The sequence below is a fragment of the Diachasmimorpha longicaudata genome, chromosome 9, assembly GCF_034640455.1.
Source record: "Diachasmimorpha longicaudata isolate KC_UGA_2023 chromosome 9, iyDiaLong2, whole genome shotgun sequence".
Taxonomy (NCBI): domain Eukaryota; kingdom Metazoa; phylum Arthropoda; class Insecta; order Hymenoptera; family Braconidae; genus Diachasmimorpha; species Diachasmimorpha longicaudata.
Window position 1 is genome coordinate 60,288 of NC_087233.1, and position 69,713 is coordinate 130,000.

Here is a 69,713-nt window from a genome sequence, read left to right on the forward strand (position 1 = left end):
TAACAATTGGAGAGCATGTCTCCTAGATTCTCCCAATGCTGATACTGATGTTTTGAGTGGGAGGCGTATTGCGTACCGTCCCTCACTGTCTCTTGAATGTGTGTTCCTGAAGTGTAATTCACACTCCTGATCGTCTTGATTGAGATGTATTTCCTTAGATGATGAAAGTTCCTCCTGGACCCAGAATTTCTTAAGAAGATCCAACAGCTGCTCAGTCGGAGACTCTCGTACTACAGTTAGAGAAGACTTCGGCTTGCAATCTGTACAGCAGACCGTCACAGAAACTATCCAGCCAAAGATGGTTTGTTGTGCAACAAGTTGATCATCCGGAGATTTAATAACCTCATGTCCAATGATTTGACCATAATGATCAGCTCCGATGATGATGTCGATAGGACCAGGTTTGAGATAGTTGTTATTCGCCAATTGAAGATGTTGAAGATGATTTGCCTCTTCCTTAGCGCAGTGAATTGATGGTAATGTTGGTGTGGGCTTGGCCAGGATGTGAGCAGTGATTTCGATCTGATGTTGATCGTTGAACCGAGATTTAAGTTTGACCTTTACTGCTCCACGAGTCAACCCTAACTCCAGGCCTCCTATTCCAAAGACTCTGAGATGTGATGATGATCGACGAAGACGAAGAAGTTGAACCATTTGATCAGTGATGAATGTGACCTCTGATCCTTGATCAATCAGAAGCCTAATCGTATGATGAGAACCTGATGATGTTGATGCAAGTACTTTGGCTGTTGCCAACAGCACAACCCGTTGACTCGCTGAATTTGATGATGATTGATGTGTGATCTTGATGTCAGAGGACAACCCCGTTGTCTCTGATTTCGCTGATGATGATGCTGGTACTTGAAGATGACTAATTGAACTCTCAATTGATCCCGATGCCTTTGATGTTGATTCACTCCCCTGTGAGATCTCTGAAGAGTTGAGAGAGTCGTTAGTTCTCTCTGTCTCCGTTGACCTCGGTGATGATGATGTTGATGATGAACCTAGGGATGGAGACAACCAGATGAGGGGCGTATCATTTGCCAAAATAAGTAAGAAAAATGATACTTAACCTCTCGACCCGGATGCTCCGTGATCTCCCTGGTTTTCCTCGATTGCTGGAACTGATGGTCGACTCGGGTGTCTTTCCAGTTCCTGGCGATGTTCGATGGACCCATCATGGATCAAGGTGTGATGTGGGCTAATGATGATTGCCCTGATGACTTGTTGGTGGTTGATGAGTTCCCTGATGCCTGATAGGTGTAGATTGATGATTTCCCCTTGGCCTTCAGCGAGATAGTGTTCTTAGCCGAGGTGTTGACCTTGGATGTCTTCACCGGATCTTCCCTCTCTACGTTCTCCAAGGCTCGAGCTCTGGCCTCCAGAAGCTCGAGGAAGTCCTTGAGAGGACGGCGATTCCTTTCCGATCCCAGATGTACTTCCCAAGCCTCTGATTACTCTGATTACTCCGAAGCTTCTGATTACTCTTGATACAATCATATCCCAATGTTCCACCGGAGCACCAAGAGTTTGCAATGCATCCAAAGCTTGATTGACCTGACGAACCAAGTTTGATAAGCCTTTCGCTGATTTCTCATTGATTGGCTTGAGATCCAAGATGTGATCGATATGAGCCGAGATGATTAGCCTAGGATTGTCGTAATGACTCTTGAGCTTTTTCCAGGCGATCTCGAAATTCTCCGCTGAGACCTGTAGATTCGAGACCATATTGTATGTTTCCCCTTTGAGTGCGTTCTGGAGTCTGATCATCTTCTGAACAGCTCCCACCTCTGGTCTGGATTTGACGATTGAGGTGAAGACATCTTCAAACGTCTTCCACTCCTCAAATTTCCCATCGAAGACCTTGATATCCAGCTTAGATAGATAGTCCTTGTCGCTGTCCTCTTACTCGACCTTGATCTTCCTGATCTGAGCTTGTAACGATGCGATTGCCCCTATCGCTATTTCCTAAATCTCCATGACTTCTCCGTAGGTGTCGAGCGTGATGTAGTCCGATTTAGCGATGTCTGATGGGTATGCCTTGATGTTCACATGGTTGGATCGGAACTCCCCATAGTGGGTCTCGATGATTCTCTCCCTCCCCTTCAGCCGTTCCGGTATGACCATATCTACCGTGTACTCTTGGATCGTGGTGAGGGTATCCCTTAGATGATCCTTTAGTTAAAATTGTAGGGCCAAGAGCAGCTCAAATTGTGTCTGCTCCATGTCCGCTCCATGATCTGATTGATGGACTGAAGGGGTTGGCGGTATTTCCCCATTGCTCTCCTGATCATCCTCACTCTGACTCCTCTCCGCGTCATACATGATAATCCCAATTTATTTTTGAATTAACTAAATTCGTTGATGAGGAGCCCCGTTGTTTACTTTCCGATGACCCTAACCGCCTTGTGATGAGGGAAAACCCGGTTGATGAGAACGGCATTCCACAGATGTGAAACCACGCCGATGAGAAACCCGATTTGACCTTTTGGTGATGAGAACCCCTGATAATATTTTTCGACTTACTGTGATATTCGTGTTTACCAGATGAAAACTGTCCAGTTGTTCGAAACTAGAGCGCAAGTCGAAATCAAAACAAGATTCCTCTGTTGCGACCGCTTTCCCTCACTCCCGATCGATGACGTCACCACTTTTCTCCGAGTTTTAATATTAATGTTTAATTGTTCACCACTTCACCATTACACTTCCAGATCCGGCTCGAAGGACCATCTGTTAGGGATTTGATGATTTTAACCGGGTAGGGTGGATTGGAAGCGGGAGTGGAGGGATGATTTTCCAACTCTGGATGGTGACAAAAAACACGTTGATTATGCCGTAAGGCGATCCAATATAATTTAACCCAAATGTACACTATTTACACGTGATAACTTTCCAATAATGATGATGATGATAATTATACAATATTCAATGATAATGAACCAAAAATGATATAAGAAAAGATGAATCAATCCGATAAAAGCCACGATACAAAAACCTGATGATATCCGATATTTGCGTTGTGATACTGATGAAAGATGAACACGAAGTGAAGTGAGGTCAGCGAAGCCCCCCTTGACACGCGAGCCCCTTACCGAATCCTCCCGATATTGTTCGATCGACGCAGTGGTCTGGATCAGCCTCAAATTTATACACATTTTTTTCATTTCCCTCCCCTTCCTCTTACCCGCCGCCGCCAGTCATCTTTTTCTACCGTTGCAGGGGAGTAGAACCGTACGGTGGGGACACCACCACACTCGGAAGTTTTCCTCACCGTCGTGCGACCGGTTATCCCACGCCCCTGATTCGTCCAAATTCAACTCTGAGTAAGTTGAAGAGGGTGCATCTGATCAAAAAGTCGCTCAGGATTTTTCGATCCAGAATTTCACCCTCAACCTAAGTTTAAAGTTTGGACGTTGAGTTTTGGGACACCCTGTATAACATCATACATTACCATTTAAAGTGGAAAATAAGGCTAATCGTGTGAATATAGAATTAGAACCATTTAGGTCTTTCTACTCTACCGTTCAGCCTATACTCTTGAGAAGGGAGCTGTTATTTTTTTTACAGATTCTATATCTAAGTACACACTCGGAGTTCGTGTTTTCTGCATCTAACGCTTAAGCTTAAAACATTAGATGCTTGCTCCAACATACAAGTTCGCACAGATCATTTGGTAGACCAACGCATCCCAAAACGAAAGCTCGCACACTTGTCATTTTTAATTAAATAAGAGTGATTATAGTATTATGTCAATGATAAAGAGTATGAAAATATATTTCTATTGAAAAGTCGTCCTACTAGGCATAAAAAAATGACATTATCATTGCAAAATACTGAAAACTCCTCACATTAACAAGGTAGTTATTCGCGGAGTTCAGGTATGAACAATCGTAAAAGGAGTCGAAAACAGGGGCGTTTTGTTACATACAAAGGTGCTACATGTTATTTATTTGCAGGGTTCTAGGATGAAGGAAATGTACTCGGATTACGTTTCGTATTATATTGTTACATGTTTCAGTGATTTGTAGTACAGGTAGAAGAAGTATCAATTGTAGGTTATGAAAACTGTCACTTGGGACAAAAATGTAGACACGCGGAGAGAGGTTATGTTCTCTCTGTAATGATGAAAATGTTCATATCGCACCACTCCCACTAACACTTTTCTTCGTTTACGCCTTCGTACAGACTGCTATCCTCTCTCGGAGTGCGATAAATTTTTCCCATGGCAATTGTTTGGTGAAGATATCTGCCTCCTGGTTCTCAGTCTTGATGTATTTGACATCCAATAACCCCTCTCAATGTCTTTCGCAGATATACTTCAGCTTGACGCCCACGTGCTTGGCTCTGGAGTCGTAAAGTCCAGTTTTAATCCAAAAGATTGCAGCTTGGTTGTCAACACGTAGTAATGACTGCTTGATTTCGGCCTCCAATAGCTCCATCAGCAGTTTTTGCACCAGACTATCTCAACCGTGGTGTCACAGGCTGCTGTAAACTCAGCTTCCGTCGTGGACAGCACGATCGCCTTTTGTTTCCTGGAGCCCCAGATAACAGGAGTATTTCCCACAGGAGTACTTCACAAGAAAGCCTGTTGTTGATCTCCTAGTTTTGCTTTCTCCAACATAATCAGCATCACTGAAGGCTGTGATCTGGGCTGCATCTCCACTGCCTGCTATTTTCAGTCCATGTCCAGCTGTGCCGTTGAGATACTTCAAAATTCGTTTTTCGGCATTCAAGTGCGTCTTTTGAGGTTTTTAACAATATTGACTCACCATATTCACGGCGTGACTCATGTCGGGCCTCGTCATGAGTTGCAGAAACAGCAGGCTGCCAACTACCTCTCTGTATAGCGCTTTGATTGGATCACCCTGTCTCTTTTCAGGGACGAATTGACTCAAATGCTGGTGGTTGTCTGCTGGTATGGAGACTGGGTTTGCCTTTCCACCCTGGAACCTCTCAAACAGTTTTTTGATGTAGAGTTTCTGATGTACCAGAATCCCTCCATCCTTCATCCTGTCGAATTGGAGGCCCAGGACCATGTCGAGGGAATCCACCTTGATCTCCAGCTCTTTTCTGAGATTTTTCATCAGTTTATTAATTTATCTGGATCACGAGCAATAACCAGCCCATCATCTACATGAATAGCAAGAATTAAGTCTTTCCTGCTACTGGTGAATACACAACGGTCAGTCTTTGTAGCCTTGAGGTCGAATTTGCTCAGACAGTCGCAAAATTTGTCATTCCAGCACCTGGGGGCCTGCTTCAGCCCATTGAGGCGTCGTTGCAGTTTGCAGACTCGGTCTGTTCCATCAGCAAACCCTTCCGGTTGCTGCATGTAGACATCTTCCTTGAGACTCCCATATAGGAACGCTGTTCTCACGTCGAACAGCTTTGCGTCCATATTCGTCGATGCCATAAGTGCCAGGCACATCCTCATCGATCCCATCCTTACTACGGGACTGTATGTTTCACCGAGATTAAATCCTGGTGTCTGCTGACACCCTTTCACTACCAGCCTGGCTTTGTACCTGTCTACTGAGCCATCTGGGGTGTATTTCAGCTTGTAAACCCATCGATTTTTAATGATGTTGGCTCCTTGGGGTTTGTTTACCAGAGTCCAGGTGGCATTCTTGTCTAGGGCGTCTATTTCCTCCCGCATGGCCTCCTTCCAATTGTTACCTTCAGGGCTTTGTTGATCACCTTGGCAGGTCAATGGTCCTTCATGTTGAGTCATCAAGGCCATCAGCAGGTGGTCGGATGTTGACTGTCCCAGATCCTTCTGGATCTGGTCCTCAGCAGGAATTGAGCACTCAATAAGGAGACTTCTCCTAGCCTCATTGCTTGCTCCTGGGCTATGCTCTTCATCTGGAATGACTTCGTATCTCTGTAATTCCTGCAGGATGGAGTTTCGAGTGTTGTCATGCACCTCTACAAATTCATCTGAAGTGTCTGACTTATCCTCACTTGGTGGATGCTCCCCATGCTCTTCAGCTTCCTCAGTGTCCTCAGTGGCATCACTGTCCTCAGAACTATCATCCCCTGGCCATCCCCAACTAATAGGTTTCCCAAGGCCTGCCTCTATGGGTTTGTCCTCATTGAATATGACGTGGTAGTGCACCTCAACTTGTCTCGTTTCCAGCATCCAGATTCTGTACCCCTTCATGTCCTCATCGTAGCCCACCAGAACTCCCTTGGATGCTCTGGACCCATACTTCCCATGCCTCTTTTGCTTGGGATTGTGTACGAAGACTTCACTGCTGAATTTTCGGAATATCTTTATCTCAGGCTTCCTATTATGCGACACTTCGTACGGGGTGCTCCCCGGTTGGCTGCTGGTGCCTGTCCTGTTGATGATCAAGACTGCTGCATTAACTGCCTCTGCCCAGAGGTATTTTGGGAGCTTCGTGACCGCCATCATGGTTCTCGCTGCCTCGACAACGGTCCTGGTTCCTCTCTCAATCTTTCCATTTTTTTCTGGGCCGTAGGCTACTGATTTCTGATGGTTGAAGCCATTTGCGTCTGCGATGCTCTTCATGTTTTCATTCATGAACTCCAGTCCATTGACAGTTCGGAGTATCTTCACTGTCTTTCCTGTTCCCTTCTCCATTCTCACCAGGAAGGGTCTGAAGTGCTGAGGTACCTCACTCTTAGCAGACATGAAGTATACTGCTCTGTAGTGAGAGAAATCATCCTTGAGCAGGAGAAAATACTCGACCTTTCCCAGGGATTTTGTTTCCACCTTCCCACGCATGTATTATTTCGCCTACTCTCGTCGTTCGATTCCCACTGGTTACGTGAGATAAGCAGTGAATTTTCCTTTCTGCACGGGGTTGGCCGAACTCCTTGACTCCCACTGTTTTTATGCCCTTTTCCTTGAGAAGCTTGCTGACATGCTGATAGTTTTGGTGAGCCAGTCTCTCGTGCCACATCTTGAGGGATGTTAGCAGGGCTTGCTCTTTGCTGCGTTCGTTCTGTGCTGTCATGGCTATTTGTGGGAGTCCTATCTTGAACTTCATTTTCCACGACATGTCCCCACGTTCTCCAATGGCCACGTTTTCCGCATCCTTCTCGAACCCATGCACGAGGCCCCTGTCTGTAGCTGCTGCTGTTGAGAATAGGTTGAATTTCAGCTTTGGCATGTACAGGACGCCTTGTATGTGCTTAGGGGCCCACTCTGATTCATTGTGAGCCAAGATGTTGATTGTGCCTCGACCAACTCCCTCGATTACTTCAAAATCGCCAATGAAAATTTTGTCCGGTTGTTTCAGAGTCTCCATCTCAATGAACCAGTCCCTTCTCGGTGACATATGACATAGGCTGCTGAATCAAGATACCAGTCCTTGCCAGAACTCTCCGATGTTGGTATCGTTGACAGCACATGGGTCAGTGCTCCACCATGAGCCTTGGACCTTTAGTTGTCTTCTGCGTACCGTCTGGACAGGTCCTTGAGTTTTTCTCGACACTCGAATTCCCAGTGTCCTTCTCCATGACAGTAGTTGCATTTCCCAGATCGTTTCGATAGACCTGAGTCTCTCTTGCCCTCAGGTTTCGTCTTGCCAGTGCCTTTGTCGTTGTTTGCTGCCAGTACTCCTCCTTTGGCACCCTCAGTGCTACTTATCAGCCCAATGGAATTCACCTGAGAGGCTTGGTGGGTCTGTCTCATTTCCTCTGCCATCAGTCTTGCCGACAGGTTCGCCAAGGTTCGATCTGTTGACGTGGTTGACTCCCAGGCTGTGCAGAAATGGTTGAGGGTGGGTGGCAGTGTCAATAGAGTTTTTGTGATAATCATATTGTCTGAAACTGTCTCACCCAGAGCCTTCAGTCGATGAGCGATGTCCTGCACTTTGGAGATATCTTCAGCGCTGTTGTCCTTGGGGTCGTTGCTCAGCATGCCCCACTTCTGGTGTAGCATGTGGTCGGCTGCTTCAGTCTTACTGGCATAAATTCCATCGGGGGTGTTCCACATGTCCCTCGCTGACGTGCCGTTCATTATGTGCAGTATTGTTTCCTCTGTCAGGCAGCTGACGATCAATTTTTGAGCTTTACCCTCAAGCTTTTGCTACTCCTTCAATGCGGTACTATAGTTAGCCATAGTTGTTGAATTAGCCTCGGTTCTTGGGGCTCTGGGGTGGTGTCATCTCTCGTTATAATTTCGTAGACTTTTATTGCCATGAGGTGAATTCGCAGTTGGAATTTCTAAACTGCCCAATTCTCTGCGCCTCGCAGTTTTATATATTTTGTCTTATCACCTCGTTCGTCTTCCATTCTGGGTCATTTCGCGCAGTCGCACACGGGCCGGTAACCTCAAACGTAGACTCTTATGTTTCTTTACTTTTCACTGGATTTTTATGAAAAAATCTCAAAACTCAATCTATTTGATTATCCTAGAAGCTTTTCCCTGGGCCGATGACCTGTTATTTATTTGCAGGGTTCTAGGAGGAATGAAATGTACTCGGATTACGTTTCGTAATATATTGTTACATGGTTCCGTGATTGGTAGTGCAGGTAAACGAAGTATAAATTGTAGGTTATGAAAACTGTCACATGGGAGCAAAAGGTAGACACCCGAAGAGAGGCTATGTGCTCTCTGTAATGATGAAAGTGTTCATATCGCAACAGTACAGTATCACAGAGGCTGAGCATGGATGTAAATGTTACTAGTAATGAAGATTCGATATTTCCTAGTGATTTACAAGATGAACCTAAACAGGATTTATCTAACGAAGAAATAAAATTTGCTTAAAGTGTGGTTGGTAAAGAAGGAACACCTGCATTTAATCTGTTTTTACATTTTCTAATTACAGAAGAAGGGACAAAATATCTAGAAGTTCGAAAAAGAAAAGGAATAAATCTGACTAATATGGCCCGTGTTTTAGATAGAGCAGGATTTAATGCCCAGAGAGCTTTTAAAGAGTTATATGATCGTTGGTTTGATAAGCAAGGAAACAAAACAAAACTTTTCAACACTCTAGAAGAAGAAGTAATAAATCTAGCTATGATGTCCAATATTTTAAGTAGAGCAGGATCTAATGCTCCTAAAGCTTTTAAAGAGTTTGTTCAGATTTAAATCCGAAGACGGAGGGCAGTCAGCCTCGTCGGTCCAATTCGGTTGATCTCGGATCACCGACGAGACTGGCTGACCCACTCCTTACCTCAGTCTCAATGTTCCCCCTCTCTCTCTCGCTCACACTCACTAGCGGAATGGAACGTCCGCCCGAGGAGAAGGGGAAGCACGCACACTGCTTACCCGCGGCACACGGACGGAGAGCCGCGCAATGCTCGCCCCCCATTGGTCGTTCTTTTCACTCCCATATCTCTGCAAGGGTGCGTCCGAGCGAAAAGTGGAAATGGACTTTTCTGCTCAGAATCACCCCCAAAATATGCCTGTTCACCATCCGCCTCGTTTCTCAGAGCACCCTGTATATAAAAATTCCATAATTTCGGTTCATTTAGATTTCACAGTGTATCGGTTCAAATCCATCATTTAATTAATTTGACGAAATAATTACCACGTTTCATAATAAAAGGACAAAAATCCAAATTTGGAAAGAATACGTCGAAAACCGTGTTCTAAAAATCCAAGAGGCCACACCCTACGGAGAATGGCTTCACATCAGCGGAACGGACAACCCAGCAGACTGTGCCTTGCGAGGGCTATCACCGGAACAACTTCATCACCATCCACTCTGGTGGGATCGGCCACCATGGCTCGTTTTAGCTCTACACCATCGGCCAGTCTCATCAGTCGGATCCACGGCGGCGGCGGTGCTTGAGGGAAAACCATCCTCAGCATATCCAGTGGTCATCGGTCCTCAGGAAGGCAATGTACTCCTAGAGCGGCATAACGATCTCAACAAAATTTTGAGAGTAACGGTACTCATCAATCGGCTCGGACGGCGGCTACGGCGGATAGAAGTTCCAGATCAACGGTTTGCAACTCCAGAAGAAGTCGAAGCAGCTAGACTTTTCTGGATAAAAAGGATACAGCACCATCACTTCAACGAGGAGATCCGGATCCTGATAAGTGGCAGAAAAATAGCAAATACTTCTCCAATGTCTAGGCTAACTCCTTACCTAGACCACCAACAAATCTTACGGATCGGCGGCCGTCTCCACAATGCGCACCTGGACTTTGAGGAGATCCATCCAGGGGTACTCCCACGATATTCCAGATTCACGGATCGGGTCATCGGAGATGCACACCGATGGTCACATCACGGCGGAACCTAGGTCCCCCTGGCCTTTACCAGGCAAAAGTACTGGATCATCGGCGATACAGCTCCTGTGAGAACCGACATCCATCAATGTGTTGTCTGTGTTCACCCAGCAGGCGCACCACATTTTGGCGGAAAATGGAAAGCGGCTGTTAAATCCGTCAAACACCATCTCCAAAGGACAATTGGGATATCAACTCTGTCCCTAGAAGAACTTACAACTCTCCTGGTGCAGATTAAGGCAGTTCTTAATTCTCGACCCATTGCACCCACCTCGCACGATCCAGCGGACACTTCAGTGTTCACTCCAGGACACTTCCTCATCGGCGGACTCATCACCACGGATCCATAGCCATCACTACTCGAGGAAAATATTCCACGCCTCGATAGGTGGCTGTTTATCACCAACAGGGCGCAAGATTTCTGCCTCGTTCGCGGATGTCTGTCTGTTCCGGTGTGTCTTCGTTGGAGTCATCGTCGGGTACGTGTGTGTCCAACAGTACCTCAGCAGTCTGACGCATCGTAAGTGTCGTGCCATTCGCGGTTCTAAGTGTGCTGAGTACCGTGCGTACACGCAATTTATCAGCCGCGTATTTGTAGTGAAAGCCCCAGGGATTCGCGTTGCTTTCCGTCGTGATATATCCGCGGCAGCTATTTTCCTTGCACGTCCTAAGTAGCCTGATGTACGACCGCAGGACTACACGATACCTATTCTGTTTAATTTTTCGCGCGTCAAGGTTAGTCTCCCTTCGGTAGCCGTTACGGAGACGACTGACCAGCTTGCGTTTGCTGGCCAGCTCCTCGGTCCACCACGGATTCGCGCGACGGTAATGCCTGCGGCGCGGCATCGAATCTTGGCAGGCTTTGTTGAGTACGTCACCCAGCACCTCTGCCATTCTCTCAACATCCGCTGGGGAGTCCAGCGGATGGTCTGCGAGTTTCTCACGGGCCTCCTCATCGAGGGTCACCTCGAACTGTTCCCAGTCGGCCCGATGAACGTTGAACCACATGGTAGAGCCCTCGCCGACTCCCGAGTTATTGACGCGCTGCGAGGAACTCCGGATCGCTAAACGAAAGAAAACCGACGTGTGGTCACCGGTGGACCACTCGTCCTCCAACATCCATGCACGTATGAATTTATACATGCCAGGAGTGGCCAGTGTGACGTCGATGAACGACGTACCTGCAGCACTCCTGAAGGTTGGGCCCTGCCTAGCATCATTCGCGACGCGGAGACGGAAAGACTCGATGAGCTCACCCAGGAGGACACCACGGTCAGTGGTCCTGGGGCTCCAAAGGGAGTGTTGGGCGTTGGAATCTGCCGCCACCAGAACGCGGCGACCCCTGAGACAGCTGAGAACCTTTTCAAGCTGCCTCAGGTGGATTTCTATGTCGTCGGAGTACTGAAAATAACTGGAGAGGACGAAGCAGGATCCACAGGAGACGCGGGCTTCAGCACAAACGCAATGTGCATTACTTAATTGGGACACGTAAGCAATCTCCACGATGGAGTTGCACGCAACGACGGCCGCCCACGGTCGTTCCGTTGAGCTCGCGGCAATACGCATTCCGAGTCCTAGGCCGCGGATGGCCCAGGTGTTCGCCTCACGAATGGCATACGGCTCTTGGAGCAACAATATGTCCAGACGCTCTTTGCGAATTAGCTGGAAGACCTCCCCGGTTACTGCAATTGAGCGGCACATGTTCAATTGCAGTATTCTAACGTCGCGTTGCGCGCCTGGTCCCTCGATCGCGGTGGTCCGGGGAGGATGACCTATTGGACCGGGGCGTACCGGTGAGCCTCCAGTCGCGACGCGATGACTATCGATCCTACTTAAACTAACGTGGCACTCGCGAACCCTACCTAATAATTGAGTGGACTCACCGGTTGATGTTCTTGAAGATCCAGGCGTTGGCTGGCTCGGCTGTGCAGTCAACTCCTCTTCCTCTGCGACGTCCTCGTGGACAGGCCGAAGACTGGAACCTTTCCCTCGTCGGGAGGGCAGTACCCCGGCGCACGGCGGGCGACTACGAACCCTTGAGGGCACCACCCTCCTTGGGTCCCTCGATGTAGTCACCTGAGATGTTGTTCTGGCATGCTGGGAGGCGATGCGCAGACTTCGCCGCACGACGGACGCATTATTGTGCCCCCCCCCGCAGATCCGATTGGGGGCAGCTTAGACTCCGGAATGAATTTGCAATAGTGCTCTGCCATGGTTGAAGTTTAGACGAGACGGTCGCCGGCCGTGCAAAAAGGCAAGAGCTGAAAAGCTGAAAAGTAAAAGGAAGAGAATAAATAAGAGGATTAAGGATAAGATGGGGCGGTTGCCCGCGGCACCGAGCTGGGTAGCTCGGGACGCTGGGCACCGTCCCTGGGAGGGGGCCTTCCTGTTCCCGCCCAGCTGGGTAGCTCGGATCGGGGCCCGGTGGAGGCGCTGAGGGAGTGCTCCTCCTCGACTCCCCCCGAAAGAGGAGCAGAGAGGGTGCAGACCCACAGAAAGGGGGAACCCACCCATTAAACCCGACCCACCCCGCGAACCGTCCCTTTCCCGAGGGATATCCACCCGCTCCCCCTCAGACCCAGCACCACGTGTGGCGTCCCGTTTTCGCCGGCCTCCACCGTTGCGGGAGGTTCCGACTACTAACGCGTGGCTGGAACTACTTGCGAGAACCGTAGAGTCCACGTCCTTCACACTGCGAAGCAGCCTGTCCCCCCCAACCCCCCCCCCCGCGTGGAAACACCCCACCGCCAACCGATTTTGCCCTCCACCATGTGGAACCACCTCTCCACCACGTGGAACTTCCCCTCCACCAGCCGATTTCTCCCTCCCTCGCGTCTCGCGAAGTCCGTCCCACCCCACCGTGACCCAATCCGCGACCCTCCTCCGCCGAACCCCCCGGTAGGTAGGTCTCCGCCCGCCGATTTTGCCCTCCACCACGTGGAACCACCTCTCCACCACGTGGAACCACCTCACCACCACGTGGAACCACCTCACCACCACGTGGAACCACCTCACCACCACGTGGAACCACCTCTCCACCACGTGGAACCACCCCTCCACCAGCCGATTTCGCCCTCCCTCGTGTCTCCCGAATGACCGCAACCCCTCCCCAACACCCCCGAACCCCCCTGGAGGACTCCCGAACGATTCCTCCCGCAGCCCCTCCGAAAGTCTCCCAAACGGTGCGACCCCTTTCCCAAAACTTCCCAAATATTTGGGAGTCCGGCCCACCCCACCTCCACCTAATCCGCGACCCTCCCCCTCCGAAACCCCCCCTCGGGGCACAGGGCTCACCCTGCACCCGTAACCCCCCTTTGGTGTAATTATTGAGACCCCCCAAAAGGGGGATCCCAATCCTCACACCAAGTTCGACTCAGGGTCCGCGGGGTCGTCACACCCCGTGTGTTAGGGCGGTTTTACCCGCCATTACACCCCCTGCGGGAATCGACAACGGACACCCAGACCAACTCCCAGCGGAGTAAATTTCGTCATTCTGAAAATGACGGAGGCGGACGGAATGTTCGGATTTAAACCCGAAGATGGAGGGCAGTCAGCCTCGTCGGCCAAATTCGGTTGACCTCGGGTCACCGGCGACTGGCTGACCCACTCATCACCTCAGGCTTAATTTTCGCATGGAAAGAACCACTCGCCAAAAGTGTCCAGTAAATTATTGTTTCCGCGGTCAAACCAATATATATAAAAATTCCATAATTTCTGTTCGCTTAGATTACACAGTATATCTGTTCAAATCCATCATTTAATTGACAAAATAATTACCACGTTTCATAATAAAAGGACAAAAATCCAAATTTGCTATCAATTACTCTCCCTGAAATAATCCCGCTCCCAACCACTTCTAAACGGAAAACCAAATGGCAAACAGAGTTATACGATCTTTTGTTTGATAAGCAAGGAAACAAAACTCAATATTTAAAAATTTTAGAAAACGGAGAAATAAATTTAACTAATATGTCCAGTGTTTTAGGTGGCGCAGGATTTAATGCTCCAAAATCTCTTAAACCGTCATATAATCGTTGGTTTGATAAGGAAGGAAATAGCACACAATATTGGAAAACTAGAAAAAAAAGGGATGAATCTAGCTAATATGTCCAGTATTTTGAATGGAGCAGGAACTAAAGCTCCTAAGCTTTTAAAGAATTATAGAATACTTTGTTCAAAATCTCGCGGTCAAAATGTAAATAACCACAACCAAACACTTTTGACCACCGTAACAAGAGGTGGCGATCTGTTTCGGGATCGCTACGGTAGTCAATACATCATCGTAAATCAACTGGTTCGGACAAGTCATCTAAATCAAACGGAACCACAACCGGAAACCCGTCCGGAAACTCAACACTAACTTATTCGGGAATATCAACCGGCAATTCAACGTACAGTCCACTAAAGAATTGAATATCGAAGAGTTTTGTTATCGGAGTGCATGTGAGTGTATATATTTATAAATAAAACAGGAATTTTAACGAAACCACGTGTGGACAATTATCTACCTTCCCGAAGTTCCCCACTCACTATCCCTACCGGCCCAACCATCATTTCGGAACCTTATTATTTAAACACACTTTTTTTAATGAACAAGGAAATAAAGAACAGCATTTAAAGCATTTTATTAAGGGAAAATAAGCGGAAATAAGTTTTATGATGCCTAGTTTATTCGGCATATTAGGTGGAGCAGGAGCTAAAGCTAAAGATGCTTTTGAAAATTTGCATAATGTTTGTTTTGATGATGAGGGAGAAAGAACAGGACTTTTACATGATTCCTATGATGCAGCTTTCAGGCCAAGTAACTTATCCTCTATATAATGTGGAACAGGAATACGTGCTTCCTCTATTTTAGAAATATTGCATAGTGTTTGTTTTGATGACGAAGGAAACAGAACAGAACTTTTATATGATTTTTATAACGCAGATTTTAGGCCAGGTGATTTATCCAGCATGTGGAGCGCGGCAGCGGATAGTTGAGAAAAATGTCATGATTTTTGTTTCATAGGAGAAGCAAAAGGGTATTTGAGTAATTTCTTAAAAGAAGGTTTTATGCCGGAAAACTTATCCGAGATATTGGATGGAGCAGGAGCTAATATTTGTTCTGCTTGACAAGATTTTCATGATTTTTGTGTTGATGAGGCCGGAAACAGAAGGCAGCCTTTAGATGATTTATATCCGGCAAGTTTCAGACCGAGTGATTTATCCAGTATATTATCCATGGCAGTAAATAATGCCAGTTATATTTTAAGAAATTTTCATAGATTATGTTTTAATGAAGAAAATTATTTAATTCACTTCTTAGCCGAGGAGGAACTTTTTACCCTATGAAATTTATCTAGGGTGTTACATCGAGTAGGACTTAGAATTTGTCCTGCCTTGTCCTGATCGTGAAGTATGCTTCAGAATACAGAACCTCCTAAGCTAAATCCTTGTTAGTATTAAAAACCGCGTCAAGTACGTTTGTATTCAGAATCGTGGCTTCGTGAATAAGGCCTTATTTACGAAGCCAGATGATTATTTACTGCCATGGATAATATAGGGGATAAATGACTCTGTCTAAAACTTGACTGATCGAAATCATCTAAAGGCTGCGTTCTGGTTCGTGCCTCATGAAAACTAATAACATGAAAATCTTTTAAAGCAGAACAAATATTAGCTCTTGCTCCATCCAATATCTCGGACAAGTTTTCCGGCATAAAACCTTCTTTTAAGAAATGACTCAAATACACTTTTGCTGCTCCTATGAAACAAAAATCGTGACATTTCTCTACACTATCCGCTGCTGCACCCGACGTGCTGGGTAAATCACCTGGCCAAAAACCTGCATTATAGATATCATCTAAAAGTTCTGTTCTTTTTCCTTCGTCATCAAAACAAACACTATGCAATATTTCTAAAATAGAGGAAGCACGTATTCCTGTTCCACATAATATAGAGGATAAGTTACTTGGCCTGAAAGCTGCATCATCGGAATCATGTAAAAGTCCTGTTCTTTCTCCCTCGTCATCAAAACAAACATTATGCAAATTTTCAAAAGCATCTTTAGCTTTAGCTACTGCTCCACCTAAAATGCCAGATAAACTAGGCATCATAAAACTTTTTTCCCTATCTTTTTCCTTAATAAAATGATTTCAATGCTGTTCTTTATTTCCCTGTTCATCAAAAAAAAGTATTATATAGTTCCTTAAAAGCTTAGGAGCTTTAGTTCCTGCTCCATTCAAAATACTGGACATATTAGCTAGTTTCGTCCCCTTTTTTTTAGTTTTCAAATATTGTGTGCTATTTCCTTGCATATCAAACCAACGATTATCTAACGCGTTAAGAGATTTCGGAGCATTAAATCCTGCGCCACCTAAAACACTCGACATATTAGTGAAATTTATTTCTTCTTTTCCCAAAATTTTTAAAGATTGTGTTTTGTTTCCTTGCTTATCAAACAAAAGATCGTATAACTCTGTAAAAGATTTAGGAGCATTAGATCCTGCTCCACCTAAAATACTAGACATATCAGCTAGGTTTATTTTTTTATTTTCTTCTACAATTTTTAAAAGTTGTTTTTTGTTTCCGTGCTTATCAAACCAAAGATCATATAACTCTTTAAATGGTCTACGAGCATTAGAACGTACTTGCAAGAATTATTGCCTTTCGGCAGGTTCTCAGTCACACACACACTTACTACCGCTTACTGTTAGGCAACGATCAAAACAAATCGATCGTTGCCATGGGTCTAACTGGCATCCCTATGGTTTCGGGGACACTTCCTGGACACAGCCCACTATTATCCTGGATAGGGTGATAGCCCCACCAAAGGTCACGTGGGACCGGAATTGCGAGCAATTTCATCGATCGCGCTACTCACCCGGTCAGTCGTTTCCGGATGGTTTCAATTGTAACCCGTGTGTTCAAGTGTACCGCTCTACTATACATTCGAACTCTTTCCAACATTCGACCCGCTCGTCAACGGTTTCTCCGGTATTGCTCATCTCGGGCCAATTAACTATTTCGACCGCTCAACTATTATTATTATAATACGCGGAACAGCTCATCAGTATTTTGTATTCAACATTGTGCAGTGACGGAGGTTTTTTATTGAATAAAAAGTGACTAGTGGTGCACCGCGCCGACTGTGCTTTTTTTTCTGGGGCTGCTCGCTCCTCACCCGCACGAGCTTCTCCGATCCAGGTCCCTCATTAAACACTACTCCATTCCAAATATTGGACGTCCGAGCTAGATTTACTCGATTGCCTTTTAGAGTTTGCAAATATGGGGTTTTATTTCCTTGCTTATCAAACCGAACATCATATAACTCTTTATAACCTTCAGAAGCTTGTGACCTTTGTTCTAAATATCTATTAATTAATTAGAGGTCGGGTCAAATATTAAATAAAAAGGGGGCAGAGGCTGTTACATTAAATATATTTTTATTTAATAATGATAATAGTATCTTATAATATTATGTCCAAATTATAATGAAAAGAAATACCGCCTGTTTCTTGAAATTCTCAGGGGAGGGGGGCAGGCAGGTCACTTGTCGGACCACTCTTTATATAATGCAAAAAAGGGGGTGGCTCTACATTTGTTAGAAAAAAAGGGAAGAATTTCGGGAACCAATGAATATCGATAGAATAGTAGAAACACTAGTAATAATAATAATCATAATAATACAAATAAAGAACGAAGTCTACATCCACCGTCGGAGGAATTCTGGGAAGTATCGTTGGGAGAAAAAATGCCGCTGGGTGAAGGGGGGAAAGAAAGGGTACTCACTCGGATGATGCCAATTCCCTGATTTTCTCGGGTTTCTTCCTCTCTTTTCTCAAGTGGGTGACTGCCCACCCTTTTCCTGATGTCAAATGGGGTCGATCCTACTCCTAAGTAGCCTCCCTCATAGCTCGGAAGATCCTGGGTCACTCACTATCTTCCGCGATCAATTTAACTATATATTTTTGAGAACGTACTAACTGCTAGGACAACTGAATGACGAGTGGCGATCAATTAGCCACTTGAGGATCTTTTCGAAGTATTCGGGGGTCCTCGGTCTGGATTCGTTCCTTTCCGGGGACGACACATCCGCATCCCTCTGATCCACCGATCGATGCTTGTGGGTATCTTCGGGGGCCGAGGGGCAGCGGGGAGACGCACTACGCAACGTACGTGTGCGCCCATTGTCTTGAGTCCGTGCGGCGAACAAGGGACTGCGGGGGGGGGGGCGAGCTACGTCATCCACTCCTTCGCTGGTGAGTGAGCGTGGTGAGTAGGGGACTGCGGGAAGGAGAGGGACGTCCTACGTCATCCTATCCTCCAGTTACCCGATGATCGTCGCGCTGTCCGAGCGCGGTGAGTAGGGGATCGGGGGAGAGGGAAGGACTTATATGGGAAGGGGTTCTCCAACGATGAGCAAACGAGCGAATAAGTATATTAGTAGAATAGGGGGCGTGCGGGGGGGTGTCAAAATAACCTTTAAGGTTAGATTGCCTCGTCACAAGCTTTAGCTCCTGCTCCATTCAAAATACTGGACATATTAGTCACATTTATTTCTTTTCTTCTTAGAACTTCTAGATATTTTGTCCCTTCTTCTGTAATTAGAAAATCTAAAAACTGATTAAATGCAGGTGTTCCTTCTCTACCAACCACACTTTTAGTAAATTTTATTTCTTCGTTAGGCACATCCTGTCTAGGTTCATCTTGTACATCACTAGGAAATACTGAATCTTCATGACTAGTAACATTTACATCGATGCGCAACCTCTTTGGTACTGTACCCCTTTTGTCTGTGACAAAACGCCCCTGTTTTCTACTCCTTTTACGATTTTTCATACATGAACTCCTCGAATAACTACCTTGTTCATGTGAGGACGTTTCGGCATTTTGCAATGGTAATGTCATTTTTTTATGCCTAGGAGCACGACTTTTCAATAGAAAGATATTTTCATACTCTTTATCATTGAAATAATACTATAATCACTTTTATTTAATTAAAAATTACGAGCGTGAGAGCTTTCGTTTTGGGATGCGTTGGTCTACCAAAGGATCTGTGCGAACTTGTATGTTGGAGAAAGCATCTAATGTTTTCAGCTAAAGCGTTAAATGCAGAAAACAGGAACTCGGAGTGCGTACTTACATATAGAAACTGTAAAAAAAATAACAGCTCCCTTCTCAAAAGTATAGGCTGAACTGTAGAGTAGAATGACCTAAATGGTTATAATTCTATATTCACAAGCCTGGCCTTACTTTTCACTTTAAATGGTAATGTATGGTGTTATATAAGATCAACACCTTTTTAGGCATAGACGTATCGAAAGATCGCTTTGATGTCTTTCTCTCATTTATAAGTCAAAAAGGGAAACGTGAAACTAGAAAAAGGAGTTCTAAAAATGATTATCATGGATTTCAAGGTCTGCTGGGTTTTTTACGAAAGTATAACGTAGAAGAAGTGAAGGCATGTATGGAATCTCTTGATTGCTGGAATGAAGCTTTAGCTGAATTTACACACAACGCTGGAAATTTTGATAGTATAGTAAATCTTTATTGCATAAAATCTTATGCAAGGAATAAACTTGTGCAACAAAAGAATGATCAACCTGATGTAGAAATTATTGCTGATTATGGCCAAAGGCAGGAACCAACTCGCTGGGCACCACCGCAACTGCTTGGCAAGACCATGCAATAAATATAAAATAAAAAGTAGAAATAACAATGTTAATTAATTGAGGTTGCGTTGGATGATTTGAGCCGGAAGGGATGGTGGGTGAGGAAGTTCGGGGAGTGCAATAAATGTGCACTAAATGTTGGATGATGAGCCAAGACGCATTGTATCTCGGTTGTAAGTCGGATGACACAACCCCACGCGTGCTTCCCGAGGCAGTTTCTCCGATGCCAATGATAGATAGCGATGATGACCTCCGTTTCAGATGCAGTTGGTTGACCAAGTGCTCAGATACCAATAACACTTCTGAGCCTTGGTCGATGAGGATCCTTGCTGGCCTTGAATATCCTTGGTGATTCAGGGTATTAACCCTTGCCGTTGCCAAGACCACCAATTGACTTCCCTGCTGACAGCTCTGTTGAGCTTCTAAAACGTTGCGTGTGTCCATCTGATTCACCTGTTGCGGTTCTAAATGATGTTGATCCCCGTGATGATCAACCTGTTGCTTTCCTAATTGTTGTTCATCTTTATGATGCATGGCTTTTACATGGGATTGGTGTCCGGTTTGCTTTTCCTCCGATTGTAGATGATCACCCGAATGTTGTTGCCTTGCCGGTAGACTATCCGATTGGTGGCACACTTCCGTTCGTCGAGAATCCCCATGGTTACTCGGAGAGGTCGTTGACCTCTTCCCTATTGGTGATGCGCCTCGTGTTTTGCGTTGGCGTGATGCTGGTCCCGATGATTCGTTGACAGGATCTTGTTTGATGCTCGCTCCTGTTCCCTTAATGATGTTGTCTCCTGTCAACGTACACAGCGGTTAAGGTAGCCATATTTGTTATGATCGATAATAAAATGCTACTTAACCGCTCGTGCTGGGTTCCGACGATGTGCTGGCCTTTGTTGAGGTTCCCGTTTGGCCACGCCTCTGTTCACGGATTGATGTGTGGTGTAGAGCATCACACCGACAACAATTCCTAGTGTTTTTGCACTTGCTTTCCCGATGAGGCCCCAAACATTTATCGCAAAATCCATGCTCTATCAGGAAGTGCCTCTTCTGGGCGGCATTCATCCCGAAGAACTTGGGACATTCTGGCCCAATCCAGGATCGCCCTCCGCAAGCCACGCAGCCTGTCTTCTTCGTTGATGATCCCTTTAAGGCCTCTGAAGGTGGTCCTGTTGATGATCCCTGAAAGGCCTTTCCCGTGGGTCTGGGCCTTTCCGAGCTCTGGGACGAGCCCGTCTTCTCCCCCTCCCGTTCCATATTCTCCCAGGCCCTCGCTCTGGCCCTGCGGAACTCCAAGAAGCTCTCCAGCTTTGGGGAATCCGTCTAGTCACCGAACTTCAACTCCCACTCCTGCCTGGACTTGTGATCAAGCGCCTTCGTTATCTGGTGACTTTCCACTATGTCCCATGCGTCCGTTGGAGCCCCGAGATTCTTCAGTACCGTTAATGACTCGGTCACTGAATCCATGACTTAGGAGACTCTTTGATGACAGCTCCTTAACTTCCCTGGGGTTCATCAGCCGGTTGAGATACGCTGCCATAATCAGCCTCGGATTCTCGAAAGGGGCTACGAGTTTCTTCCACGCCGTTTTGTAATGGGCAGCTCCCGTTCCGATGTTAGTTATGAGCGCCGCCGCCGATACATTCAAGGCCTTCCTCAGTCTTATCATTTTGTCCATATCCGAGTAGCCCGGCTGGCTATGGACAAAGAAGACGAAAGCGTCATGGAAATTTCTCCATTCCGAGTAGATGCCGTGGAACTCCGGCACCTGCAGCCTTTTCAAGTGGCTGGTTGTGGCTCCCTACTGCTGGCCCGTCTCTCTTCACGGGAGGCTAGCCGTTCTGCGGCCTAGCTCCTCCATAACTCCATAGCCTTTTCATCGGCCCGATCCGCTTGGGCGAACATGTCCTCAACGAAGTAGGGGCGATCCATCACCTCTTCGCTGGCCTCCTCCATTAATTTCTCGTGGTAGACCGAGAATTTGGACCAGGTGTCCCCTACCACGGTGCGGCGTGATTGAAGTTCGTCGTAGCGAAGTACGCTTGCGTCTTCGCTCTCGGTGTATCGACAATTTCCCGTAACGATCTCATCCGAGTCAGCTGAATTCTCATTTTATTTTCCACGCTGCTTGGCCATGGTGTGATCGACCTCCTTGTCTTGATGGCAGGCTCCGATTCCGGTTCCCTGGAGGAGGCCTCCTCCGATGTATCTCCGGGCTTTTCCACGCATCCAGCTGAAGAGAGCGTTTTGTCGTGTTCCTCCATCATTCTTGCCAACAATGTAGATTCGTCCCGTTGCATTTGGATTTGTTGAATTTCCCTTTAATTGATTTAAATTTATTGAATTGAAATCCAAATGGGTGAGTTTCCCTCCTTTCTTATATTGGTAATGCGTTCACACGGGATGTAAATAGTCTAAGTGACTTACCGATCGGCGGAGGTAACTCTTTACCGACTGTGGGTGATACCGCCGATGTATTGTCACATCCACACTTCTCGACCGCACTACCCAAACGGCCTGGAAGGAAGAGAAATACGACTTTTGAAATTTGAATAAATTATTAGCAATCTAAACTACTACATACTTATTAAAACCATTATCAACCTTGATGTATAAATAATAAGATCATCGTCAATACTGGTAATAATCGAATAAATACTAAATACCAAATAATTAAGGAATTTCCAGTACTGATGAACTCAAAATTAATATTACTCACTACCTTATATTGTAAAAGTATGATTTCTAAACAGAAGAAAACTCAATCGAAAGAGTTATCATGGCAGAGGATAACAAGTAAATCAGTAGCCGGTTACCCACGGTGCGAATTATTGACGGGTTACCGACTGCACGAGTTATCGGCAGGTTACGAACAGTGGAATATTTACAACGCACGGTAAACCGACCTTCTAGTGGTGATCGACTGCTGCCTCGAGTTATCCTCCGTATGGAAAAAACTACAATAGAAATAGATAAATTAAGATTATAAATAAGATTCCAAGTAATAATAATTATAAACAATAAACCAATAATAAATAACTTCAAACAATAATTGTAAGTCAAGGGAAATTCCAGACCGGGGTCAATGCCCGCGTAAGCAAATTCAAATGCTGAATTGGGAAGAAAACACCGGATAAGGAATTTTCGCTGACAATCCAACAGGAGACAAAGTTAATATAAATAGTCCGAAAAATGTTCAATAAAGTCAGTTCTAATTCCAACTCCATACCGTGGATAGGACCTATTTGATTAGAGCAGAATATTGCTCGATCAATCCTACCCTTTAACCGATATAAAGTTTCGAGCAGAAGTTTGCTCAATCTTTATTCCTAAAATTATTCCCCCTACCTGGTTGTTTAGAGCAGAAGATTGCCCTTTCAATTCTATCCTGACTAAATATAGAGATTAGAGCAGAAGAGTGCTCAATCTTTAATATTATCCTAGACTACTCTCCTCCTATCACCCTAATGCCTAAAAAAACGAGACGTGCAGGAAGGAAGTACCAACTCCGGAAGTTAGCTGCGATTTATAGAAATCCCCGAAAAGTCGATTTAGATTCATTATTCTCCGATAAAAATTCAGTCCCGACCATAGTTAATTGTCACACCGTCAACATCGAAGTCACTAAGGATCATCAGGGAAATTTCCGATTGACCCAACCTTGTGGAACACATTCCGCACCTCAGCAGGAGACATTTGAAGCTGCATCACCTCCCCTGACTCAGGGATATTTCACCATCGAATACGTAGTTAAGCAGCAGCACATCCAAGCTCCAGCCAGCAGGGACCACCCATTATCCCGAATTTCTCCCTCTACGCAGAAGTTCCTGGCAGAATTAAAACAAAAACTCCAGCATCTAGAAAAATAAGGTAAGATTCAATTCATTCGTAACGAAAATTAATTGCATAAACGTAAGAGACGGAAATCCCTCAAACCTGTTGCGTTTGAAAAAGTAGCTAAATAATATTTTTACGCCCAAAAGAAAATTCGACGTAACAGTATTACCGACCGCCTGGTCGATCGACAGCGCGATCGATGTTTGACTCGAGTGCCCGGTTTACCTGACCTTATGGCCTTTGTTCCCTCATTGAGATCCCGACGTAAACAAGGCCCGTGTTATCCACGTGGTAATCCCTTGTGGAATTTGGCCGTTGAGTTTCCCAATTTGCAGGCGTTGGAATGTGGTCCTGTTGTCCTCGGTGAGTCCCTGGGTTTCGTGATGTAGGCCGCGTAGTTCAAGCGTGCGGCCGGCATCCTTTTTCCAAGTCGAATTTTCCGCTGCACACTTCACAACACTTCACTCCCGAATCCGGCTCAAAGAACCAATGTTAATTAATTGAGGTTCCGAAGGATGATTTGGGCCGGATGGGATGGTGGGTGAGGAAGTTCGGGGAGTGTAATAAATGTGCACTAGATGTTGGATGATTAGCCGGGTTTATTTTAAAAGTTATACAGGGTGTCCCAGAATTGGACGTCCAGTCTTTAAACTTAAGTTGGGGGTGAAATTCTGGATCGAAAAGTCCTGAGCGACTTTTTGATCAGACGCACCCTCTTCAACTTATTCAGGGTTGAAGTTGGATGAATCAGGGACGTGGAATACCCGGTCGCACGACGGTGAGGAAAACATACGAGTGTGGTGGTGTCCCCACCATACCGTACTATTCCCCTGCGGCGGCAGAAAGAGATGACTGGTGGCGGTGGGAAAGAGGAAGGAGGGGGAAATGAAAAAAATGAACACCCAAACAAAAAAATCATCAGCGATTGATCATTTTTTTTCTCCTTCGCTGAAAGAAAAAATGAAAATCTCATACAGGGCCAATGGGGCTTTAGAAAATTGAATCGCCGGGTTTTTTTTCCAGCGCTGTAATTTTCAACGCTATTTTTTTCTCTTCTTGGATTAGATTAAGAGATGTAAGGGCCCTCAATCGATGGGGAATTTATTCCTCCATCGAATGCCCTTGGTTTCATCCCTTGGCATTAATTAGCGGAGGAGTAAATAATTTTTATGCAGCGGGCGGGTGTTCATTTTTTTCATTCCCACTCCTCCCCTCCTTTTACCCACCACCGCCAGTCATCTCTTTCTGCCGCCGCAGGGGAGTAGTACGGTCTGGGGGGACACTACCCCACTCTCATGTTTTCCTCGCGGTCGTGCGAGCGGTTATCCCACGCCCCTGATTCGTCCAACTTCAACCCTGAATAAGTTGAAGAGGGTGCGTCTGATCAAAAAGTCGCTCAGGACTTTTCGATCCAGAATTTCACCCCCAACTTAAGTTTAAAGTCTGGACGTTCAATTCAGGGACACCCTGTATATGAGCTGTTTCTTTCTTCCGCTAGGGAAACAACTTCCTGTTTTACCAACAGTTACATTAAAAGAATACAAGTTTCGCGCTAGCGTTTAAAAAGGTGATTCATTTAAAGTTTGAAGTTGATAAATTTCTCCAAAATTACAGAAAATCTCGAAATTTAGGGGAACTAAGAAAATTATCAGTATGCTCATTTCAGCTAAGAATTAGAAATCATCGGAAAGCCGGAAAAGTAGGAAAACCTGAAAAATCGAAAATATACTCGTTTTATTAGAGAATTTTACCAGGGACGTGATTCGATGGTCGGAAAATCGTTAAAAATTTTGCGAAAGCCGGAAATGTAGGAAAACCCGAAAAATCAGAAATATACTCAATTTAGTAGAGAATTTCACTAGGGACGTGAATCGACGATCGAAAATTCGGATGGTCGGAAAAAATATATAAGCTACGATTGTAGCTTTAAAAAAATCTACATTTTTATTTTTGATTATAGATTTGTCTTGAAAATGGATGCGGTTTTATATGAAGAATTTGATTTAACGATGTCCAATGATCGCGATCTTAGCACAAAAAAATACAAAACTACTTGTGATGCAGTATTGACAAGAAATGTAAATAGATTTAAATCAAAATTGTTCATTTCACACTTTAGTTGCCATAGACCTATTGTTTCAGGTTTAGAATTTGATGAAAATGTTGATAATGATGATGTAAGAGTTGTTTAAATTCTGGATGAGAATTGATAAATTTTGTATTTACTACTTACTAATATTTACTTATTTAAATAAAATCACTTCCTTCGAATATAGTTTCTATATTATTATACTTCATATCCATACAAAAAGTGCCCACATTGCTTTGATAAACTTGATTTTTTATGTACAATTTCTCATGTCGCGAGCGCACCTAAAAATGCTCACCCAAAAAAGTGCCCAACGCGCCATAAGTTCAAGTTTTCACTTCTGCCTGCACTCCCGGAGTGCAACGAGTTTTTTAAAAATATTTCAGTTCCCAACAATCATCGCAGGGATCACAACATATTCTTATTGATACTGGACGCCACCCTGATCATTCAAACACAAGGCATACTATCAATGTTGTGTAACACTTTATTAATCGAATAGTACGAGACTATTTTAATTTTTATCTTAGATTTTATTAACATATTTATAATTTTTATAAATATAAATGTGAGTTTATATTTTTTAATATGGAACAACAATAGATGCTGTATTTGTGAGATATCTTGATGATGTTTCATCCAATACTTTTGTAACGTACTTTAGTTATCATCGACCAATCATCACAGTAATACCGGTAGAAGAAACGTCGAATATAATTATTACTGAAGGCACGGATGAAAATATTCAAATTGTGGCCGCTCGATATCAATATCGACCTTTTATATCACATGTAAATAAATGTTTATTAAATAAAGTTACCATTTTCTGTAAGAAAGTCGTAATACTTCATTTTTCCATTAGGTTATATTTAATTCCTGTAATAGTATCATCTTCTATGCATATTACTTGTACACACACGATGTTTCACATCTGCCAGGCGTCCCATGACGGCTTACATTTTTTTTATTCACTGATCCATGCTCTAATTATAAATAAAAATTAGGATAAAGTCACAAGGCAAAGGGACTGACCCCCTATGCAAAAGATACAATAAACCCTTTAAATAGATCAAGATTACTCCAACAATAATGATTTTGCCCATAACAATAATATTCTATCATAACAACACCATAACAACACCATAACAACACCACATAGACTACCGACATTTGTACGGCGAGCGGTCAACAGGTTTCAAATTGACGCGCATTTTGGAACAATTACGCAATGAGGATTTTATTTATTTTTTTTCATTTGCCATTACCCTAATAACATCTTCAAATAGTAGCTCCTCTGAATGGGTTTCCTCGGATAACCCTTCCATCATCCTCGATGAAGAAGACTCCTTGCACGATTCTCCATCAGAGAGCTGAGCAGGCTGGAGTCCTGGACCTGTGCTCCGCGATTTCAGTGGACAATTGACGGGTTGCAAAATTCTCGACTTTGAAATGCTTTGCATCCTCAAGCCGCAACCAGCCACTGCTGGTTGGATTATCGGCACTCTGAGGACGTCATCAGTGAAAATAACTGGGGAGTGTGACTACCGCTTCCGTGTTATCAGAATCCGAAGAGTCTGTTGAGTCATCATTTGCTGCCACGAACGGCTGATATTGGTAATGTTGTTCCAAGCTATCGCCATGAACAAGCACCGTTAAGAAATCCATCGGTTGTGGTAGCCGCCCATTATCGAACCACTTAATGACATTCTCCACTGCATCTTCAACCTTTTGCCACATCGGGAGTTCAACACTGTCATCGAAGGCATTCATAACGCCAGTCTGGAAGGTGGCACTATTCCTGATAAATTGCCAAGGTGTGGGATTGCTCTTTATAGCTGTGTTGAGATCGCGATTACGGGATTCCGCAAAATTGTTAGTGTGGTGTGATTACCCATGGACTGACCATATTGAAGGGTCTTTCATCCATTGGTTGTCGAAATACTCCCGGAAACTCTTCAGCCTCACCGATGCCTCACCACTTGCCGACTTCACGATTGAAACAATCAGATCCTGAGTGATCATTTCTGAGGGTAGATGGAGTAACTTCGTGAAGAATGTCATTATCTCCTTCAGCTCCTGTCTCAGTTTCTCTTTCCCAGGAGACAAATTTTTATTTTTTCTCAATCCTCGGAAAACTCTCTTTTTCTTAGATTGTCTCCACACGGCTTGGGCAAAGTGGAAAAGACAAGGGACTATCTCTACTCAGGGCAGCAACTTACGAAACGCATTATGCTCCGCCTTTTCGAAATCACAGTGAATTTTTCCGAGTTTGTCCCGTAAATCTCGAGCTAGTTCCGAAAATACGTATTTCAGTATGGCTTCGTCGGCTTCGGTGGTCTTCTTCTCCATTAACGCGTAAAAAAGAATTACGCGATGGTTGAATCGCCCAACCTGGAAAACCAAAAAATCCATCCAAACTTCCGTTCTGAACACGCCTCAACACCAGCTCGAGGAGCTCCTTATCTGCTAACACTACGTTCCCACTCGTGGTTGAATCCGAATTTGTATTGCGGATGAGCTTCGACTCTAATCGTCCGGAACTGTTACCGCTTTACTCAGACAATTTCTTCCACCGCTCTTCTTTAAGAGTTGTGGAGAGCTCCTCCAAGCTCGTGGGTACCTTTGGATTGACTTTCGCCGCTTGGTATTCCATCAATTTTTTTATAACGATGATAGGGTAATTTCGCCTTGGTTGGGCCAACTATGTTGCGTTGAGTATCGTAAGCGGCGCGATTCGTCCCATGACCGACGCGTATGGAATCGATGAGCTTTGTTACGAATTTCTGATTCGCCACTGCATCCTGAAGCGGTTCGCATTCATGCGTTATCTGCGTTGCTGTTTGATGGCAGGTTTCATCTGGCATCAAATCTCCGCATCCCGAACATTCATGCGGGCCACATCTAACCCTTCTGTGGAATAAAATGAACGCTCATTAATTAATTGTGTAATTTTCGTGATTAATCATCACAAGTGTCGGGAGTAATGGCGATATCTTTCCCACTTTGAAATACAATGTTAATTGATTTTTACAACTCCTTTTTTTTCATCATTAAAATGCTCAACAAAGTTGATGAATGTTCTCCGCGAAAATTCCCCAGGGAATAATTCAAAAATTTTTACCCTGTTGATGTACTTTACTCTTAACGCAAAATAATTTCCTCAACAAAAAGTAAATTACCTCCTGCCAAGGGTAATTAGCCCTTAGCGCCCTTTCTCTGTCCCGATAATTGATTTAACCCTTTACACTTATTCCCGATATTAGCAATAAATCTACATTCCAAACTTAAATTACTCCCCTTGCCTTCGTTCTGGAAAAACGATATCGATGATCGTTTATTATGTATATATCATGGTTCTGCCTTGCACTAAGACTAGCGTCTGGTTCGATAATATAAACCTCACTCGCCTATACAACATATTTTTGAAGCGCGAACTGGACACTTTTTCGAGAACTCATGGTGACACCTTCACTTAACAGTTGACGTTTGAATGTACTTCCTACCTCTTTCCACCTTTAACTCTTCTCTCCTCCTATCCTGAACTCTGTACAGATGGTACAGACAAATAGTGGATAAACATTAACAACAAGATATTGGGATTGGATACGGTGGCGTCGTCGAAAATTACGGTGTTGGTAAGTCGCATTGAACAGTCGGCAGATGTGAAATGTACAATTTTTTATTCATGTCACAGCTCGCTTGCTGTACATCGTGACATATACCTTGTCTTCCGCACGTGCCAACAGAACATGCTGAACGCTATTTAGATGGTATAGACAACACTAAATGCCAAGTTAAGTACACGGGTAGAAGTGTTTGGTTCATATTACACAGGCTAGGTAACTATTATCACGATTCGTCAACTATTACCGAATCGCGGTAACAGTTAAGCAGCCTCGTTTGAGACAACTGAATCGTTGCAGCATTCCTATCAGTGTAGCTTCCTTTAGCAGCGTCGATAAGATTATGGATTTAAATGCTGGAGGGTCAGAGTTCGAATCTCGCCCAAACCATTGTTTTCTATTATTAACAATGAAGATTAACAACAATTATTTGTATGGGATGATCGAATGAACAACTATTTATTTATCATTTTGTTAAATTTTAAATTACATCACCGGTAATTTAGGTTGGTCCAATTATATATAATTAACCGTTACAATAAGAAATATTATAGTGTCGATCGATGGAGAATTCAAACAAAAAAACTTTTGTGAAAAAATTTCGCCAAGTAAACGTTTTATTGGCTGATCCTATTTTCCAAAAAAAATATGGTTAGTTTTGTTTACAAAAAGAAATGAGCCGTCATGGGACGCCTGGCAGATGTGAAACATCGTGTGTGTACAAGTAATATGCATAAAAGATAATATTATTACAGGAATTAAATATAGCCTTATGAACAAATGAAGTATTACAAATTTCTTAGAGAAAATGATAACTTTATTTAATAAAAATTTATTTACATGGGATATAAAAATTCGATATTAATATCAAGTGGCTACAATTTAACTATTTTCATCTGTAACTTCAGTAATAGTTATATTCGATTTTTCCTCTGCCGGTATTACCGTGACGATTGGTCGATGATAACTCAAGTACGTTACAAAAGTATTGGATGAAACACCATCAAGATATCTCACAAATACAGCATCTATTGTTGTTCCATATTTGGTAGTAGATTCTCTTGGATTATTATTGATTTGCAATTGAAATTCTTTTTGAAGAAATGTCATTAATGGCATTGATTCAGCTCTTGCAAAATTTACATTAAAGTCTCCAGCGAAAATTAATGGCAGTTTAGGTTTATTTGTTTTAAAAATTATTGAACCTGTTTGGCTATAAGGAAATAACCTTTCATGTAAAAATGAAATTATATGATCCATTTTGTTATTAGGTGAAATGTATACTACAATCATAATTAATTCACTTCCCCCTTCTTGTTTAACATGTGAAGCACACATATCACCAATAGATGTTTGGGAAACATGAACTTCTGTAGCATTTTGAACTGCTAGATCCATGTTGAGTGTAGTAACATGTGAAGTGTTATCGTTTTTGTAAATGGCCACTCCAGCGGCTCTAACATTTTGTCGTTTAAATTTTGCAATACAATGAAAGTTACATAAATCAACTGCTTCATCTGCAGGACACCATGTTTCAGTTAGCAACAAAAAGTTACTATTTCTACAAATAGGATCTTGTAAATCAGCAGCATGTTTCCTGAGACTTTGACAGTTTAAAGTGTATATGGTTAATTTATTTCTGGAGTTGATAAAATCAGTGATCAATCGATTAGTAAAGTCTTACACAACATTGATAGTATGCCTTGTATTCAACTGATCAGGATGGCGTCCAGTTTCAATAATAATATTTTGTGATGCCTGTAAAGATTGTTGAGAACTGAAATATTGTAAAAAATATGACATTAAAATATACAAAAAAAAAAATGTTGAGTATGGCTTCAATATACTCATGAACTCAAATCTTAGTTACTTATTGCAATATATGACTAAAGATTTGAGAATATAAATTTAATTAATAAATTTGTCCATATTCATTCCTTCATGAATAATAAAAAAATAATGAATTAAAGATAATATTAATATAATTTATATAATTATTAATCCTAATATAATTTATAAATTACTGATATGATTAATATCAATATAATTAATTAAATATGGAGCTATAATAATTACAGTTATGGAGACATGAAAAATACGATCTACTTACTGATGACTTGGTAGTATGCCATAGTCTAGTTTCCCTTTCTTTGCACACGGTTGATCGCTTTGATCTTCTAAGTTATCACTATCACACATATTTTATTTTCAAAAATTGAAATAAAAAATTAAATAAAACACAGGTTATGTGTACCGTATAAAGAACCACGTGGAACTGTGTGAGAAGCCACACCGTACACTCTATTACACATAATATATATAGGTATACTTCAGTATAGCGTGGTGGCCCATCCCCCACCGTCCACTCTACCACACAGAATATAGATAGGCATACCTTAGTATAGCGTGGCGGTTGCTCGCCACGGCAAGTATCGCCACGCCAACGATTCGGTTTAGGAGTGCGCCTATAGATGTTTCACATCAAAAAACTTGAAATAAAAAATTCGCCAAGCACATCGCTCACAATTCATATTGATTAGAGGAACCTGATATCTCAAGTGAATGAATCCAGAAACATTTATCAATAGCAAATCGCCATTCTAAACGCTAAATAACAAAACGCCCTCTGCAAATTGTCGGCTCAAGTCTGATCAATGAGTCTGAAACACATAAATGATACATACGCTCATATGTCCATGTGTGAGCAGACTTTAATATATCTGTGATTGCTAAACTGGCCATCTTGAAAAAACTAGCGCCACCAACGGTAACTAGCGTCGCCAATTGCCAATTCGATTTTCAGAAAAAAGTCCACTTGGCGCGCCGCGTTATTTGTAAGTCAATAACACTGGGCGCTTTCCATCGTAGGGTACTGCCTAACACAGTATTAAAAAGGAGAACTACGATTGATCAAAACAACACAACAAGACTGTAAGGAATTTTCAAGAATTCCTTAAAAATCCCGGGATCCAAGGAAAATATCCAGAAGGGGGTGAGTACGTCGAGAGAGAGAGAGAGCGAGATAGGCCTAGATATGAATTCGGGTTAAGAAATAGAACATTAGGGTAACCGGGAGAATAACTCCCCAGATCATGCGGGTAAAAACCCGAGAATTATAGAGAAAGGGGTAATAGGAGTTAGGAGGATCGGAAACATTAGGGATGCGGGGACCGAAGGGAATTCCCGGTTATGAGCCAAAATTTACCGAGCTACGTGGAATTTCCTGAGGACCACTCCCCCCGTTTAGATTTTTTTGGATCTGTATAGGCGTACGTGAAACTACCGCTCGATTTAGGGATCAAGAGGGAGTGGGAGATACGTTTTGGGTTTAGGGTGGCAGACTTAGGGGCCTAGAGCAGCCCTAGTAACCCCTAGGATAGCCAAAGGCTGAATATTAAATAAAGAATAAAAGTTAGATTTTAGAGTAAAATTTAGGGTTCCCACTTTCCTCTGATCCTCGAGAAAACAACCAGAAGGATCTAATCGCGTTCCGTGGACAGAATGTTTAAGAATAAAGAGAAAAATAATAATAAAGAATCATCTCCCGATCGAGAGATGCTAGGAGGGTAGAGTAACCCCATTTGAATTTCGAATGCGGTTGGCGCGCGTGCCTCCGGTTGACACGGAGACGCCAGCGCCATTAGTGCCGAGTGCGACCGCAACTCGCCTATTATAATTATTCCATTGTCGGAAAACACGTGTGACGGACGCTAAAAATCGAGGTGCAATTATAAATAAAATTCGAGTGCAATAAAGTAGTCAAAAGCTTCTAGTCGACGCAACATCCAGTTAAGAAGACATCCTGGAGGCCAAAAACAAGGAGTTTTGTGCGAGAAATAAGGTCAGAGAGGTTATCCGTTGGATTTTTGCCGGTCGTCGCCGGTCAACAATAGAACACGTGGGTAACGAGCCACAGATGAGATTGCATCATTAATAGTTAGGTTAGAAGTAAAAAGAATATTTGCGATTTTATTTTTAATTAACTCCTCATCTCGATGCCGTTAAAGTTAACTCATATGATTTTTAGAGAATAAGATCTGTGTTGATGGAAATATGCCACTTCCCTGGGCGAGGGGGAAGCGGAGAGAGTTTTTTGCCGTCTCCCTAGGGCGAGGGGAGGCGGAGAGGGAATCGCCCAAGACAATGGTGCCAGACGGCACAGATTTTGGAAATAAGCTTCCGTTTTTGATTTTGGAATAGAAAAATCTTAGTAGAGTTTTCGATAGAGAGGAAGAAACAGTTCGGTTTTAGACTCTGAAGAGGACGGTAGAGATTTTTGATAGAGAAGTGTCGGTTAGACCACCGAAGGGTACGTGTCGTAGTGCGAGTGATCAGTGTTGATCGAGTGCGGGGCGGTTAGCCAGGAAGGGCGATCGCGATGCGTGAGTGATACCCATAAGGAATCATCACGAGAATTTTTAATCCTCTGAGGTAATTTAGAGGGATTTAGAGAATTATGTTGCCTCCCCATTGGTGGAGGAGATTTTCGCGAGATCCGTTACGTTTATAGGGATTTGATAATTATCTAATTGGAAGTAGGGATTTGCTCTGAGCGATTCAGAGAGAAAACAATTCAAAGGGTTAATTACGCTAAAATTTAGAAATTTCGAGCCTCGTCTTTTGCGTTATCTCTCTCGGCGGACTCATATGTATTTAAAAGAGATTATGATGTATCACTTATGGTTATTTAAGATTCTTTAAAAGATAATAGTTTCTTTTGTTTCTGGTTATGGTTATTTATTAAAATAATGTATTAGAACTAATTGAAATACTACCAAAGGTAATAATTAAATTTATTTATTCGAAGTTTTAGGGGTTTTGTTATTTTCTTTTGCGGATGAAAGTCCGACGAATCACCTCCATCCGAACTACGCCCTCTCTCCACAACCGACCCCCTGAGCAGCGCGGGTATTCAAGGTCTTCCCATGGATTCGTAAGCAAAGCTATGTGTTTTTAGTTTTGTGAATTTTGGTTTATGTTAAGAATCAGTTTATTGAGACTCCGGTTTGTCGTCCCCCGGTAAAAAGGACGGCTGGCGCCCAACAAATGTTGCTTGCGAATCCAGGGGAAAGGGCAGTTAACGGGTTTTTCTCAACCCCGAGGAAAAATCTCGTTACAAGACATATGTTAGTTAACACTGTGTCACTCTATGTCCCTTGATGGAAAGTACCGATTGTTACCGGTCAATTCATTACGATAGAACGCCTCAGTACTTCATCAGTGGATTGCAACATTACTCAACCGGAGTATTTAACCTTCTCAATTGATTCAACTGAATATGGTATTCACGATTAAGATCATTTCCACTTGATTCCTCGATCGACCGTTGAATTGGGATAATCTACAATCGAATGTTTTTCGAGTAACTATATCACCAACGATTGACGTAAATTCGGAGATTGTACAATATTTTCTCCGAAATTTGTTTATTGCTTTCTAGAAATGAAGTTCGACACCCATTTATCTATTAACTACTCACTTACATACAATTTTTATTTTCTGAAGTATACATAAAATGCCGGGCGCGCCAAGTGGACTTTTTTCTGAAAATCGAATTGGCAATTGGCGACGCTAGTTACCGTTGGTGGCGCTAGTTTTTTCAAGATGGCCAGTTTAGCAATCACAGATATATTAAAGTCTGCTCACACATGGACATATGAGCGTATGTATCATTTATGTGTTTCAGACTCATTGATCAGACTTGAGCCGACAATTTGCAGAGGGCGTTTTGTTATTTAGCGTATAGTGTTTCTTCGGGTTTCACTATATATAATAATAATGCACTAAGGGATTATGATAAACTAGATATTTATTGTACATCTAACTTAGGCAACACAAAAGGTAAGTAGTCTTAGGAATACAAAGGGTCCAGCATCCACTTTAGCTGTGGCGTAGTTACTTGAGTATCGATAAGGCAGACACCCAGCGCTAGCAGTCAAGTCGGGGAGATAGTTGCTGCTTCCGACGTTGGCGCTTGGGTGTCACGATTGTGGCAGGAGTCGAAGTTACCGACGGTCGAGCTGCCACATCCACTCCCCCCCCAGTGACCTGACTGGGAGAGTTAGGGAATGATACAGTCTTCTTTGGTCGTATGTAGGTCTTTAGGGGTGGGTCCATGGTAGTGGACCGGTGCCCCTCAGGTACATGAGCTGGCTCTGGCACTGGCTGATGGTCTAGGGGTGCCGAGTCGTCTTTGGTGATGAAGGCGGGCTTCAACCGCTCCACTGATACGGCTTTCTCAGTGCCGTTGATGAGAATGATGAACACTCGGTCGTCCACGCGCTTGACAACCTGGTAGGGTCCAGCATATGGGTGCTCCAGTGGTCGTCGAACAGCGTCTACCCTCAGGAAAACGTGCGTGCAGGTGTAGAGGTCCTTCAGTAAGAAAAGGCGAGACTTCGTGTGATGGGCTGTAGGTGTAGGTCGCACTTTCCTCAGATGTTCTCGAAATTTTTGGAGAAAGAATGTTGGCTCAGCTGTGAGTGTGGAGGTTGTGAAGAACTCTCCAGGTATACGGAGCTCGGTGCCGTAAAGGAGTTGTGCGGGTGAGGCATTGAGATCCTCCTTGAAGCTCGTGCGGAGACCCAAGAGCACTGATGGAAGTAGGTCGATCCAGGGTGTAGGAGCATTGCACATCAGTGCAGCTTTCAGCGTCCTGTGCCACCTCTCTATCATCCCATTTGACTGTGGATGATAGGGTGTGGTGTGAATCCTGTGTGCTCCGACCATGCTGGCTAGGGCAGTGAAGAGTTGTGATTCAAATTGACTGCCCTGGTCGGTGGAGATCGTGAGAGGAGTCCCGAATTGCGCGATCCAGTGTCCATAAAAGGCTGTAGCCACTGTGTCGGCTTCCATGTTGATGAGGGGTACCGCTACTGGCCAGCGCGAGAACCTGTCGATCATGGTGAGGCAGTAGCGAAAGCCTTTGACTGGAGGAAGCTCAATCAGATCCAGATGCACGTGGTCGAATCGGTTGTCCGGCACTCCGATGTGGTTAGGAATTACCCGGTTGTGGCGTTGTATTTTTGATTTTTGGCACGCCAGACACTCTCGGCTCCAGCGAAGTGCATCTCGCTTGATTCCGGGCCAGATGAATCTCTCCTTTAGCTGGCGAGACGTCACCCGACCGCTTGGATGGGCTAGACCGTGGACTACGTTGAAGGCACGTTTGCGCAGACTCGCAGGGATGAAAGGGCGTACGAACCCTGTTGAGATGTCGCAGAGGAGTCTGTGGCCATCAATTGTGAGTCGCTCGAGCTTGAGAGAATTCTCCTGGAGTAGCTCGTTCAACTCGTTGTCGTCGTCCTGAGCACGCCGTATGGTCTCTGAGTCAAGGACTGTGGGCATCGAGATTTCGTTGATGCGGGAGAGTGCATCCGCAACGACATTGTCTTCACCAGCGACATGGACGATGTTAGTTGAAAACTGCGAGATGTAGTCCAGCTGGGCGAGTTGACGAGGCGAGGCTTTGTCAGCACGTTGCGAGAATGCGTACACAAGGGGTCGATGGTCTGTCCTGATGACAAAAGCACGTCCCTCGAGAATGTGTCGGAAGAATTTGATGCTGGAGAAGATGGCAAAAAGCTCTCTGTCGTAGGTGCTATAGCGGCTTTCAGTGGGAGACAACTTGCGGGAGAAAAATCCTAGGGGTTTCCAGACGCCATTCTCCTTCTGCTCTAGGGCTGCGCCTATGGCAAAATCAGAGGCATCGGTGACCAGTGCTAGAGGTGCCGTTGGAGACAAGAAGGCGGCTTGTACTGCGGAGATGATTTTTTTCTTGCAGTCGTTCAGGGCTTCCTCAAGAGCTGGGGTCCAGGTGATAATGGTCTTGTCCCGTTTCTTGGCGCCTTTGACAAGGTCATTGAGTGGGACTTGGATCTGTGCCATGTGTGGGGTGCAGCGACGATAATAATTGACCATGCCCAGGAAACGTCTGAGATCCGAGATGGTCTGTGGTCTTGGGTAGTCCCGGATGGCTTGTACTCTGTCAGGTGGTGGTGTGAATCCGTGCATGTTCACCAGGTAGCCCAGGAAGGTGACCTCTTTCTGCCCAAAACAGCATTTGCTGGGGTTGATGGATAGGTGGTTGTCCTGTAGGATCTTGAAGATCTCCTCGACATGCTGCTGGTGCTCTTGTGGGTTGCGGGAGAAGACGAGGATGTCGTCGATGAAGCACACCGCGAATTTCACACCTCTGAGGAGATTATCCATGTGGCGTTGGAAAGTTTGTGTGGCATTGCGCAGGCCAGGTGGCATGCCACGAAACTCAAATAGTCCAAAGGGTGTTGCCACTGCTGTTTTGGGGATGTCCTCCTTGGCCACGGGCATCTGGTGATACGCTCTCACCAGGTCCATCGTTGAAAAGACAGTGCATCCGTGACAGTGCTGCAGGAGGTCTTCGATGTATGGTATTGGGTAACGATCAGGGACTGTCTGGTTGTTCAGTCGGCGATAGTCACCAGTTGACCGCCAGCCTCCTGATTTTTTTCGCACCATGTGCAAGGGGCTGGCCCATTGGCTGGAAGAGGGCTGAATGACGTTGTGTTTCAGCAGAAGGTCGAACTCATCCTTGGCAGCTTGCAGTTTTTCGCCGGAGAGTCGTCTTGGACGTTCGACAACCGGGGGGCCTGTGGTGGTGATGTGGTGCGAGACTGGATTATCAGCATCAGTGGTTGGAATGGGTGCTGGTATGGTGATGCTGATATACTTCCGGAGAAGATTCTCGTAGGCTGGAGGCAACGAGGCATCGGCAGAACCAACTGTTGAGATTCCATAAACTGAGGTCTCGGCTAGTTGTCCAGCAGCAGTGAGCTTGGTCTCCCTGTCGAGGAGACAGCGTCCCTTGAGGTCTACTAGCAGGCCATAATGAGCTAGCAGATCGGCACCAATGATGGCTGTCTTGACATCAGCAACAACAAACACCCACTTGAGTGCACGGCGTATACCGATGTTGAGCGTGAGCATTTGTTGTCCGTAGGTGCTGATGGTGGTGTTATTGGCAGCATAGAGTTTAAGGTCAGCAAGTCGAGTGTTGGACTGGGCGAAGGCACGTGGGATGATTGAGAGGACTGATCCTGAGTCGACGAGAAGTCTCATGTTGTTCTGGCGATCATGGAGAAATAGGCGGCATTCCTTGATAGTGTTATTGTTGCTGTCGCCAACCGCCTGCAGGGACGACAGCAGTTTTAGTTTCCCTGGTGAGCTGCAAATCGGGCACATGGGAACATGCATCTACGAGCCTTGTCCCCAAAGCGCTCATGGTAAAAGCAGAGATCGCCATGGCTCTGAGATGTAGGTGTTGAGGCACGAGAGCGAGAGTGTGATCGTGGCCTCCTTGAATCTTGCTGTTCCACCTTGATGGTTAGCTTTTCCATCTTGATGGTTAGCTGGTGAAGGGACTGGATTACGGTCTCCAGGCCCTTCTCCAAGGCTCTTAGTCTGTATTCTGTTGTGTCGTCCGGCTTGCCTGTGAACCGATCCGCAGCTGCTACCATTGGCTGCTGGTGCAGGTGTGTAGACATGACGTAAGTGCCTGTTGACGTCTCCATGATGTTGTCGGCCGACTCAGCAAGTTTGTCGAGTGGGCCGTCTTCAGGGAAGCCCCTTAGGATCTTGCTTACGATGTCAGGAAGTAGGGCTAGCCACCTGCTGCGTAGGAGCTTGTCAGAAGCTGTCCCACAGGCTAGGTCCCTCATCTCCCTGAGGAGTTGGCTGGGCCTCTTAGTACCCAATTCCAGACCTGTCAGCAATTTATTGAGGCGCTGGTCAACTGACTCTGAAAATCTCCTAATAATATGGTGTTTAATGTAGGGGCACTTATCGATCTCAGGTGCAGATCTCAGGACGTCTGAGATCTGCCTCATGTCCTCTGATTCCAGGGCTGCGAGGACTGTATCATATTTGGTGGAGTCACTGGTGATGCGTCTGTAGCGAAATTGGGCTTCGAGGCAGTAGAACCAGGTCTCAGGGTCCTCCCTGATGAATTTGGGTGGCCTGAAGTATGACAGGGCCGAGACTTGACCATCATCCTGTACGTGCGCGTGATGATGGTTGGCACCATAAGGGTAGTAATTTGAGAATCCTGCCGGGCCACCTGGTGTGTTGGGTGCAAGGAGACCGGGGGGGTTGTGCACCCCGTGACTGCTCATGTCACCAGGTTGTATTATCGTGGGCGAGGTACCTTGCTGCTGCGGAGGAATGAGTGGCATGCCTGGTAATTGGCTGTCTGCCCGTTGCTCTGTGCTATGACTACTCGCTGTGTTGTCGATTGGATTTCCAGATTGATGGCTGGTGCGTGATGGCGAATGCTCGATGGTCATTGTGTACACTTGGGATCACTGAGAGACGCACGGCTCGATTGAGGTTAAATAAGTAATCCTTGAGAGGATCACGTCGGGGTCACCAATTATGGTGTTTCTTGGGGTTTCACTATATATAATAATAATGCACTAAGGGATTATGATAAACTAGATATTTATTGTACATCTAACTTAGGCAACACAAAAGGTAAGTAGTCTTAGGAATACAAAGGGTCCAGCATCCACTTTAGCTGTGGCGTAGTTACTTGAGTATCGATAAGGCAGACACCCAGCGCTAGCAGTCAAGTCGGGGAGATAGTTGCTGCTTCCGACGTTGGCGCTTGGGTGTCACGATTGTGGCAGGAGTCGAAGTTACCGACGGTCGAGCTGCCACAAGCGTTTAGAATGGCGATTTGCTATTGATAAATGTTCCTGGATTCATTCACTTGAGATATCAGGTTCCTCTAATCAATATGAATTGTGAGCGATGTGCTTGGCGAATTTTTTATTTCAAGTTTTTTTTGTAAACAAAAGTAACCATATTTTTTTTGGAAAATAGGATCAGCCAATAAAACGTCTACTTGGCGAAATTTTTTCACAAAAGTTTTTTTGTGATTTTTTTTATAGGATTTCACTCATTTTTGCAAAGCATAACAATCACTTGCAAAATAATATAAGCAACAATATCACTGAAACATGGAAGGGAAAATCATCATTCAGAAATAATTTTATCTAATCATTTAAATAATTAAAAATGATTAGACAAAATCATTAAAATGTGATGTTTTTCCCTACTATTTATTTTCACTGATTTTATCGAATCATTCAAATAATAAAAATGATTAGACAAAGTCGCGAAAATTTAATGTTCTTCCCTTTCATTCCTTTTCACTGATTTGTTTACCAATTAATAATTTTTTTATTTGCTATTTTTGTTTGCATCACTTTTTTCACTTATTTTTATACAGAAAAGCATGTAAATTATTTTAAAAAAAGTTAAAAACATCAGTGACAAAAAATAAAAGGCCAATATTAATTTTTTTAATGATTTTAACTAATCATTTCCACAATAACAACATTATGCAAACGGCTCACAAAGAAACCTCATCTGTATAGCTTAGATTTTCTGTCAGCCGGCTTCATAATTTATCTAATCATTTAAATAATTGAAAATAATTAGATAAAACCATTGAAGTTTGATGTTTTTCCATTTCATTTCGATTCACTGATTTTCTTACTAATTAATAATTTTGTTATTTGTTATTTCTGTTTGTATCATTTTTTTCAATCGATTTTTGTCACTTATTTTTATGCTGAAAAGCATCTAAATTACTAAAACAAATGTAAAAAAAATCAGTGAAAGAAAATAAACGGCCAGTATACGGTTTTAATGATTTTTTCAATTTCCCCGCTGTTACCGCTGTTACCGGTAGCGCGGGAAGCTAGTAATGCTGCCAGCGCTACCGGTAACAGCGGTAAAAGGGAAAGACCGCAGGTACTAGATAACCGAGGTTGGGACAGTAGTCGGTCGCTGGGCGCGCGATGTGAATCGGCCTTTTTCCCGATTTAACGTCGATTGTGATTTGTCCCGTCATTTTTCCCCTAGAATGAGCCCAGCGACAGAATTTATCATCGGAACATGTACAGTGCCAACCTGGTTATCTAGTAACCTTGGGGAGGAAGAGGAAATTGCATACATTATAATTGTTGCCAACTTTGACGTACAAGTCTAACGCTGAGAAAATAAAATCGCGAAAATATTACATTATGATGGTTGCTATGGGCGGATATTTTTATTTATTATTGTTTATCAAGAAATAAAAATATCATTAGAAAGCTCATAGTCAACTTATATAATGTAACTAAGGACGGATTTCGCGAGAAATTTTCATATAACGAGAAAAAAAATGAAAACCATTCGGGGAGTAGTTGTGTCGTGTATATTATACGCGACAGCATCGGCCTATGACGTCACACGGGTCTAAAACGTCAACTTGGCCGATACGCTCTCGCGTATCTTGATAATTCTCCGTCGATCAGTCCCCGTTTCATCCGTTAATCTTAATTACAGTAAGTGCGGCGATTTTTGAAGTGATAACTTCTTATGGCGCGTTGTCCACTTTTTTGGGTGAGCATTTTTAGGTGCGCTCGCGACAGATGAGATTTTACAGTGAGGCCAGATGCGGGAGCCACACGTCTCTCACTGCCTCACTTCGCGTACAACTGCGCTCTAGCCGTAGCAGTTGTTGCGCGAGGGAGTTGCGCATGAAACTCCCCCGCGTGGGATTTTTGCCCCCGTCTGGCATTTTATTTAAATATTTTATTTGACTGGGGTAGCTGCTATGGTATTGTGTTAAAAAAACAAATCTAAAGTGTTAATAGAAATAATAAAAACATTGTTGTAGTACTTTTGTAGACTATAGTGTTACTATATTTTGTATACATTATTACAACTGCTACGTACATAAACAAATGCAACACGTTATTGAATAAAATTATCTAAAAAATGAGAAACACGTATATATGTGGTATCCTACCACATCGACACCAACGACGCGAAATTAAGACGAAGTTATTATTCGGCCCCTTTCGCCTATTGTCGTACACCGATACACTAACACTCGACCCGAATTATTATCGCGCCTGACCTGCAGCAGATTGAGTAGTCTAAATTTAACCTTTGATTTGTATACATCGTTCCACGTAATAAATTTATCTTCGATAAATATTTAATTGATATTTGAGTTAGCTAAATACCCAACTCACTTCAGTGGTGACCCCGACGTGATCTGTTGCAAATCAGTTACGTTAACAATTGCAAGCAATCTCACATTTTGTCGATTTGTTTGACCGCGTGGCCGAGTTAATTTTTCGCCGCACATCACTCTCCAACGTGTTAGCTAGTGCATTAGTGCTTCTCAGTGCCTAGCCTCACTGTTTTGTATAATTGTCGACAAGATAAAAGTATTGTTTAAATCATTGCCGCAGTATCTCGTAAACGATGATTTTCGGCGTATGGAAAATTCTCGTTAGGTGAACCTTCGAGAACATTCCATAGCATTACCTCAGTATCGATAGCCAGCCTGCGGAACCAAAACAAACGCGCCAAGGCCACCTCACGACACTTCAAAGCAGTGCCCGGAGAACAGTGAATTTTTGCCTAATCCGTTTTCGACAACAACACTCGTAAATCGATAATTCCGCGTGTGTATTACCAAGTGCCGTCAGCTGAGTGCCGACACATTGCTGAGCACCCTATAGACGCTGTGCTGTGTTGGTGAATTTAATACGGACTCACAACGCCCGATTATTCCACGATGCCCGTTGATCCAGTCACAGGTCTCCCGACACCTGCGACGGGAATGTCAACGATAGTCACTGCTGACCTCAAAGCACCACCATTCAGCACGGAAAAGCCTGCCCTTTGGTTCGCCCAGCTGGAAGCTCAATTCAGGAACCGTGGTATCGTCACAGAAGCTGATAAATACTACCGAACTATTCCTCTAATTGATACTCGCTCTGCATCGGAAGTGGAGGATTTAATTATCAATCCACCCACAGAGATACCGTACCAAAAATTTAAATCTGCCTTAATATCATCTTTTTCTAGATCCCGGGAGGCAAATCTCCTCCAACTACTCGATCGCGAGAGCATCGGAGATCGCACTCCTTCGCAGTACCTTCGTTATCTACGAAGCCTGGTGCCAGATATCGACGAAGAAGTTTTAAGGACTCGCTGGATTTCACATCTGCCAGAGCAAACCAAGGCCTGCTTGATAATCCAGAAGAACGCCTCAGTCACCGAACTAGGAGAACTTGCGGACAAACTGCACGAGGTCTTTCAGCCCACAGTTACCGCAATCTCAGGCCCGAATCTAGAGCACCAGATTGCCGAACTGACTAAGCAGGTGGCCGCGCTTTCTTCCGGCCGGTCTCGGCCGAGTCGCTCGCCATCCCGCACCTCATCCGACTCTCGCAAAAGGCGAGGTAGTCGATCTCGATCCAGGAAAGTATCCAAAAAATTCGAAACGTGTTGGTATCATTTCGCTTATGGCGACAAAGCACGCTCTTGTTTACCAGGATGTAAGTTTCAGGGAAAAGGCCAGGAGAATCAACAGAGGCGGTAGTTGGTTCCCCTATTTCAAACCGCCTTTTCGTCGACGATACAGCCAGCCATCAGAGATTTCTCATCGACTCGGGCTCAGACGTTTCCGTCCTTCCACATAATCGACGAACTTCTCTCCGAAGGATCCCTTATCAACTCTTTGCAGCAAACGGCTCGGTGATTAACACCTACGGCGACGCAGTCCTCACATTGAATTTAAAACTGCGCCGTGACTTCACTTGGCGATTTCTGGTCGCCGACGTTACCCATCCGATCTTGGGCGCCGACTTCCTCAGCCATTTTGGTCTCGCCGTCGACCTTAAAAACAAACGCCTCATCGATACTGTAACGGACATGTCGACACCGGGTAAGACGACGGAAAACCAAACCGTAGCATCTATTAAAGTGCTTCAGCAACACGATGATTCACCGTACCTGAAGCTACTTCAAGAATATCCGTCTATAACGAAACCTGACGGAGCCTTCTCCAGAGCTAAGCATTCGACAGTCCACCACATCAGAACGACAGATGGACCCCCAGTATCGAGTAAAGCTCGTAGATTAGCACCTGATAAACTCGCTGTAGCTCAGAAATGTTTCCAAGATATGCTAAATTTAGGAATTGCTCGTCGTTCCCAAGGGTCCTGGTCATCTCCTTTACACCTCGCACCGAAGGCGACAGGGGATGTACGACCATGCGGAGATTACCGCCGACTCAACGACAGGACCATTCCAGACAGATACCCAATTCGACGCCTAGATGACTTAGCTGCAACGCTCCACGGAAAAACAATATTTTCCACAGTCGATTTAGTCAGAGCGTTTAATCAGATACCTGTGGCAACTCAAGACATCGAGAAGACAGCCATCATTACCCCGTTTGGGTTATTCGAATTCCCAGTAATGACATTTGGTCTCCGCAATGCAGCTCAGTCGTTCCAACGGTTCATGGACGAAGTCACGAGAGACCTGCCATACGCCTTCCCATACATCGACGACGTGTTAATCGCCTCGCGCAACGAGGAAGAGCATCTTCAACACCTGAAGACACTTTTCGACAGATTCCAAGAACATGGACTCGTCATCAACGCCGCGAAGTCGACATTTGGGAAGCCAGAAGTGAAGTTTTTGGGTCATCTCATCAATGCGCAAGGGATTAAACCACTACCCGAGAAAGTAGAGATGCTATTGAATTTCCCTCAGCCAAATAACATCAGACAGCTGCGTCGATTCATGGGCATGATAAATTTCTACCGCAACTTCATTAAAGGCCGTGCACAACTCCTCGCACCCCTGAATCAACTGACGAGTGGTAACGTCAAGGGTAGTACAATCATCGACTGGACACCACAGCTCAACGAGGCTTTCACGAAATCGAAGGAAGCCTTAGCCAATGTCGCGCTCCTCGCGCATCCTGACACTAGCGCCGAGTGGGCAATATTCACCGACGCTTCAGATCATGCCGCCGGAGCAGTTCTGCAGCAACGTCGTCAAGAGGGTTGGCAACCATTAGCCTTCTACAGCAAGAAGTTCGCCCCTAATGTCAGCAAGTTATCGACATATGATAGGGAACTTCACGCTATTTATGAAGCTGTTCGCCATTTTCGATACATTTTTGAAGGACGACATGTCGAAATCCACACAGATCACAAGCCGCTAACGCACGCTTTCCAGCAACAACCTGACAGAGCCACTCCCTGGCGATTTCATCGATTAAACTTCATCAGCAATTTTACCACTGATATTCGACATATCGCCGGTGATGAAAATGTCGTCGCCGATTCTTTATCACGACTAGAATCGATTTCAACGGCCGTCACCATACAACAAGTAGCTGAGGCGCAACACTCCGATCCTGAGCTGGGAAATATCCTGCGAGGAAATCACCCGGTTTCAACTCTAAACCTTCATAAAATTCGTTTCCCGGACACCGAGGTCGAACTGTACGTCGACGTCTCGTCGAGTTCAGCACGTCCTTACGTCCCACAGCAATTGAGAAAACAAGTTTTCAACTCGCTTCATTCTCTTGCGCACCCAGGACATAAAGCTTCCTTAAAGCTCATCGCTCAACGCTACGTATGGCCTTATATGAATCGCGACTGCCGCGAGTGGGCCAGAGCATGCATAGAGTGCCAAAAATGTAAGATAACTAGGCACCAGTCAGCTCCAATCGCTCATTTCGAACTTCCGTCTCAGAGATTCGAACACATACACATTGACATCGTCTCATTACCCCTGTCCAGAGGACATCGCAAATGCCTCACAATCATCGACAGGTTTACTCGTTTTCCCGAGGCAGTGCCACTGGAAACGGCATCTACGGAGAACATTGCCCGAGCACTATTACTGCACTGGATTTGCCGATATGGTGTGCCACTAAGAATCACATCCGACCGAGGAGGACAATTCGAATCAGATCTTTTCAGACAGCTAAATGATCTACTAGGAACTAAACACCTCGTGACGACACCTTACCATCCACAAGCAAATGGCCTCGTCGAACGCCTCCATAGGCAGCTCAAGGCTGCACTACTATGTCACAATGACACATGGGTCGACGCGTTGCCCGCTACACTTTTGGGACTCCGAGCAGCATTCAAAGAAGACGTCGGAAGTACGCCAGCAGAACTTGTTTACGGAGAACCAATTCGACTACCTGGCGAATTTCTCGCACCATCGAATAAACCGCTCCGCGCCGGAGAACTCGTCCAGAACTTGAGAAACCACTTCAACAACCTAGCCCCAGAACAAACATCAAGACACGGACATCGTTCAATTTTCAAATTCAAGGACTTGAACGCCGCCAGCCACGTCTTCATTCGCCAAGGCCAAATCCAAGCAAGTTTCTCCAAGCCATACTCTGGACCACATCGTGTAGTTGAACGTCACGAAAAATACTTCATTGTCCAAATGCGCGATAAAACAATCGCAATCTCAATCGACAATTTGAAACCGGCATACCTAATGGATGAAGATATCAACCACACAGCAGAAGTACCTGAACAGACTGAGTCTCAACCAACAGCAGGAACAAGCTCATCGTCTACACCACCTAATCGAACCCGGAGACGAGTGCATTTCAGCGACAATTAATTCTTTCTTGTCTAATAGTCAAACACACCTATTTTTCTCTCTGTTTCAGCCAGTAATCTTTCTCAAAGCAAGGGAGGCATGTGGTATCCTACCACATCGACACCAACGACGCGAAATTAAGACGAAGTTATTATTCGGCCCCTTTCGCCTATTGTCGTACACCGATACACTAACACTCGACCCGAATTATTATCGCGCCTGACCTGCAGCAGATTGAGTAGTCTAAATTTAACCTTTGATTTGTATACATCGTTCCACGTAATAAATTTATCTTCGATAAATATTTAATTGATATTTGAGTTAGCTAAATACCCAACTCACTTCATATATACCTATGCGTATCCTAATAGTATTGTACACTATTGGAAACATATATATATATGAAGTGAGTTGGGTATTTAGCTAACTCAAATATCAATTAAATATTTATCGAAGATAAATTTATTACGTGGAACGATGTATACAAATCAAAGGTTAAATTTAGACTACTCAATCTGCTGCAGGCCAGGCGCGATAATAATTCGGGTCGAGTGTTAGTGTATCGGTGTACGACAATAGGCGAAAGGGGCCGAATAATAACTTCGTCTTAATTTCGCGTCGTTGGTGTCGATGTGGTAGGATACCACATGCCTCCCTTGCTTTGAGAAAGATTACTGGCTGAAACAGAGAGAAAAATAGGTGTGTTTGACTATTAGACAAGAAAGAATTAATTGTCGCTGAAATGCACTCGTCTCCGGGTTCGATTAGGTGGTGTAGACGATGAGCTTGTTCCTGCTGTTGGTTGAGACTCAGTCTGTTCAGGTACTTCTGCTGTGTGGTTGATATCTTCATCCATTAGGTATGCCGGTTTCAAATTGTCGATTGAGATTGCGATTGTTTTATCGCGGATTTGGACAATGAAGTATTTTTCGTGACGTTCAACTACACGATGTGGTCCAGAGTATGGCTTGGAGAAACTTGCTTGGATTTGGCCTTGGCGAATGAAGACGTGGCTGGCGGCGTTCAAGTCCTTGAATTTGAAAATTGAACGATGTCCGTGTCTTGATGTTTGTTCTGGGGCTAGGTTGTTGAAGTGGTTTCTCAAGTTCTGGACGAGTTCTCCGGCGCGGAGCGGTTTATTCGATGGTGCGAGAAATTCGCCAGGTAGTCGAATTGGTTCTCCGTAAACAAGTTCTGCTGGCGTACTTCCGACGTCTTCTTTGAATGCTGCTCGGAGTCCCAAAAGTGTAGCGGTGTACGACAATAGGCGAAAGGGGCCGAATAATAACTTCGTCTTAATTTCGCGTCGTTGGTGTCGATGTGGTAGGATACCACATATATCCGCTGTCTGTTTCTTCGGCTAGGGAGACAACTTCCTGTTTTACCAACAGTTACATTACAAGAATACAAGTTTGGCGCTAGCGTTTAAAAGGGCGCTGCATTTAAAGTGTGAAGTTGATAAATTTTTACAAAATTACAGAGAATCTCGAAATTTTGGGGAATTGGGAAAATTAACTCTATGCTCATTTCAGCTAAGAATTAAAAATTATCGGAAAGCCGGAAAAGTAGGAAAACCCGAAAAAATATATATGCTACGATTATAGCTATAAAAAAATCTACATTTTTATTTTTGATTATAGATTTGTCGTGAAAATGGATGCGGATGATTCAAATGGTGCTCGAAAAGGAAAAAGGAAAAACTCGATAGATGACTTCATTAGGGACGTGATCTTATTGTACTTCATGTCCACTCAAAAAGTGCCCACATTGCTTTGATAAACTTGATTTTGTATGTACAATTTCTCATGTGGGGTTCGGGAAAAGCATGGACGGTGCGGCTCTCGCAACTAGTTTCAGCCACGCGCTAGTAGTCGGAACCTCCCGCAACGGTGGAGGCCGGCGAAAACGTGACGCCACACGTGGGGGTTGGGCCTGGGGGACTGGGTGGGGATCCCTCGGAAAAGGGATGGTTCGCGGGGTGGGTCGTCGGATGAAATGGGTGGGTTCCCTCCTTCTGTGGGTCTGCTTCATCTCTGCTCCTCTTTCGAGGAGAGTCGAGGGGGAGCACTCCCTCAGCGTCACCACCGGGCCACGATCCGAGCTACCCAGCTCGGCGGGAACCAGAAGGCCCCCTCCCAGGGACGGCGCCCAGCGTCCCGAGCTACTCAGCCCGGGCCGCGGGGAGGCGCCCCGTTTAATCCTTAATCCGTTTTTTTCTTTACTTTCTATTTTACTTTGCAGCTCTTGCCTTTTGCCATGGCCAGCGACTGTATCGTCTAACTTCCACCATGGATGCGCATCATTGTAGTTTCACCCCGGAGTCTAAGCTGCCACCAATCCGATCTCCGCGGGGGCACAATAATGCGTCCGTCGTGCGGCGAAGTCTGTGCATCGCCTCCCAGCATGCCAGAGGAACATCGACGACGACTACAACGAGGGACCCAAGGAGGGTGGTGCCCTCAAGGGTTCGTAGTCGCCCGCTGTGCGCCGCGGTACTGCCCTTCCGACGAGGGAAAGGTTCCAGCCTTCGCGCTGTCCAAGATAACGTCGCAGAGGACGAGGGATTGACTGCGCAGCCGAGCCAGCCAACGCCCGGATCTTCAAGACCATCAACCGGTGAGTCCACTCATTTATTAGGTAGGATTCGCGAGTGCCACGTTAGCTTAAGTAGGATCGATAGGGATCGCGTCGCGACCGGAGAATCACCGGTACCCCCCGTCCCAGTAGGTCATCCTCACCGGACCACCACGATCGAGGGACCGGGCTCGCAACGCGACCTTAGGATAATGCAAATGAACATGTCCCGCTCAAGTGCAGTAACCGGGGAGGTCTTCCAGCTAGTTCGCAATGAGCGTCTAGACATACTGTTGCTCCAAGAGCCTTATGCCATTCGTGAGGCGAACACCTGGGCCATCCGCGGCCTAGGACTCGGAATGCGTATTGCCGCGTGCTCAACGGAGAGACTGTGGGCGGCGGTCGTTGCGTGCAACTCCATCGTGGAGATTGCTTACGTGTCCCAGCTATCTACAGCACATTGGGTTTGTGTTGACGCCCGCGTCCCCGGTGGATCCTTTTTCGTCGTCTCCAGTTATTGTCAGTACTCCGACGACATAGAAATCTACATGAGCCAGCTCGAAAATATTCTCATCTTCCGCAGAGGTCGCCGCGTTCTGGTGGCGGCTGATGCCAACGCCCAACACTCCCTCTGGGGCTCCATGGTAAGCTCATCGAGTCCTTCGGTCTCCGCGTCGCGAATGATGCCAGTCGGGGCCCAACCTTCAGGTGTGCCGCAGGTACGTCGTTCATCGACGTCACTCTGGAAACCCTGGCATGTATAAATTCATACGTGCTTGGAGGTTGCAAGACAAGTGATCCACAGGTGGCCACACGTCTGTTCGTTTTCGGTTCGCGATCCGGAGCTCCTCACATCGTGTCAATAACTCCGGGGTCGGCGGGGGCTCTACCATGCGGTTCAACGTTCGTCGCGCCGACTGGGAAAAGTTCGAGGCGACCGTCGATGAGGAGGCCCCGTGAGAAACTCGCGGACCATCCGCTGGATTCCTCAGCGGATGTTGAGAGAATGGCAGAGGTACTGGGTGACGTACTCACCAAAGCCTACCAAGATTCGATGCCGCGCCGTAAACACTACCGTCGCGCGAATCCGTGATGGACCGAGGAGCTGACCAGCAAACGCAAGCTAGTCAGTCGTCTCCGTAACGGCTACCGAAGGGAGACTAACCCTGACGCACGAAAAATTAAACAGAATAGGTATCGTGTAGTCCTGCGGTCGTATACCAGGCTACCTGGGGCTTGTAAAGAAAACAGCTGGCGCGGTTACGTAATGACGGAAAGCAACGAAAATCCCTGGGGCTTTCATTATAAATCGCCTCTGATAAATTGCGTGTAGGCACGGTACTCAGCACTCTTAGAACCGCGAATGGAACGACACTTACGATGCGTGAGACTGCTGACGTACTGTTGGACACACACGTACCCAACGATGACCCCAACAAGGACACACCCGAACAGACGGAGATACGCGAACGCGCGAGGAACCTAACGGTCCAGCCGGAAGACGCACGAGACTTGACGGACGACCAGCTTAAGGGTCTTATAAGACCCTTAAGAATTACAAAGCCGCAGGATGCGATTTAGTAGAAGTTAGGGTCCTGAAAGTCGCGGTCATGAGGATACCTCACATCTTCACTCGACTCTTCAACGCCTGCCTGAAGCACGGCGTTTTCCACGCCGTTTGGAAAGTCGGCACCCTTCGTACTCTCCTCAAAGGAGTTCACAAGGATGTGTCCAACCCCAAATCCTACCGTCCCATTTGCCTCTTGTCGGTTGTCGGGAAATTTTTCGAAAAGGTCCTGCACGGGATCCTTACGGCGAAAGTCCTTACCGAGGACAAATTATCAGGACGTCAATATGGCTTTCTGCCTGGACGCTCCACGGAAGACGCGATAGTAGAGTTGCGTGAAATAGTCGAACGCGGTAACGCCAAGAGGTACGTCATTGGACTCCTTTACGATATTTCAGGAGCCTTTGACAACGTGTGGTGGCCCCTAGTCCTCCAGTCTTTGGCGGATCGAGACTGTCCGAAGAATGTCTTCGAAGTGCTCCGGAGCTACTTTGACAATCGGACCGTCAAGATCGCCTGGAGCGACCAAGAGATTTCCAAGCCGGTCACCCGGGGCTGTCCACAAGGATCAGTCCTGGGCCCCGCTTGCTGGAATCTCATGTTCGATGCCCTCCTCAAGAGCATCGAGCAAAACTTCGGCGAAATCGAAGTCGACTACGCGGACGACCTTATCGCGGTTTTATCGGCCGACTCGCGTAAGGAGATAGAAAGAATAGGTCAAGGCGTCGTTAATCACATCGCCTCGTGGTGCGCATCGGCGAAGCTCGAACTCTCGAAGAGCATGACAGAGGCAATAGTCCTGTCATGCAATTCGCAGAAGAGAGCGCCGCCGACGCAGTACAGGTACGATCGGGCGCGAAAGACACGCCGACGCGTGAAACCGGCGTTGGATATCCGCCCACCCGAGATTAGGCTCGCCGGGGAGAAGATCCGGTTTAAGGAGAGCGTTAGGTACCTCGGGGTACATTTTAATAGGAACATGCGGGTCCGGACCCATACCGAATATGTACAAAAAAAGGCTCGGGTCCTTTTCACTCGGCTATCGGCCCTAATGCACAAGCATTGGGGACTCCGATACCGATCGGTTAAGGTAGTATTTCAGGGCGTTTTTCAGGCTGTCGCGTCGTATGCAGCCCACGGGTGGGTGGACCGGTGCACACCCTACGACTGGAAGAAACTCCGTACCGCACAGAGGAGCGCGCTGCTGACGGTGACTGGCGCGTATAGGACGGCCTCACACGAAGCACTCTGCGCAGCGGCGGGAGTTCTTCCTGTGGACCTATTAGTGAGGGAAAGAGCAGCGCGCTACCAAGCCAAGAAAGGCATTCCCGTCAGAATAGGAGATGCAGATAGACCCCGCAAATCCGCGCGTTGGTAACAACGGCCGCCCGAATCGAGGCCGTTGAGGAAATAAAAAAAAAAGATCAGAAATCTCTGGCGGAGTAGGTTCGAGCGGGCTTCAAACGGGAGGAACGCCTTTGCGTTCTTCCCCGATAGTGCGGCGTGCCTGGGAGCTAAGTGGGTCGAGTGCGACCACTGGGTCTCGCAGGTCCTGACAGGGCATGGGCAATTCCGGTCTTATCTTCATGACCGGTGACTTGCCCAATCACGCAACTGCGAGTGCGACCAGGCTGAAGACACAGTCCAGGACCTCATCATGGACTATCCGATATATGCACCACAGCGGGAGTGCATCGGGGGAATAATCGGGAATCGCCCATGGCCCCAGGCGGCACAAGCGTTAGTGTCGTCCAGGGAGTCATTCGCCGTGTTCGCGGATTTTTGCAGGGAATGTATGTGGTTGAAATGCCTGGAAACGTACGCGGAAATTAGAAATCGCGGCGACGATGAGTGAACGAATAAATGGGACCAACCAGCTCTTGTTGTCGGAGACGAGAGTCGTGGGACAGGAACCCTGTAACCTTCTCCGGGTAACCCTGTCCCGGTTGGAGATACGAATGAGTATTAAAGTCACCTCTTCTCTTTTCCTCCTCTTCTTCTTCTATTCTATTTCCTTTAATCCCAAATACCCTTATCCACTTTTCACATTCTGGGTGTCAGGCTGACACCAAGGACCACCGCCCCGAGGTTCCCCGCGGGAGCCATGCCTGCGTCAGTCACTTGTGACCTGGCGCCGTCATGGTTGCAAAGTGTCCTTCGGCCCTCTGAACCGGCCGACAGTATGGATTTTTCCAAACCCGCCCTTGGCAGTCGGTAATGGCCTAAGTGTTTGATATTATGTAAGTAGAGTAGATTAATAGGCCATGCGAGGTTTCCGAAAACCATAACCTGGCAAGGTTGTTTTCATACAACCGCATTGAGTGTCCCTACCTACTCCCCGCAGGGTGGAAAGGGGGGTGGGCAACCCCCCCTGGATCACGGGCATGACGAACCCGCGGACCCTGAGTCCAACTAGGAGCCTCCCCACAGGCTCGAACGCATTTGAAATACGATTGGGCTTCGTGTGCACTTCACTGGGGACCAAAACCTCGAGATGGTTCTATCTCTACTAGCCGGACCACCAGTTGAGGTTGTACAGGGGTACTTGAAGTAAGGATAATGCCAAGTGCGTGGTGTGTGTTCCTGGTTGTTTCGATAATAATTCGATAATATTACCAAATATAAACATGGAAACCGAACCATGGAAATCGGTACCTCGCTGAGTCCTAAATTCCATCAGATGTTCTTTTGATTGTAATGGCATCCGTTGTGAATTTGGGAAACGGACCATTGAGGGGCAGTAATGCGTGAGGTCCTACAAATCTGGGCTTAGGCCAGGGACTACCTCCCCGTGGTTCCCCGTGGGTGCAATTCCAGTCCTTTTCAATAAGAAAAGTGCTGTCATTGTAGCGAAATGTCCTCCGGCTTGCTGGCAGATCTGGATTTTTCCAAGACCGGAGAAACTTGGCAGCGGATTCGCGTTTTCCGGAAACCATAACCCGGCAGGGTTGTTTCCTTATAGCGGCATTGAATGTCCCTAACGAAAAATTTCGAAGCGAAAGAATCGTAAAGAACCACGGATGGGACTTGGAAAAATTTGTTCAACAATCAACATGATCACATCGAGAATATCTCAAATACGAAAAATGAGTATACCTATTCGTTCCTGAACAGCCTAGGCAGGATATTGACTAAAGAAAAGTTGATGCAATTATTGTTGGTACGTCAAAATGGTTATCCACATTCTCAATCCTCCTGGAAAAACCGGCCAGCGGGTGATTGGCGAGTCAAAATGTCGGTCATTTTGCGTTCCTGACATCAAATTACGCTTATAAACACAGCTTTCATGTTGAGTGACGAGTATCCGACTGTCCCTAACGAAAAATTTCGAAGCGAAAGATCCGAAAAATCCTACGAATGGGACATGGAAAATTTTTTCAACAATCGACATGGCCACATAGATGTAGTATCGGCGATTTTCAGACCTAGTTTTATTATTTTATTAAAGTAGAACCCGCGCTCTCTCACTAATGGCACCTAGGCCATTAGTAGCTGGCCCACTCCGCCACGTTTGGGGAATTTCTCATAGACGGAAAATGGCAGCCAGAGCCCCAAAACGGTGGTGGGGGAAGAGGCACAGTTGGATGAATCGGGGGTGCCAAGGGTATTTTCTTAAGAGGAGTAAGTAGTAAGGAGTTAATAAAGAGAGTATAGAGCAGAGAGCGCGTGTAGAGTTAGAGTAAAATCGAGGAGTGATAGAAGTTGCTTCTACGAGGATTATTTAGATTTAGACGTTTTTGTTTCATTAATCAGTGTCGGAAAAATTTAAGTGTATAGAGTTCTTTGTAAAACCAAGTGTTACGCTAGTGTTTATTATCAATAATACAATTTGCTAGAAATTAAACCGTTTTTCTCTTTTTAAAAAGTATCCCCACATAGAGAATATCTCAAATACGAAAAACGAGTATACCTATTCGTACCTGAAAAGCCTGGAAAGGATATTTACAGAGAAACAAGTAATATGCATAAAAGATAATATTATTACAGGAATTAAATATAGCCTTATGAACAAATGAAGTATTACAAATTTCTTACAGAAAATGATAACTTTATTTAATAAACATTTATTTACATGGGATATAAAAATTCGATATTAATATCAAGTGGCTACAATTTAACTATTTTCATCTGTAACTTCAGTAATAGTTATATTCGATTTTTCCTCTGCCGGTATTATCGTGACGATTGGTCGATGATAACTAAAGTACGTTACAAAAGTATTGGATGAAACACCATCAAGATATCTCACAAATACAGCATCTATTGTTGTTCCATATTTGGTAGTAGATTCTCTTGGATTATTATTGATTTGCAATTGAAATTCTTCTTGAAGAAATGTCATTAATGGCATTGATTCAGCTCTTGCAAAATTTACATTAAAGTCTCCAGCTAAAATTAATGGCAATTTATATTTATTTGTTTTAAAAATTATTGAACCTCTTTGGCTATAAGGAAATAACCTTTCATGTAAAAATGAAATTATATGATCGATTTTGTTATTAGGTGAAATGTATACTACAATCATAAGTAATTCACTTCCGTCTTCTAGTTTAACATGTGAAGCACACATATCACCAATAGATGTTTGGGAAACATGAACTTCTGTAGCATTTTGAACTGCTAGATCCATGTTGAGTGTAGTAATATGTGAAGTGTTATTGTTTTTGTAAATGGCCACTCCAGCGGCTCTAGCATTTGGTCGTTTAAATTTTGCAATACAATGAAAGTTACATACGTCAACTGCTTCATCTGCAGGACACCATGTTTCAGTTAGCAACAAAAAGTTACAATTTCTACAAATAGGATCTTGTAAATCAGCAGCATGTTTCCTGAGACTTTGACAGTTTAAAGTGTATATGGTTAATTTATTTCTGGAGTTGATAAAATCAGTGATCAATCCTTGCAATGTAGTTAGTCGGTTTAAAGATAATCTTTCAAATTCGTGCTGTAAGCTTGAAACTGATGGATCAACTCTCCTTCCATAATAAAATCTTAAATCATCCGTACTATTATATATAAACAACCCTTCAGCACTCGTTACTCGTGTTAAAGCTACGTAAAGTAATGGAATACTATGACTTTTACTATACTCATACACCACCTCGTCATAAGTACCTCCTTGAGACTTATGAATAGTCATAGCACATCCTGATATCAATGGGAAATGATTTCTTTTACCCACAATAGTTTTATTATTATTGAGTGATATTGCTGAAGTTCGACGCACAATAGGCACAGCACGTTTATCGATATAATGTTCTGCAACAAAGGCAGCGGCTTTTCTTCTAGCCACTGTACCAGTGTTTTTATCTGGAAAAACTAGCCATATGCGAGTAACTTGATTTTCTTCGTTTTGTTCGATATGAATAAGGTTTCCAACGGCGCCATTAGCTAATCCGTCTACCACGTCTATGTTAGTTGTAATAATGTAAGGTTTGCCAATAACAAAAATAATTTCGTATGGCAACCCTCCTGTATCAATCACTGACATCTTGTGCAATTTTTGTCTCATATTCGCTTCCTGCTCATGATTAGTACAGCCAGAAATCACGTCTATTGCAATTGAATCTATTTTATTTTCAGTTTGTAGAGCTTGCATGTTGTATGCGTTAACCGATGCATTATCATGGAATAATCGTACACCACTTGGACACCGTTGTGAGACATCTTCCTTCGTAAAAAATCTGGACTCGATAACGGCCAATTCATTATCATTTAAAATTATACCACTACCAATTTTAGTGAGAATAGAAGCAAACATTTCGTTATTTTGACGCATTATTTGAGTTAATTCGTAGAATTTTAATCCTCGCCAAAGTAAGGGTCCAACCATCCGTTGTTTTGACTGCTTATAGATTGGAGTTGCTCGGACTGGAGGTAGCTGCCGCAAATCTCCAATAAAAATAATGTCTAGTCCACCAAAATTTTCATCAAAATTTCCAGTTATTTGCTTTAGTCTTGCGTCTATTTGGTTCATGAGCTCGGCACCAATCATACTGATTTCGTCAATTATTAAAACTTTGACGTATTTAAATAAGCATCGATATTGTTGTGCTCTTTCTATAGATAACGGAATTAGTTTTGATAACGATATTTTTAATGCAGTATGAATAGTAGTTCCATCAATAGCTACTGCAGCTTTACCAGTCGAAGCACACGTAATATATGAATTGCAGAACCCATCATTTTCAGAAAATCTGTTATAGATTTCCATTATCAATTTTATTACGAAGGTTTTTCCACATCCAGCTGGCCCAGTAAAAAATAATTGTAAAGGAGACTTTTCCGCCAATAAATTGTGATGAATGACGTGTAAAAGCAAATCTTTTTGCTTTTCATTTGCACTTCTCATCAGCTCGCAAAAACGATCATTACTCATGATGTTTTCTCGTCTTTTGGCTATTGCTCCCAAGCTTTTAAGTGTAGCTATACGTAAATCTTCATTAACAGCAGCATCCGGATTTCTGTACAATTCTTCGAAAGGGTTTGGTTCTGGAAATCTTGTAGCCAAGTCTCGAATTTCTGATTCGTTATCTATTGGCTCATCCTCATGACATAACTGTCGGCATATATCAATTGTCTTCTGAACATCAATATTCAACTCAAATTCTTTTCTCTTTTCTAAAATTTCATTTTCGTGTATATCATAGATAGTTGTGAATTTCATATCTGCTAATATTTCTGTATCTTCATTTCTAAATGGTATATGTAAGGTAACCATTTCTCTTCTGTACTCGTTGTAATCCTGAGCCATGTCATAATTTCTATAACGAATAATTCGAGGCTGCTGTTTTTTGACGTATTCCCCCTTCTTGTTTTTGGTATATTTGGAAACAAATTGAGCTAACGAAATAGCTTCCAGTTCTTCTGGCCGTTTCTGATACTTATCATACCAATCTTCCTTCCAAATATCCGTCGATTCGTCATCCAGTTCATCTATTTGTTTTTGTGTTTTTTTAATCCTCTGTCGTTCAATAGGCCAACAAGTATTAATATACTGAATTGCTATTGATGATTTAGACATTGGTAACCGTAGAAGATACCAAGCAGCTTCTTGACTACTCATCTCAATGGTATTTAGCATGTCAACACTCATTTTACGAGTTATTTCAACAATATCAAATTCGGGATTTTCATTCATAACTTCTATTATCTGACGTTGCAAACTACTAATACCTCTGTTGGTCTTATTTACATATTCAACCACGTATGCCGCACAAGAATATTCTTCCGTAATTATTTGGAAATCCATATTAGATTTTAATACATTAAAAACAAACGGATTGAAAGTATTGTGCCATTTTTCGGATGGATGTCGTTTATAGAATATTTTTGGCCTACTAATACCAGATCTTAGAATATCTGTGTATTCTTCGTCTGATCTGATATTATTACTTTCATAATAATCATCAATACTGCCATAATCATTACTTTCTAAGTTAATTCTTATTTCATTATATCTTATCAAATGTTTTTTGTAAAGTGGATCAGTTTTTTCCATCGGTATTAAAATCATTGTGGATTTACAAGGCATGAATGGTGCTTCAAATCGGCACTTTTGCACTGAAGAGGATCTAATTTTTTTGTAGCACGTGAAAGTATGCTTATGGGTAAGTAATTTTATATTTCCGGATGCCTCTGAAGTTGATACTGACACTAAATTATCAATCATTTCTATTGCTTTTTTTTGCTCTGTTCTAAGAATATCGCTGGGAGCATTATCAAGCCATAAAAGAATATGCGCGTGTGGACTTCCACGATGTTGAAATTCAATCCTCAGAAAGTAGTTTATGACTCTAAATTTACCAAAAGGACTAAACTTCTTTGATTGTAAAATCGTCATTATAACATTAACTAGCTTGTTGAAATGAATAGCACATGTTACAGCATCGTTGTTAATTAATGAACTTTTTTGGATAAAGTTGAGTTCTGGTACGATGAGATTTTGCACATCTTCTTTTCCTTCAGCTAATTTATACAGCAATGTTAATAAATCCGGCCACCCTATTTCATTTGCGCTTAGTGTCATGAATGCAGTTGGCTTCCCTAGCTGCCGTATCATTGCAAACAAATCTTTTTTCCTTGAAGACCAATACCAAACTGAATTTGGTATTGAACGTAAGAAAGCTAGATTTGACTCCATGCAGTTATGAATATAGTCTTCAGATTGAACTTGTTCCTTGGTTATAGTGCTATCTGTACCAACAAGTTTAAACGCGATCGTTAAACAGTCACGAACTCGCAGTCTCATAATTTTTACAGCCATATATAACAAGTGATACGGATCGACTCCTCGACGATCCTTACGCCGCAATTCACTAGATGCCATCATAAAAGGCGTAACGTTGACTGTATCTCTGAATTTCCGAAAGTGTCCCATGTAAATACTAGGAAATGATAGCTCTTCGGCATGCTCGTCGAATAATAAACTCTGTGGAATATTCTGTTGCCCTGGCGCTAATCGCAAATATTTTTCCTCATTCCATACCAAAGTTTGTTGTTGAGCAGTAAGGCTTTCTTCAAGATCAATATTTTCGCTAAATTCATTTATGTTCTGTTGTGTAATTAGTGGTGTTTCTTGAATAAAAAATGATTTATCAACTGTAATTTTGTAGTGCTGATATAAAGGTGTAGTAATCAAATAGTATAACCATTTTTTAATTGATCCGATGTTAACTAAGCCATGTACAAAACTACTTTTATGAATCATTTTTTTTTTAATGTGTACATAAATGCAATGTTCATCATTGACATTTCTTGGAAGTGATCGTGCCATTGTATCAACAACAACAGGAACATTGATAATTTGTCCGTATATACCGAATTGTCCTTGAACGTGTCTTAATCTTCTTATTTGCATGAAAGGAATTCGTGGAGAAATAAGCCTTTCAGTGATGAAATCGATTTTTGGTAAATGCTGTGGTATTTTTGGGTAATGAAATCCATTATAAACTGACAAGATAGGAATCTTTTCTTTGTCTAATGCTGATTTACAAGTAGAGCAAATTTTAAGGGAATCCACATTTTCCACATTGGCTATTGTATTAATTATAGTTCCAGATGTAGATGGTTTCTTTAAATCTTTTTCAAACCAAAGTCGATCACAAATTGAACAAGGATGTCCAAATTCATTATTTTTAAAGTTACTGATGAAATATTCATGAGCTGTTCTATGGTGTCTAAATTGACTATAGTTATTCGGAATTTTGGCAATATTTGCGCTTGATGGGTTAGTTAAATTTTGCTGTGGTATGTCAAACACTTCATGCTCCATTTCTCCCAAACCAGTTAAATTTCGAGGATTTGTACTTACTTCATCTATCACGATTATTGGTTCCGTAATTATTTCTATATTTTCTATATTTGGAGAAGTATATAATTCTATAATACTTTCTGCATTCTGTAGACGTCTCCTTCTTTCCGCTTCACGCTGTCTCAATTTTTCTCTGTTCTTTTCCCTGTATCTTTTTTGGCTGTCTCTTTTATTTTGAAGAGTAGATGAAGTAGCACTTACTGGTTCTTCCATTACTTCCATTATATTTGATTTTGAAGAGGTAGACGGTCCGATAATGCTTTGTGAAGATTGTATACGTTTTCTTCTTTCCGCTTCACGATGTTTCAATTTGTCTCTGTTCCGCTCCCTGTATTGTTTTTGATATTCTCTTTTATTGTTCACTCTGAAAAAAATATAAATATGTTAATAAAATCTAACATAAAAATTAAAATAGTCTCGTACTATTCGATTAGTAAAGTCTTACACAACATTGATGGTATGCCTTGTGTTCAACTGATCAGGATGGCGTCCAGTTTCAATAATAATATTTTGTGATGCCTGTGAAGATTGTTGAGAACTGAAATATTTTAAAAAATATGATATTAAAATATACCAAAAAAAAAAAAATGTTGAGTATGGCTTCAATATACTCATGAACTCAAATCTTAGTTAATTATTTCAATATATGACTAAAGATTTGAGAATATAAATTTAGTTAATAAATTTGTCCATATTCATTCCTTCATGAATAATAAAAAAATAATTAATTAAAGATAATATTAATATAATTTATATAATTATTAATCCTAATATAATTTATAAATTACTGATATGATTAATATCAATATAATTAATTAAATATATAGATATAAAATTACAGTTATGGAGACATGAAAAATAGGATCTACTTACTGATGACTTGGTAGTATGCCATAGTCTAGTTTCTCTTTCTTTGCACACGGTTGATCACTTTGATCTTCTAAGTTATCACTATCACACATATTTTATTTTCCAAAATTGAAATAAAAAATTACATAAAACACAGGTTATCTGTACCGTATAAAGAACCACGTGGAACTGCGTGAGAAGCCACACCGTACACTCTACTACACATAATATATATAGGTATACCTCAGTATAGCGTGGCGGCCCATCCGCACACCGTCCACTCTATTACACAGAATATAGATAGGCATACCTTAGTATAGCCTGGCGAATGCTCGCCACGGCAAGTTTCGCCACGCTAACGATTCAGTTTAGGGGTCCGCCTATAGATGTTTCACATCAAAAAGAAGTTGATGCGATTATTGTTGGTACGTCAAAATGGTTGTCCACATTCTCAATCCCCCTCGAAAACCGGCCAGCGGGTGATTGGCGAGTCAAAATGAGGGTCGTTTTGCGTTCCTGACATCAAATTACGCTTATAAACACAGCTTTCATGTTGAGTGACGAGTATCCGACTGTCCCTAACGAAAAATTTCGAAGCGAAAGAATCGAAAAGAACCACGGATGGGACTCGGAGAAATTTGTTCAACGATCAACATGATCACATCGAGAATATCTCAAATAGGAAAAACGAGTATACTTATTCGTTGCTGAAAAGCTTAGGAAGGATATTGACAGAGAAAAAAAAGTTGATGCTATTATTGTTGGTATGGCAAAATCGTTGTCCCGATTCTCAATCCTGCTGGAAAAACCGGCCAGCGGGTGATTGGCGAGTCAAAATGTCGGTCATTTTGCGTTCCTGACATCAAATTACGCTTATAAACACAGCTTTCATGTTGAGTGACGAGTATCCGACTGTCCCTAACGAAAAATTTCGAAGCGAAAGAATCGAAAAGAACCACGGATGGGACTCGGAGAAATTTGTTCAACGATCAACATGATCACATCGAGAATATCTCAAATAGGAAAAACGAGTATACTTATTCGTTCCTGAAAAGCTTAGCAAGGATACAGACAGAGAAAAATACGATAAAAATTACAATAGTCTGGTACTATTCGATTAATAAAGTCTTACACAAGATTGATAGCATGCCTTGTGTTTGAATGATCAGGGTGGCGTCCAGTTTCAATAAGAATATGTTGTGATCCCTGCGATGATTGTTGGGAACTGAAATATTTAAAAACAATATGATATTAAAATACACAAAAAAAAAAAATTTTAAGTGTCGCTTCAATATACTCATGAACTCAAATCTTAGTTAATTATTGCAATATATGACTAAAGATTTGCAAATATAAATTTTATTAATAAATTTTTCTATATTAATTCCTTCATGAATAATAAAAGAATACTTAATTGAAGATAATATTAATATAATTTATATAAATTATTAATATGATTAATATGAACATAATTAATTAAATATAAAAATATAATAATTACATTTATGGAGACTTGAAAAATACGATCTACTTACTGATGACTTGGTAGTATACCATAGTGTAGTTTCACTTTCTTTGCACAAGGTTGATCACTTTAATCTTCTGAGTTATCACTGTCGCACATATTTTATTGTCAAAAATTGAAATGAAAAATTAAATAAAACGCAGGTTATGTGTACCGTAGTAAACAACAACGTCGAACTGAGTGAGAAGCCACACCGTACACTCTACTACACAGAATATAGATAGGCATACCATAGTATAGCGTGGCGATTGCTCGCCACGGCAAGTATCGCCACGCCAACGATTCGGTTTAGGAGTGCGCCTATAGATGTTTCACATCAAAAAGTTGATTCTATTATTGTTGGTACGGCAAAATCGTTGTCCCGATTCTCAATCTCCCTCCAAAACCGGCCAGCGGGAATTTGGCGAGTAAAAATGTCGGTCATTTTGCGTTCCTCACATCAAATTACGCTTATAAACACAGCTTTCATGATGACTGTTGAGTATCCGACTGTCCCGAACAAAAAATTTCGAAGCGACAGAATCGTAAAGAACCACGGATGGGACTCGGAGAAATTTGTTCAACGATCAACATGATCACATCGAGAATATCTCAAATAAGAAAAACGAGTATACTTATTCGTTCCTGAAAAGCTTAGGAAGGATATTGACAGAGAAAAAAAAGTGGATGCTATTATTGTTGGTACGGCAAAATCGTTATCCCGATTCTCAATCTCCCTCCAAAACCGGCCAGCGGGAATTTGGCGAGTCAAAATGTCGGTCATTTTGCGTTCCTCACATCAAACTACCCTTATAAAGACAGCTTTCATGTTGAGTGACGAGTATCCAACTGTCCCTAACGAAAAATTTCGAAGCGAAAGAATCGAAAAATCCTACGAATGGGACATGGAAAATTTTTTCAACAATCGACATGGCCACATAGATGTAGTATCGGAGATTTTCAGACCTAGTTTTATTATTTTATTAAAGTAGAACCCGCGCTCTCTCACTAATGGCACCTAGGCCATTAGTAGCTGGCCCACTCCGCCACGTTTGGGGAATTTCCCATAGACGGAAAATGGCAGACAGAGCCACAAAACGGTGGTGGGGGAAGAGGCACAGTTGGATGAATCCGGGGTGCCCAGGGTATATTCTTAAGAGGAGTAAGTAGTAAGGAGTTAATAAAGAGAGTAGAGAGCAGTGAGCGCGTGTAGATTTAGAGTAAAGTCGAGCAGTGATAGTAGTTGCTTCGACGAGGATTATTTAGATTTAGATGTTTTTGTTTCATTAATCAGTGTCGGAAAAATTTAAGTGTATAGTGTTCATTGTAAAACCAAGTGTAACGCTAGTGTTTATTATCAATAATACAATTTGCTAGAAATTAAACGGTTTTTCTCTTTTTAAAAAGTATCCCCACATAGAGAACATCGCAAATACGAAAAACGAGTATACCTATTCGTACCTGAAAAGCCTGGAAAGGATATTGACAGAGAAGAAAGAAGTTGATGCGATTATTGTTGGTACGTCAAAATGGTTGCCCACATTCTCAATCCCCCTCGAAAACCGGCCAGCGGGTGATTGGCGAGTCAAAATGTCGGTCATTTTGCGTTCCTGACATCAAATTACCCGTATAAAGAGAGCTTTCATGTTGAGTGTCGAGTATCCGACTGTCCCTAACGAAAAATTTCGAAGCGAAAGAATCAAAAGAACCACGGATGGGACTTGGAAAAATTTGTTCAACAATTAACATGATCACATCGAGAATAACTCAAATACGAAAAATGAGTACACCTATTCGTTCCTGAACAGCGTCTATAGGATATTGACTAAAGAAAAGTTGAAGCGATTATTGTTGGTACGTCAAAATGGTTATCCACATTCTCAATCCTCCTGAGAAAACCGGCCAGCGGGTAATTGGCGAGTCAAAATGTCGGTCATTTTGCGTTCCTCACATCAAATTACGCTTATAAACACAGCGTTCATGTTGAGTGACGAGTATCCGACTGTCCCTAACGAAAAATTTCGAAGCGAAAGATCCGAAAAATCCTACGAATGGGACATGGAAAACTTTTTAACAATCGACATGGTCACATAGATGTAGTATCGGAGATTTTCAGACCTAGTATTATTATGTTATTAAAGTAGAACCCGCGCTCTCTCACTAATGGCGCCTAGGCCATTAGTAGCTGGCCCACTCCGCCACGTTTGGTGAATTTCCCATAGACGGAAAATGGCAGACAGAGCCCCAAAACGGCGGTGGGGGAAGAGGCACAGTTGGTGGAATCGGGGGTGCCAAGGGTATTTTCCTAAGAGGGGTAAGTAGTAAGGAGTTAATAAAGAGAGTAGAGAGCAGAGAGTGCGTGTAAAGTTAGAGTAAAATCGAGGAGTGATAGAAGTTGCTTCGACGAGGATTATTTAGATTTAGACGTTTTTGTTTCATTAATCAGTGTCGGAAAAATCTAAGTGTATAGTGCTCTTTGTAAAACCAAGTGTAACGATAGTGTTTATTATCAATAATACAATTTGCTAGAAATTAAACGGTTTTTCTCTTTTTAAAAAGTATCCCCACATACAGAATATCGCAAATACGAAAAACGAGTATACCTATTCGTACCTGAAAAGCCTGGCAAGGATATTGACAGAGAAGAAAGAAGTTGATGCGATTATTGTTGGTACGTCAAAATGGTTGTCCACATTCTCAATCCCCCTCGAAAACCGGCCAGCGGGTGATTGGCGAGTCAGAATGTCGGTCATTTTGCGCTCCTCACATGAAATTACGCTTATAAACACAGCTTTCATGTTGAGTGACGAGTATCCGACTGTCCCTAACGAAAAATTTCGAAGCGAAAGATCCGAAAAATCCTACGAATGGGACATGGAAAACCTTTTCAACAATCGACATCGTCACATAGATGTAGTATCGGAGATTTTCAGACCTAGTATTATTATTTTATTAAAGTAGAACCCGCGCTGTCCCACTAATGGCGCCTAGGCCATTAGTAGCTGGCCCACTCCGCCACTTTGGGGAATTTCCCATAGACGGAAAATGGCAGACAGAGCCCCAAAACGGTGGTGGGGGAAGAGGCACAGTTGGATGAATCCGGGGTGCCAAGGGTATATTCTTAAGAGGAGTAAGTAGTAAGGAGTTAATAAAGAGATTAGAGAGCAGTGAGCGCGTGTAGATTTAGAGTAAAATCGAGTAGTGATAGAAGTTGGTCCGACGAGGATTATTTAGATTTAGAGGTTTTTGTTTCATTAATCAGTGTCGGAAAAATTTAAGTGTATAGTGTTCTTTGTAAAACCAAGTGTAACGCTAACAGAGCGTAAATTACTTCACTCCAAGTAAAATTATAAAGTTGTCAAAATGAAAAAAGTTATTTCTTATAACCATGTCGTTTAAAAATCTAACGATGAATGTTTTCACATTCACAAATGTGGATGAGAGGAAAGTGTTTGAAATTAAAATCAACAAAACACCTCAAAATGTATTTGATGTTAATAAACCAAATACAAAATAAAATGTGTTGCACAATTAATTTTAAAAATGTGTTATATTAACACCAAATAAAATGAAAAAAGTTTCATATTTTAAAAGAAAAAAAATCGAAGCTCCCTGGTTGATCCTGCCAGTAGTGATATGCTTGTCTCAAAGATTAAGCCATGCATTTCTCAGTACATGCCGAATTAAGGTGGATCAGCGAATGGCTCATTAAATCAGTTATGGTTCCTTGGATCGTACTCACATTTGCTTGGATAACTGTGGTAATTCTAGAGCTAATACATGCAAAATAGACTTCTAACCAGAGATGGGAGGAATGCTTTTATTAGATCAAAACCAATCGGTGGTAGGTTTTCCCTATCCATCGTTAACTTTGGTGACTCTGAATAACTTTGTGCTGATCGCATGATCTCGTACCGGCGGCGAATCTTTCAAATGTCTGCCTTATCAACTGTCGATGGTAGGTTCTGCGCCTACCATGGTTGTAACGGGTAACGGGGAATCAGGGTTCGATTCCGGAGAGGGAGCCTGAGAAACGGCTACCACATCCAAGGAGGCAGCAGGCGCGCAAATTACCCACTCCCGGCACGGGGAGGTAGTGACGAAAAATAACGATATAGGACTCATCCGAGGCCTCGTAATCGGAATGAGAACCCTTTAAATCCTTTAACGAGGATCCATTGCAGGGCAAGTCTGGTGGCAGCAGCCGCGGTAGTTCCAGCTCCAATAGCGTATATTAAAGTTGTTGCGGTTAAAAAGCTCGTAGTTGAATCTGTGTGCCACGCTGTTGGTTCACCGCACGCGGTGTTTAACTGACATGATGGTGGGACGTCCTACCGGTGGATTTACCTTTGTGAAAGCAAAGCGGTCCAACTAATATCCCATCGCGGTGCTCTTCATTGAGTGTCGAGGTGGGCCGGTACGTTTACTTTGAACAAATTAGAGTGCTTAAAGCAGGCTTATGTTCGCCTGAATACCGTGTGCATGGAATCAGTGGTTCGGATCCCACTTAAAAATGTAGGTCCACTCGTGTTCTCGCATGAGGATGCGAGGATAAATAAACACCACAGCCAAATTGATAGTAAGAATGGGGAAAACTTGAAATAGCGAAAAGAGGAAGCCGATGAATGAGACTAAACAAATGCTGGTATGCAATTTCGAGGTACAGCACAGTAGAAAGCTTCACGTAGTGATGCTTAGGAGGCAACTCTTTTTTTTTTTTTTTTTTTTTTTTGTGTGCAGGGAATAATGGAATAGGACCTCGGTTCTATTTTGTTGGTTTTCGGAAACCCGAGGTAATGATTAATAGGGACAGATGGGGGCATTCGTATTGCGACGTTAGAGGTGAAATTCTTGGATCGTCGCAAGACGAACAGAAGCGAAAGCATTTGCCAAAAATGTTTTCATTAATCAAAAACGAAAGTTAGAGGTTCGAAGGCGATTAGATACTGCCCTAGTTCTAACCATAAACGATGCTAGCTAGCGATCCGCCGAAGTTCCTCCGATGACTCGGCGGGCAGCTTCCGGGAAACCAAAGCTTTTGGGTTCCGGGGGAAGTATGGTTGCAAAGCTGAAACTTAAAGGAATTGACGGAAGGGCACCACCAGGAGTGGAGCCTGCGGCTTAATTTGACTCAACACGGGAAACCTCACCAGGCCCGGACACCGGAAGGATTGACAGATTGATAGCTCTTTCTTGATTCGGTGGGTGGTGGTGCATGGCCGTTCTTAGTTGGTGGAGCGATTTGCCTGGTTAATTCCGATAACGAACGAGACTCTAGCCTGCTAAATAGGCGTACTTTCTGGTATTTTGAAGGCCCTCGATTTCGGTCTAGTGGTTGTTACTGCCGACGTACAAATAAATCTTCTTAGAGGGACATGCGGCTTCTAGCCGCACGAGATTGAGCAATAACAGGTCTGTGATGCCCTTAGATGTTCTGGGCCGCACGCGCGCTACACTGAAGGAATCAGCGTGTCTTCCCTGGCCGAAAGGCCGGGTAACCCGCTGAACCTCCTTCGTGCTAGGAATTGGGGCTTGCAATTATTCCCCATGAACGAGGAATTCCCAGTAAGCGCGAGTCATAAGCTCGCGTTGATTACGTCCCTGCCCTTTGTACACACCGCCCGTCGCTACTACCGATTGAATGATTTAGTGAGGTCTTTGGACTGGTGCGCGGCAATGTTTCGGCATTGCCGATGTTTCCGGGAAGATGGCCAAACTTGATCATTTAGAGGAAGTAAAACTCGTAACAAGGTTTCCGTAGGTGAACCTGCGGAAGGATCATTAACGTGTTCTATTCCAAAAAGAGAATATAAAATTTTGAATTTTTATTCTTTATATTGATATAATATCATATTATATCAATAAAACCTTACGTTATATGGTCTAAAACATGTGAAAACATGTAACCATATTATATACGTATGATAATATAATGAAATTTATAAATCATCACTATATCATCGATTATGTGGGGTAACCTATTTGATGGGAATTTTTTTTTCATCATGATGGGTATTTAACGTGCCCAAGGTTTAGTAATGATTTTCGCCACACAAGATACAATTGGTGATGATGATTTTATATAAATTTCAAAATTTTTTTCTTCATGCCGTAAGTAATTAGATGGATACTTTGTTCTCAAAGTTGATATTCTTTTTCCGTGTACGGTAAAGTGAACACAAGTCTGAATAGTAATAAAATTGAATTTTGTGTTTGCTTAGGCATCTTGTATTTTTTATTGAAACAAGATTGCGAGATTGGATTGAATATTTTTATATTCAATGACTGTCATTTTTCAAAAAAAAAAATTTTTTTTTATGATTACCCTGAACGGTGGATCACTTGGCTCGTGGGTCGATGAAGAACGCAGCTAATTGCGCGTCAACTTGTGAACTGCAGGACACATGAACATCGACATTTCGAACGCACATTGCGGTCCACGGATCCAATTCCCGGACTACGCCTAGCTGAGGGTCGTTTGTTTTAAAAAAAACTACTTACAATTTTATTTGTGTTTATCTGTCTATATATGACAGAAAAATATTTGATAAATCGTACAAGCGTTTGTAAAGTTGAATGCTCGTCAAGATAATAATATTTGATTGAGAGAGAGATTGAATTTCTTCTCAAATATATTTAAATTATTACGACGTCATTTAAAATTACGTATTGAAAAATAATATATTATGAATTTTTCATATATATGTAGTATCGGAGATTTTTGGACATTTATATTGTTATGGGGAAATCCCTCCTAACGTCGCGACACTCGGTCCAGATGTTGAGGAATATGCCCTTGGCAATAGAATAGTTTAAGTATAGCGAGAGTAGTAGGATTCCTCCAGGGAGGAATCAAGTTTATGGCTTGATGGCGGTGGGGCCTGTCCCACTGTAGTGAGGGCCAGACGGTGTGTGTGTGTGAGAGAGAGAGAATGAGAGGGTGAGAGTGAAATGGGTCCTGGTCGGCCCATGCTGCTGACGTCAGGGGGAAAACCTTTTCCCGTGTTGACCTC

General features: G+C 43.5%; 2 protein-coding genes, 1 non-coding gene and 1 pseudogene across 3 annotated transcripts in view; 2 read left to right on the forward strand and 2 right to left on the reverse strand.

Annotated features, from left to right (window-relative positions):
• The window catches only part of LOC135166075 (uncharacterized), a 4,361-nt gene extending 3,183 nt beyond the window's left edge, over positions 1-1,178 (reverse strand). The window contains exons 1-2 of the mRNA XM_064128035.1: positions 1,082-1,178; positions 1-1,004 (exon numbers count right to left, since the gene is read on the reverse strand). The exon at positions 1-1,004 is cut by the window's left edge and continues 3,183 nt beyond it. Coding sequence (XP_063984105.1) covers positions 1-1,004; positions 1,082-1,178 — 1,101 coding nt within the window. The remainder of the gene's footprint in view (positions 1,005-1,081) is intronic.
• Positions 1,179-54,519: 53,341 nt separating this feature from the next.
• LOC135166083 (uncharacterized) lies at positions 54,520-60,569 on the reverse strand. Its single transcript, XM_064128055.1, has 4 exons — positions 55,571-60,569; positions 55,410-55,423; positions 54,955-55,035; positions 54,520-54,645 (listed from the first exon to the last, which is right to left on the reverse strand). Exons 1-4 carry the CDS (start codon positions 60,567-60,569, stop codon positions 54,520-54,522), a joined length of 5,220 nt encoding a protein of 1,739 aa, XP_063984125.1.
• Positions 60,570-66,309: 5,740 nt separating this feature from the next.
• On the forward strand, positions 66,310-68,484 carry LOC135166305 (small subunit ribosomal RNA; annotated as a pseudogene).
• A 538-nt stretch (positions 68,485-69,022) lies between these two features.
• Positions 69,023-69,177, forward strand: LOC135166300 (5.8S ribosomal RNA). The gene has a single exon (XR_010299650.1). It is a non-coding gene; the product is annotated as a 5.8S ribosomal RNA (ribosomal RNA).
• Positions 69,178-69,713: the final 536 nt, after the last annotated feature.

Bases quoted from the DNA above. Each gene is read 5' to 3' on its own strand.
- LOC135166083 (XM_064128055.1), bottom strand. From the start codon at position 60,569: ATGGAAGTAATGGAAGAACCAGTAAGTGCTACTTCATCTACTCTTCAA. The intron at 54,646-54,954 runs GTACGAATAGGT...ACTCCTCTTAAG, and splicing joins ATCCTTTCCAGGCTTTTCAG to AAAATACCCTTGGCACCCCC.